We start from the raw sequence: 61,981 nt of genomic DNA, 5'->3' as shown, positions 1-61,981 counted from the left end.
AAAATAAATCAATTACTTTATGTAAATAAAATTAAGAATGTGGCAAGCATATCTAACTTATTGACTTATTCTATACCCATTGAGTTACTTTTGTAAGGATAACCATGTGATTAACACCTAGTTTAGGTTATATAATATTACTATGAATATTTTAATCACTTCATCCTTTTTCTTCTTAAACATTCCATCCCATGTGTCACTATATATTCTCTTTACTTTTTAGAACCACTCCAACCAGATGTTATTTACTTTCCATTTTCATTCTTAGGTCCATACATTGTTAGCCCAACACTTTTGTAGAGTCTATTTGATGACCAAGACAAATAAGACAGTATAGTATAGAATAACTCACCAAGATAATTTTGTTAGGCCAACATGATATAATAATCTTATAAGTTTATCTTAACCTACTCATTAAAGTAATTTTTATGTCATGGGTTTCGATTCTTATCTTTTCTAGTGTAACCACTCACTCATCCAATGCAACATTTCATCTGCCCAACACATCTTATGCTCTTGTTAGCCCTTTATTGCCCAACATTCAGCACCATAATTAAAGCAACATTGATCATATGATTGCAAAATTAAATTTTCCATTAAGCTTAAGAGTCATCTTCGTATAGCAAATAACATCAAAATATATGATGCAAAATTGTATGAAGGAACTGCTATGATGTTTTCTAGACAATCCAGAATGAACATGGTTATACTTATAGTATTGAAATTGACCATTTCTACATAATTTAAGACAAACATGAAACTATAGCCAGTGTCTTACCTTCCAGATAAACCAAAATAAGCTTTTAACTGGGAAATTTTCCAAATGGTCCTATTAAAGATATCAGGTTTCTACTAATGGTCCTAATAAAGATATTAGGTTTCTACTACAAAACTACAAATTAACTAGTGTTAAAATTGGTTGACACAGAAAGAAGATAGTCAAATTTTCCAAATCATTGATTTGTACAATAGTTAATACTGACCTCCATGCCGGACGACTTCAAATTATTTATTTCATTTCCAGAAAGGCCAATATACTTTGGTTTAAGATTTTGTATTTCAGAATATAGTATATAACCCTGTCAAAAACATGCAAATAGTTAGGCCGTACAATCGTATGCTTCAAGTGTCAAGATAAGGATGTTGTGGATGGTCATTTGAAATTGTTTGGTGAAAAATGTGATAGAGGTGCAGTGGAAACATCATTTTAAAATTGCTTTACATATATAAAATTAGAAAGACACATAAATTTTAACTGTGTAATTACCTGCATCCTGGCCAATCAGGTTGTGCTTAAGTTCTGATTGATCAATTTTCCTATGAATCTCAAAAGGCTTCATGTGATCCATTTTCCATAAAGCATATAATTTACCTGTGACATTTTTGAAATAAAAAGTGAGACAGAAAATAAAAAATCGAACATTTTTTTAAACCAAGTAGTCTCTTATCTTTTAAACCAAGGAGTCTCTTATCTTTCATCGCATGGCACATTTTTTCAAACCGAACATTTTTTAGTTCCAGGTCCATCTTTTGACTTTGATCAACTAAATATGGCACTAAAAGATAGGAGACACTTAGATAGGGATAAAATTGAGGTAGAGATTAAGCAAAAAAATGGATGCCTTGATATCTGAGATTGAAAGAACTACACCGAATTTGAAGGCATTAGACCAATATGAAGCTCTGCTAGAAAAAGAGAGTTGTAAATGTGTCTCTTGACCTTGTCTGTCAATTAAAAAACTTAATAATTTGACCCAAAGCATACCTTGTCAGATAATCTTTCATAAATTAAGAGTATTAGCAGTTGTAGCATGCTTGAACTTCATTGTCAATAAGCACAAGAGCATTTTTTTGTCTAATGATTAGCCTTCAACTTGAAATTATATATATATATATATATATATATATATATATATATATATATATATATATATATATATATATATATATATATATTTGTTTGTTTTTGATTCAGGTTTATTGTTGGAAAGGTCTTCGGCTTTCAGCACAATTTTAACCTTGCTTTTTTTAATTAAGCCAGCTAACCAGCCATCAAGCACACTCCCAGGTATGCACTTGCTTCCTTTGTGATGTTTGCTATCTCTGATATAATAATAAGATATATCTTAATAATAAAATCACTCCAAAAAATAATTAAGAAAAATGAAATTGAGAATTGACTAGAAAAGATGTAGTTAGTCATACCTATATGGAACATGACCTGAGTGCTCAACCATTAATCACTCGTCCAAGTGTAAGCAAACTTCCTTTGACCAAAGATTGAATTGCATGATGTATTGTGTGTGTGCGTGTGTAAGATTGAATTGCATGCTGTATTGTGTGTGTGTGTTAAAAATGAGTTGAATTAGATTAATTCAAAGTATGTGTTTATATACATGGAGTCAAATTCTTAAAGGTTGCTAGTGGGAAAATTTTAAAACTTAATTCACCCCCCTTAAGTTATTGAGGCCACTTGTCTAACAAGTGGTATCAGAGCAGGATTCTTGTCTAAAGTTTAAAAACTTTAAGAATAATTATGGTCTCATACAATAAGGGTTACACTATTGGAAAATCCGAATGCAGATCTTTATAGAAGCCATAGATTTAAATATATGGGAAGCCATTGAAATTGGTCCCTTCATTCCTACAATGGCAGTGGGAAATGTAACTATAGAAAAAGCTAAAGAATAATGGGATGAAGATAAAAGAAGAAGGGTTCAATATAATTTAAAGGCCAAAAATATAATTACTTATTAGGCATGGATGAATATTTTAGAGTTTCAAATTGTAAAAATGCAAAAGAAATGTGGGATACATTACAAGTAACCCATGAAGGCACAATTGATGTCAAAAGATCTAGAATAAATACTTTCACACATGAATATGAACTGCTTAGAATGAATCAAAATGAAACCATACAAGATATGCAAAAGAGATTTACACATATAGTTAATCATCTTGCATCATTAGGAAAAATATTTCCTAATGAAGATCTCATTAACAAAGTGTTGAGATGTTTAAGGCAATGACAACCAAAGGTAACTGCAATTGTAGAATCGAGAGATCTTGCTAACCTGACTCTTGCAACTCTTTTTAGGAAGCTTCAGGAACACGAAATGGAACTTATGAGACTAAACTAACATGAAGAAAATGACAGGAAATAAAAAGGAATTGCACTTAAAGCCCCATCTTCTATTCAAGGAGAAAGTGACAGAGAAGACTTGAATGAAATAGAAGAAGAAGATGATTTTAGTTTCTTCATAAAGAGATTTAACAAGTTTCTAAGGAACAAAGGAAATCAAAGAAGAACAAATTTCAATCCAAAGAAAAAAGGAGAAGACTTTCCTTCTGTTCCAAAGTGCTATGAATGTAATCAACCTAGACATCTAAGAGTTGATTGCCCCAGTTTCAAGAAAAGAATGGAGAAGTCTGATAGGAAAAATTTTAAAGACAAGAAAGCAAAGAAAGTTTACATCACTTGGGAAGATAATGAAATGGATTCATCAAGTGATTCATAAAATGAAATCATAAATGTGGGCCTCATGACCAAAGACTATGATTGCAAATAAGAGGTAACATCTTCTAACTATGACTTATCTATTTGTTTTGATGAACTTCAAGTTGCATTCAATGACTTGCATAAAGAATCTGTCAAACTTGCCAAATTAGTTTCATTTTCTAAGAAAACCATTTCAAGTTTAGAAAATGAAATTTTGAAATTAAATGCAGAGTTAGAAAATCTTAAATCTGAAGTTAAAACATCAAAATCAATAGATAAAAACCAATCTTTTACAAAATGCTTAATACAAGAAAACATTAAAGCATCTCATTCATGTGAATGTTGTGATAAATTTAAAGAAGAAATTGTAGATTCAAAAATTTCTCTTGCCAAATTTCATCTTGGTAAAAATAATTTAGATATTATATTAGGCAAACAAAGATGCGTTTTGATAAAGTTGGATTAGGATATAATCCTGAAAATCAACAAAAGATGTATAAAAATTTCTTTGCCTCCACTCAAAAGAACAGTTCTCCCTTCTTAACATGCTTTTATTGTGATAAGAAAGGTCATAGTGCATCAACATGTTATATTAGAAAGAATGGTAGTAGCATTAGAAAAATGGTATGGGTTCCAAAAGGATCCTTAGTCAAAACCAACATTCAAGGACCCAAGAAAATTTGGGTACCAAAGTCAAAATATGATTATATGAATGAAGGACTCCTTGAAGCAATGTTGGTACAATGATAACGGTTGCTCCAAACACATGATGGAAGGGGGAGAATATGAATCATGCAGGTTTTGACAATGCCAAAAAAAATTTACTTGATAATGGTTGTCATCATCAAAAAAGGGAGAGAATGTGAATGTATGAATACAGATTTTTGATTATGCCATAGTATAATCAAACAAGATTGCTTCAAGAAACATTCAAGGATGAAAAAACAGGGAATGCTTCAAGATTAAATCAAGACAAAGAAAACAAAGATCAAGAAGAAAGCTGAGTCTTAGTCTATCTTTGTTAAAAGAGACTCTTAGTGATTGCAAAGGTTTTGCCTCCTCACAACCTAGTTTTTAAATTGATTATAAAAGGTTTTAGAATATTTTAACATTTTCTGAAAAATGAATTTTTCCACTGGTAATCGATTACTAGGCATTGTAATCGATTACCAGAAGTAAAATTATTTTAAAAAGTTTTTTCAGAAAGTTTTAAATTTGAAATTTGAAATTTGAAATTTGAAATTTGAAATTTGAGATGGAAATTTGAATTTTGAAATTTGAAATTTTAAAAGTTACTCTTGAAAAGTCACATCCCTTCATAAGTTTTTGGGAAGCCACCAAGAGCCTATAAATATGTGACTTGTCTATGAAAATCTTCAGAGTTTTTCAAAACCTCATTGCCTTATTCTCTAATAAACAAATCTTTGGTCAAACACTTCCAAATCATTTGAGTATTCTTCTAAGAACTTCAAATTGTATCATCTTCTCTAAAAGAGAGAAAAACATCTATACTTTTTGAAAAAGAGTTGTTGTGATAAAAAGACTGTTTGTCTCTTGAATTGTTAGAATCCTGAACATAAGGGAAAGGGATCCCTAGGTGGTTCAGAAGTTGTAAAAGAATTTTATAAGGATAGTGGAAATCTAAGTGGGTTGCTTGAGGACTGGACGTAGGCACGGGAAGTGGCCGAACCAGTATAAATCAAGTTTGTAATTCTCTCTTCCCTTATCTCAGTTATTTTATTGCAGATTATTTTGTCTTGTGCAGTTAAAAGAATATTATTAAATTAATTGTTTCTTTTTCTTCTTCTGCATTCAGATCCTATCATTTAAAAGGGGATTAAAGTTTGCTAGTGAAAAAATTTTGAAACTTAATTCACCGTCTCTTAAGTTATTGAGGCCACTTGTCCAACAAACATTATATATCTTTTTAACATAAGCTACATTTTTTTACTATTTTAATTAACAGCTAAATATTTTTTGTGGACTCAGACTATCCACGATCAAAAGCCATAGATTAATCTCTTAAAATATTAAAATCTTCTTACGGAATCAATTTTTTTTTCAATAAATGTTCTTCTATATACATGTAGACCACATGCTTAAGGGGTATAATTATACTCCAAATAACTAAAGCAAAAGTTTCACCAATATATACCAATGAATTTAAAACTAGGATAACTCACATGATCTCAACAATTTGGTTAATTTGCTATCCCTGATATAATAATAAGATATATCTTGATAATAAAATCACTCCGGAAAATAATTAAGAAAAATGAAATTGAGAATTGAATAGAAATGTTGCAGTTACTCATACCTATATGGAATGCATCTGCAAAATTTTATAACAATATTATTTACATGTACGTGCCTTGATAGTGTTAGACACAATCTTTAATTTTTTTGTTGAGATAGTGGGTCATGCTTATATTTTTTTAGTATCCCTATTGTTTGTGGACTTCATCTTTCCATGTTGCATAATTCTTCCATTAGTAACTTCTGTTTAGGTTATTGTTCATGACTTAATGTTCAGGCTTCAGCTGAATTTTAAAAGAGGGTGTTTAATTTGCACTAAGTTGGATATATTGTTATTGTTTGAGTGAGCTTACCTGAGAAATGATCCATTTGCTTGTAGTTATGTCTCAGTTTCTTCATTTCTTTGGATAACAGTCTGTTTTGATTCATATTTTTCCCCATTCATTATGCAGTTGTAGAGTAATCATTTCAATACAAAGGATGGATACATCATGAATCTATAATCGGAGAGCGATTACACGGAACAGATCAAACTAATGGAAAAAATGTGGAAAAACTGAAAGGCTGTTTTGTTGTGGAAGTGGAAAAGTTGAGGGAAGTATTTTAAATCTACTGCAAAACTGAACATACTATTAGTAGTTAAAAAGTGTATGTGTCTAGCATACGTCATATTTATGCAAATTCAACCTTCTCAAATTCTTTACTATTGAACCTTAAAAAGTGTATGTGGTTATCATTGTTGAATGGAAAAATACGTTGATGAACTCCTGAAGGTTAACTTTAAGGTAAAATATGTTTGGGACCTTTGTAAAATTTGAAAAGTATTAATTTCGTTCTTATAAAATTTTTTGTATTAGATCGTAATTTAACATGATTAAAAAATTTACACATATAATTTGATTACAAATGAATTAAAAAAATTATGATGGTTAACCCCCTTCCCCCCAAATGGATTAAACAATTCTAGCGGTTAAACACTCCCAAAAGTTACAATTTTTGTCACTTTCTAAGTGATTTTGTTGAATTTTCTTATGAGACTATGGTGAAGACAAAGCAAGAGTGGATTCTGATGTGCTTTGAGTGTGCTTGAGAAGATAGAGAGAGAAAATAATGAAGTCTATTAGTCACATCAAGGAAGCATCTTATGGACTGAAGACCGACAAAAATATATTTTATTTTTACCGGGATCAAATACGAAAAAAAAATAGGATGAAATTAATATTTTTCAAATTTTACAAGAACCCCAAACATATTTTACCCTTAACTTTAATCATTTTGGCCATTGTTGAATTATGTTTACAAATTTTCATGGCTTGAATATTGTATTGATAAACCTGGATTGACTGTATTTTGATGTAAGTTTTCATGTCATATTCATACATTTTGATTATATTATTTGGCAAAAATTCACGGTTTAGTGTAAGTTTGTGAAAGACAGATGCTTAAGAGATTTCATGTGAAAAAGAGCTAAATATCATGAACTTTGGGAACAAATCAGAGTACCACGGTTATGGTAATTTTGTACAATCACGATAATTTTGTACGTATGCGGTAATTTTGGGCGACCGTAATTTTGTATGACCGCAATAATTTTGTACACGGGCAGTCATTTTTTGTACATCTATTGTCTACGTCTGTCACATGTCACTTAAAGATTGCAAGGATCACCTGCCACATTTAAATCTTAATTAATAATATTCTCTAATTAAGAAAAGATAGAAGGAGAACCTCCCCAGAATATTATTATATTATTGTAATAAGGAATGAGCTGAGGTCTCTCTCTTTTAAAAAGAAAATAAAGATGTTGAGTTTTTTTACGAATTTAAGAGAACCTTGAAGACTTTTGAGAACTAAAGTGCATGAACAACACTAGGACGAATCACGATCATCATTCCTATCTATTGGTATGTCTATGTTTATTTTTTTTATAGGATTGCTAGTTTTACTCTAATCATGAGTGGCTAGTCCCACTAGTCTGGGTTATGATATAATTGTCCAAATGTACTATCCTCCTTGTTCTTAATGGAATTTCTTATTATTTTATATTAATTAATTATCTTTCTTATTTTAATGTTAATTTGGAACCAACCATTCTAATATTAAATTGATTGAATGATAGGGGATCATCTGCATGTAATTGGTAGATTTATGTAGATAATGTTTTGCACCAAATTACATAATCAAACTATTTGGGTCATTTTTGATACATTAGTTAATTTTTAATTAATCATTCCTAAAATTGATTTTATCCTTTAACTTAAATTGATAGTTCCATAATCGTTGGGGTATTGATCTAAGGCAAAAAACATCTTTTTAAGTTGATCATTGACTTTAGTTGATTTTGAAAATAAGTACTAATGAGTCACAACCCCTAGTCTCTTTTATCATAACTCAAAAACTGTCTTTATATTCATTTAATTGATTTCTTATCAAAACCAAGACCACAAAAATATTTAAATCATCTTTTTAATCATCTCTATTTTTATTTAAATAAACTTAATTAATTGAGAATACAACTAGTGATTTAGGTTAGATATTCAGACTTTCGAGTCCCCTGTTACTATTACGTAGGATACATTTATCTTTATACAAGCCTAACATATTTTTGCATAATGTATTTTCCTGATTAAATATTTGTACTATATTTGTGGTTAGTTCTAAGCCTATTAATGAATTGTCTTTACAACTCCTATGAATATGTGTTGTGTTAAGCTTATATTTGAATGTGACACTATTATCTATGTGTATGTGTAGTGAGTCTCTTATGGCAATTTTGTTATTGTAATAGACTTACTGAGGGAACTAGTTCTATTTTTTTAATTGTTGTGTGTTGAATTTTAGGTACTTTAAGTTTGTTCAAGCGTTTACTAGGTTCAGAAATAACTGTTTTTTGGTATGTATAAATTTTTACTTGTATTTAGGTCACATGAATGTTTTCTTATTAATTATTTAGTAAGTATATATTGTATGATTTTGATTAAATGTTACAGCAGAGGTTTCAGAGTTTAGGAAGATAACTTTGTTCTATTTTTTTTTTTACAAGTGTTCACTTCTGAAATTCAACTGTTAATTCAAATTTAAAATTGATCAATTTGTGTTACATATTGTGGCTGCGCTGTTTTGTTAGTGAGGTTAAAAATTTGTTCTTCATAAGATAATGATGAATTTTCATGTTGTAAATATGCCCAAGATGGACCATTCTCTAAGTGTATGCAAACTAGCTTGTGAAATTGGAATCAAACAAAAGAATTGTTGTTATGTTAATTTGTTAACCTTTTAGATCCATTAAGATAAAAAAATTGTTCTAAAAAATCACTTTTTAGAATGATTATTTAAACAAATAAATTTAAAGTGATAATATTTTAGAACGGTCGTCAAAAGAACTGTTTCAAAAAGTTGTTTTTAATAACAGTTGAAAATCATTTTAAAATGTCATGACTTTCTATTATATGTGACTTTTTACAACATTCGTAGAACGGTTCTTAAAAATCCTTTTTAACTGTTCATAAAAATCTTTTTTCTTGTAGTAGTGTCTTTCTAGGAAAATGTAATTTTGGCATAGTGCGAAATAGAATTACACACAGTTTTCATCAGAAAATACAAAAATAAAAGAATAATTTCACAAAGAAAATCCATATAAACCCACACACAAAATTACAAAATCAATCAAATCAAAGCTAATCGGTTGTAAAAAAAAAATACAAAATCATAACGTAACCATTTTACATAGGAAATTGATTTCCAAAATTGAAAATCCAAGCTCACAAAATTACAAAATTAACCGAAGCAAACAGTATATACGACAAATACAAACGTTAGTTTTTATGACTATTGTGAATAGCCGAGAGAACATGTCAACTTCTTCTTGTGTTCTTTTCCAAATAAAACTTTGCTCCCCGATGCAAACAGGGAGGAATTTATTTTTGTCCCTATCCGTGAAATTATTTTAACTTGAATATGATCATCATCCGATAATTAAGAAGACTAAGTCAAATTTATTTGTTCACATTATATATTAATTTTAATATTATATAGTTAAATCATAAAATTAGAAAAATGTCAATTTCTCTCATAACTTTATAATTTGTAAATATTTTTTCAAACTATTAAAATATAAGTTTGAATGTGACCCCAAATCAATCAAAAAAATAAAATTAGAAAAATATAAAAGTACGTTATACCACATTACTGAATAATTTAATTTAAATGTAATTTTCATGATCGCTCCCATCATTTAGTAATAACTATTAACTATATTTTTATTATCAGTGTTAATTTAATTGAAAAATAAAAATATCATTAAATAATTTTTATTTTTATATCAATCTAACAGTAAATGTTTACATTATTTAAATTATTAGAGTATAATTATTAAACAATAATGTAATAATAGAAATTTTAAGATACGTCGATATAAATCAATTTCATCTTGGACTTATTCCTTCCCTTACACATCAATTGCAAACAGGGAGTTTATTTTTGTCCCTTTTCAACTTTTGGATACATCGACCTTAACATCTGATAATTTCGAAGACTAAGTCAAACTTAATTTGTTGACATTATATATATTAATATTAATATTATATAGTCAAATCATAAAATTAGAAAAAATGTCAATTTTTCTAATGATTTTATAATTTTTAAATACTTTTTTAAACCATTCAAATAAGAATTAGAATGTGACAATCAAAAAAATAAAATTGAAAAAATATAAATTACAATATATCATATTATTTAATAATTAAATGTAATTTTCATCATTCCCATCATTGATTAATAACTATTAATTATTTATATTATATGTATTAATTTAATAAAAAATGAATAACAATAAATCAATATCACATATATTATAATAATTTCACCCTTGGGACTTGTTTATTCCCTTACACATCAAACATGACCCCTACAGGCAGGCTTCAATCTGGAACAAAGAGACACAACTGTTATTGCAATTTTACCTCAAGGATAACATTATTGCTTCCTCGTAAACTGTTTTTGCAATTTTTGCAGGACATAGACCTTTATACTTGGTATTCGAGGCCCAAGAAACCTCCAGAAGCAAGAGAAGGAAGGAAATGAATGAGTGCTATTTTTCATGCCTTTAACGGATTATTACATGGTATTTATAGGTGGTTGGAAGCTTCTGGATACATCCTAACAAACACTAACAAAAGCTTAATGACTAACAGAAAGATTCCTCTTGCACCCTAACTTCCTAACACCCTGATACTAACCCTATCTTCGTCCCGGACGAGTCACGCACTCCACTCTGCATGGCTTCTTTTGTAATCCTTCAGATATGCTGGAGTGGACTTCTCCCTATGTGGCCTTACTCTCGTTTCTTCTTGCACCCCCCTTGCTATCGGCACCTCCTCCACATCCTTTTCCGTAACACTCCCGTGCCCTTCAAGCAACACCTTGTCCTCAAGGTGGTGGGTGCTCTTCAAAGTTGTCCATTCCTCCCATAAGGTCTCTTCTGGTGGTAATCCACGCCATTGAACCAGTACCATATGCTTGGGCCCTGTCTTCGATGGAATGACCTTAGACGCCACAATGGCCAGGGGTGTGACAACATGATGGTTGTTGGAGGCCATAGGTGATGGTAGCTTGCTTGTGGAGCTTCTATGGAGGATGGATCTTTGAGCTTCAATGAGGTCCTTCAATGGTAATTTTTCACCATGTAGATGCAGCGGAAGGCAAAGGAGAAGAAGAGAGGGGAGACACCATCCACTAGGGAATAAGCCAAGGAAGAAGGAGCTTCACCACCAAGAATTGCCTTGGATAAGAAGCTTGAAGATGATGCTTTAATGGAGGAAAAAAAAGAGAGAAGGGGGGAGCACGAAATTGAAGGAATAAAAGAGGGAGAGAAGTGGAACTTTGAAGTATGTCTCACAAGACTTTCATTCATCAAAGTTACAACAAGTGTTACACATGCTTCTATTTATAGACTAGGTAGCTTCCTTAAGAAGCTTTCTTAAGAAAACTTCCTTGAGAAGCTTCTTTGAGAAAACTTCCTTGAGAAGCTAGAGCTTAGCTACACACACCCATCTAAAAACTAAGCTCACCTCCTTGAGAAGCTTCCTTGAGAAGCTAGAGCTTAGCTACACACACTCATCTAAAAAGCTAAGCTCACCTCCATGACAAAATACATGAAAATACAAAAAAAAAGTCCATACTACAAAGACTACTCAAAATGCCCTGAAATACAAGGCTAAAACCCTATACTACTAGAATGGCCAAAATGCAAGGCCCAAAAGAAGGAAAAACCTATTCTAATATTTACAAAGAAGAGTGGATCCAACCTTGACCCATGGGCTCAAAAATCTACCCTAAGGCTCATGAGAACCATAGGGCCTTCCCTTGGATCTCTGGCCCAATCTACTTGGAGTCTTCTATCCAATGCCCTTGCGGGGTAGGATTGCATCATTCCCTCCACCTTGGAAAGGATTTGACCTCAAATCCCGAGGTTCTTCATACTCTGGGCTCCTTCCCTCAACACCTGTAAAAAGAACAAAAACATATGTATTAGTGGTGTTTGGTATGTTGAAGTAAGGTAAGGTCTGAAAACCCATTTCCTGGGCATCTTCCCATGAAGGAACATGGTTTCTCACCAACTTAATGAGTGGTGCTACAAGTATAGAAAAATATGGGACAAACCTTTTGTAAAAGTTTGTTAAGTCATAGAAGCCCCATATTTTTCTTATACTTGGTAGAGTGGGCCACTCAGGAATGACCTTTATTCTCTTAGGGTTCATGGGAACCCCTTTATTACTATTTGAAAAATTAAGAAAAGTAACGCAATAAAACATACCTTTTTCTGTATTTTCATATTGATTATTCCTACCAAAAAGTATGACAAACCTAAGGTGTCCCATATGAGTACCTAAGTTTGTATTGAAACTAAAAATAAGAGAAAACCTACCTAATGGGTCCCTATGTACACACACCATGAAGATGTTAAGTGTACGAGTGATTTTATAAAAGAGGGTTGCACCACTCAAAACATTCATCATACCACCTATTTTAGGGACTTGGTGCCTAATAATACCTATTTTAGGCACCAAAAAAGCACAAGGATTTAAGCTCTTGCGAACCAAACCCTCATCCAACAACTTCTTTACTTGAGGAATAAACTCAAGCCCAAGAGGTGTGGCAATGCTAGCAAGTGTCTTTTTACAAAAGAGAAAATCTGGAGGTTGTCTAAGAGGGAAAGTTTCTTTAATGTTTGTCTTTATTGTAAAATGAGTTTCCTTCTTAGCTAACCTCTTGGAGGAGACACTTACCTCCTTACACTTCTCTTTAACCACTAATGGTTGTCCTCCTTCTTGGGGGTAGATTTCTTCACTAGATTCTTCCGCTTTTGCTTCTTCACTTTCACTAGAGGAAGGTGAAGTAGTAGCCTTATCTTGGCTACTATAAATGTCTTGGCCCCTCATAATCATGGTTTTTGTGGTGGGGCATTGAGAAGTAATGTGTCCTCTTCCAAGACATTTAAAGTACTTTATAGAGCTAGTTTTCTCTTGCATACTAGCCTTAGGGGCTTGCTTTTCTATTGTCTTCCCCTTATCATCGTTGGGCTTAGAAGGTGTCACCCCTAAGATGCCTTGGCCTTGGTCTTTCTTTGGATAAGAGTGAGAGCCATAAGATTTTGACGTAGACTTCTTTTTAAGTTGTTGCTCTACCCTTATTTCTCAATCTAAGTTAGCCTCTACATTGTCCATCCTATGGAAGTATGGGAGGTTAATGTTAGCCTCTTGAGGCTTTCTTTCCTTTTCTCTCCTATGGGAGTGAGGTCTAAGATGTGACCTATGTCTTCCTTCGTAATAGTCACGAAGTTCTTCACTTAGGCTCTTGCAAGAGTTATGACTACTATAGGAGACATATTTTTCTCTTTTCATTTCTTTCATTATTTTTCTTCTTTCTTCCTCTCTTATTTTCTTTCTTTCATCTTGACTTATTTCATCCACCCTTTTTTTTTCCTTTTTCTTTTCTCTCTTGTTTTTCTTTCCATAACTTGAGGGAACTCAACTCATCTAAGATTCTAGATAAAGGGTCTTTATGACTAGTACCCTTGCCATTAACACTAGATGAATGATGACTCATATGGTTCCTAAGTTGTGGTTCTTTCTTGTTGGAGGTTTGAAAGCAAAAGGTAAAAGAAACTATGGTTGAAACTAGCCAAAATAAACACTAAAAGAGGTGTGAAAGATAAGATAAAAAACTAATTGGTAAAAGGAAAGCTATCTAGGCAGTTTGACAATGGAAGGTAAAGGAAATAAGCTATGAAAGTAAGCAAGAAATGTAAACTAGGCGAATCCTAAGAGTGTTTGGATGACCACATTCAAGGTTCCCAACAAAATACTCACTATCCTAAGGAAAAATTGCCTAAAATTATTACACACAAATGGAAGTTTGGTAACCTATTGGAGGCTCCCAACACACTTCCAATGAAAGACCTTTTTGTTACAAAACTTGAAAGCAATGAAGGTAAGTAAATTGTAAATTACAAAATTACAAAATGGTCCTCAATTTTGGTGGTTGTTCTCTCTTTGGTGATTCACTCAATTTGGAATTCTTCTTAGTCCAATAGCTCTTAAGGTGGCTGGCCCTTTTTTCTTGACTCAAATTCTTCAAGGGATGGCACCAATCCTCCTTCCAATTCCCTATATGGCAACCCACAAACAAGGAAACAAAGAGACAAGCAATAACCAAAGACAAAAAAAATGAAATGAAATCTAAACCAATGGATTTTTAACAAGACAATTTTTCAAGGATTATTCAACAATTAAAGCAATGAAAAGGACATAGAAGCAAGCTAGGACTCAAAGAGAAACTTAGAACGGCTCTAGAGTAGAGTAAAAAAACTGGAAAAAAAAGACTCAAAAAACCTCTAGCTTTGGCACTTGTCTTCACACTAATTTTCAATTGAAATTTTGGAACTAAAATTGGTATAACATAGGCACCAATTATAGAATAAATTTTGAGCCAAAACAACAAGCACACTTCCCTTTCATTTTTTTTCCTGGATACTGATTTTCCTGCCAACTTGTGTGATTTTTCGTATTTTTTCCTTTTATCCAAATCACTTTTTTCTTTTTTTCTAACTTTTTTCTAGATGTATATAAAATTCAGTAAAAATTTCAGCTCTTAATTCGAAGTAACCAATTCTCATTAATTTTTACAAGTTTGTATGTCCAAGCTGCCAGCACCAGCGATTTTGTTTTTTAAGCATGGTATATTGATTGCCTTGGGCTTACTTTCAACCTTCCTATGTATGTTGAACTCACTAGGATTGTTTACCACAGTTTTAGGAGTTCAATATTCACTTAGGATCAACATTTCTGCCAGCAATTCAATCACCAAAACTCAAATTCACAATAGACACAATCATAAGGAAACCTAGAAGTTCAAGAAAAGGTTCACAATCAAAGACTCTCTAAGAATTTTGCATGAACATGTTAAGGACTAATTAACATTAAAGATTTGACTCAAATCAAATAATGGGCTAAGAGAATTTCATACACTCATGAACAAATGAGTTAGACAAAGAAACAAGAAAAATAAAATTCAGCACAACATAAGAAATCTTATGTGACAAGTTTCATGACTAGACATGACTTCTATGACAAAACTATAATAGGTGAAAAAGTCACTCTAGATTTTTGAGGTTTTCTTCTACTTTAATATTTTTGTAAGAATTTTATGGTTTAGGTTTCAGCCACAAAAAATAACAAGACAAAACTCAAAGGAACCTAAACTCAACACAATTCATGGTTCAAGAACAAGAACAAGAAATTTGAAACATAGAAAATAAAATCTAGCTTCTATAGCAAGTTTAATCGGTGAAAACTCTAAAGAATCATGTTAACAACATTTAGAACAAGACATTTGAGGAGATACATGGAGAAAAAATGAAGAAAAAACAATGGAAGAGAAGGTAAAGCAAAAAATTAATGGAGGTTTAAGGAGCACCTACTTGAAGCTCTTGTGCTCTGATTACCACTTGATGGAAGCTTGCTTGTGGAGCTTCTATGGAGGATGGATCTTTGAGCTTCAATGAGGTCCTTCAATGGTGATTTTTCACCATGTAGATGCAGCGGAAGGCAAAGGAGAAGAGGAGAGGGGAGGCACCATCCACTAGGGAATAAGCCAAGGAAGAATGAGCTTCACCACCAAGAATTGCCTTGGATAAGAAGCTTGAAGAGGATGCTTTAATGGAGGAAAAGAAAGAGAGAAGGGGGGGGAGCACGAAATTGAAGGAATAAAAGAGGGAGAGAAGTGGAACTTTGAAGTGTATCTCATAAGACTTTCATTCATCAAAGTTACAACAAGTGTTACACATGCTTCTATTTATAGACTAGGTAGCTTCCTTAAGAAGCTTTCTTAAGAAAACTTCCTTGAGAAGCTTCTTTGAGAAAACTTCCTTGAGAAGCTAGAGCTTAGCTACACACACCCATCTAAAAACTAATCTCACCTCCTTGAGAAGCTAGAGCTTAGCTACACACACCCATCTAAAAAAGCTAAGCTCACCTCCTTGACAAAATACATGAAAATACAAAAAAAAAGTCCCTACTACAAAGACTACTCAAAATGCCCTGAAATACAAGGTTAAAACCCTATACTACTAGAATGACCAAAATGCAAGGCCCAAAAGAAGGAAAAACCTATTTTAATATTTACAAAGAAGAGTGGATCCAACCTTGACCCATGGGCTCAAAAATCTACCCTAAGGCTCATGAGAACCCTAGGGCCTTCCCTTGGATCTCTGGCCCAATCTACTTGGAGTCTTCTATCCAATGCCCTTGCGGGGTAGGATTGCATCAATAGGTGGAAGGTCCATGGCGGTGGCAGCGATGGATGTTGCGGTATACGGTTTGAGAAGAGAGACGTGGAAAATCGGATGGATGCACGAATTCTCTGGAAGTTGTAATCTGTAGGCTACCTTACCCATGCACTCAGTAACTTGAAAATGGCCATAATACCTCTTACTCAGTTTCGAATAAGTGGTGCCCGTTACTAATATTTGTCTCTGTGGTCTGAGTTCGACGAGAACCCAATCCCCTACCTTGAATTCCTGGTCACGACGGTGACGATCGGCGTTAGCCTTCATACGGGACTGAGCCTTAAGTAACTTGCGACGCAACATCTCAAAAATGGCTTCTCGCTGATTGAGTATCGAGTCTACAACTTCTATATTGGAGGTGCCGGAAATGTAATGAGGGCAGGTGGGTGGTTTTCGACCATAAGTAATTTCGAAAGGAGTCATACTCGGGGTGGAGTGGCATGATGTATTATAGGACCATTCAACCCAAGGTAAATAGCGCCCCCACGTTGATGGTTTCTCATGCACAAAAGCTCGTAAATATTGTTCTATTATGCGATTTGCTACCTCTGTTTGTCAATCAGACTGCAGATGATTCGAAGAACTTAAGCGCAGCTTCGTACCACTCATCGTGAAAAGTTCTCTCCAAAATTTGCTAATAAACAATGGGTCCCTATCCGAAACGATGCTCTTGGGCATGCCATAGAGGTGTCCCACCATGTCTAGAAATAGAAGGGCCATCGTGTGTGCAGTGTGCTGAGTGGGAAGCATGCCTAGATGTAGACCTTTCGAAAAGGGATCAACCACCACGAAGATGCATGTGTTGCCACGATAAGCCGGTAGACCCGTGATAAAATCCATGGATAGATCTTTCCATGGTCGTGTCAGAACTGGAAGAGAGCAAAGTAGCCCCGCCGGCTTGCGGTTATCGTATTTGGTATGTTGGCATGTCACGCACCCCGCGATAAATTTTCGAGTGTCTTCCTTGATTGAGGCCCATGTAAAATTGTTTTGCAAATGCTGTAGGAGAGTGATGGAACTCTTCAAGTAAAAGCTTGATGAAAGAAGAGTTGGAGGGAAGCCAAATTCGTCCCTTGTGCATGACGAGCCCCTCAGTCAACGTATAATCCGCGTATGACGTAGGATTCTCTTGGATTCGATCACGGAGGTCTCAGAATGTCCCGAGAAAAGCTAGTTCCTTGCGAAGGTCATCAAGGAAGACGAACTGTGACATCGATAGGAAGTAAAGAGAAGCAGCTTGACCCTCCATGGCTCGTGATAATGCGTCTGCCACCACATTGGATCTCCCTGCGCGATACTGAATGGTATAGTCGAATCCTAGTAAACGAGCCAGATATCGATGTTGTTCAAGTCTTTGAATGGTTTGGTTCATGAGTTTGCGTAAGCTTCGATGATCTGTTAATATTATGAAGTGGTGCCCCAACAAGTACTGGCGCCACTTCTTGACGGTTGCTGTGATTGCCGCCAACTCTCGAACGTAGGTAGAAGAATTCAGCAACTTAGGGAAAAATTGCTTGTTGTAGTAAGCCAGAGGGTGACCCCCCAGTGTCAATACCGCCCCCATACCTGACCCTGATGTGTCTGTTTCCACCATGAAGGGTGTACTGAAATCAGGTAACGCGAGGACGGGCACCACCGTGAGAGCATTCTTGAGGTTTTGAAATGCCGTATCAGCCTCCTGGCTCCAATCAAATTGGCCGTGACGCAAAAGCTTGGTGAGTGGTGCTGCTAAGGCTGCATACCCTCGGATGAATCGCCTATAAAATCCGGCGAGGCCTAGAAATCCTCTCAGAGCTTGTGAAGTGCAAGGCGTTGGCCATTGTTGTATTGCCTGCACCTTTTCTGGTACAGGTTTGACCCCGTTAGCCGATACCATGTGCCCGAGATACTCCAACTGCTGTTGCGCGAACGTACATTTGGAGAGCTTAAGAGGAAATTGCCCCGCCATCAAAACCTGGAAAGCTGTCTCCAAATGAAGAAGATGATCATGCATGGTTCTGCTATATATCAGAATGTCATCAAATAAGACAATGATGTACTTCCTTAAGTATGGTTGGAACAGCTGGTTCATTGTGGCCTGAAAAGAAAAAGGAGCATTGCACAATCCAAAGGGCATCACGCGAAACTCGTAGTGCCCTTGATGTGTCCTAAATGACGTCTTGCTAATATTAGTTGTGTTCATCAATATTTGGTGGTATCCTTGCATCAAATCCAGTTTAGAGAACCACCGTGCCCCTCCTAGTTCATCGAGCAACCCATCCACTGTGGGGACGGGGAAGCAATCACGTACCGTTATGGCATTGAGGGCCCTATAGTCTACACAAAATCGCCATGATCCATCTTTCTTCTTTACTAATAATACTGGTGAAGAAAGTGGACTCGAACTAGGTTGTATAAAACCTTTTGCAAGCATGGTAGCTACCTGTTCTTCTATTTCTTTCTTTTGAAAATAGGGATATCTATAAGGTCTAACATTCACCGGAGCTGAGTTGGGCAACAGGTTGATTGTATGATCTATGGGCCGTGATGGAGGCAGAGTCGTGGGGGGTTGGAAGAGGAAAATGTTTTTGGCAATTAATGTTTTGATTTCAGGTAAGGGATGGTTTGTTGAAGGAGTATGTTTGGTTGCTGATTCAACACGAATGTGAAAGAAGGTATTAGTAGGGTTTGTGTGTACGAATCGACGTAGTTGAGACGACGATACCTGCTCCATTCCCTTCTCGCGATCTCCATGTAGCTCAATGAGTTTACCCCTAATGATGAACTTCATCGTTAACGTGTCGTAGTCCGTTAAAATTGGCCTGAGGGTTTTCAACCATTGCACCCCCAATACTACGTCAGCCCCACACAAGGGTAGTACATGGAAATCAGTGGTGAAAGAATGTTGTTGAATGTAGACCTATACCGCCGTGCATAACTGATTACAGTGAATTTCCTCACCATTCCCCACATTGACTCGAAATGGTGTCATTTCAGTAGGTTTTAATCCTAAGTTTAATACCACACGATTATGGAGGAAATTGTGTGTACTACCCTCATCTATCAAGATGTTGATAGGATGATCATTGATAAAGCCTTTCAGACGTAGTGTCTCCGGTGCCAGGTGACCGGACAACGCATGCAAGTTCAGCTATGTCGGTGGTGATTCCGGTAGCAACTCTAGAGTTGATGAAAAATCTTGTAGTTGATTTGCTTCCACTGTGGATTCCTCATCCTCCATAACTAATAGAAACAAGGAAGATGCGCACTTGTGACCTCGAGAAAATTTCTCATCGCAGTGAAAGCATAGTCCCTTTTCCCAACGAATTGCCAATTCTTCTGGTGTTAGGCGTTTAAAGGGGATGGATGTTGAAGTCCATACCGGGGTTGGTAACAAAGATGGTGTGGAATTGCTTGATGAAGAACGTGTATTGGTGGATCCCATCGCTGATGTTGGTGAGCGATATGGCAGTGGTCGACGAGCATCAAGGAGTTTTTCTTCTTGTAATCGTGCGTATGATACTGCTTGAGCTAACGATATAGGTTGTAACACTTGCATTTCTCTGCGAATAGCTGGATTCAATCCTGAGATAAAACAACTCAATATTAATGGGGCTGGCAAGTCAACTATTCTATTCGCTAGGGATTCAAACTCCGAGAGATACGCTGTTACTGACGAACGTTGCTGCAATTTGCACAGTAACCCCGTAGGATCTTCATACATTGTCGTAGCAAATTGTGAATGAAGAGCATGAAGGAAGGCTGACCAAGACGATAGCTGTGCATTATGATGCATCCATTGGAACCATGCAAGTGCTGGTCCTTCCATATAGAAGGAAGCAATGGTTAACCTTTCTTGATCTAGTGTGGAATGATACTTGAAAAATTGTGTGATTTTGAAGATCTAGCCAGTTGGATCAGAGCCATCGAACCTCGGAATGTCGAGCTTCATACGATGCAGAGGATTGTGCGATGGCGGTGTCTACCCCGCCGACAAAGACGACAGTGTCTGCGGTTGTTGTTGATTCGCCTTGAGTTGCGACATTCGGTGGAGGAGATCATCAATCTTCGAATTCATGGCAAGTTGTGAAGCAGTGAGCTTCGCAATTGTGTCTTCAAGACGATTTGATGATACCTTGGAGCGTGTTGCATCCGCCATTGATGCTCAATGAAAGCACCACTGTTATACTTGGTATTTGAGGCCCAAGAAACCTCCAGAAGCAAGAGAAGGAAGGAAACGAATGAGTGTTATTTTTCATGCCTTTAACGGATTATTACATGGTATTTATAGGTGGTTGGAAACAAACACTAACAGAAGCTTAATGACTAACAGAAAGATTCGTCTTGCACCCTAACTTCCTAACACTCTGATACTAACCCTATCTTCGTCCCACATGAGTCACGCACTCCACTCTGCATGGCTTCTTTCGTAATCCTTCAGATACGCTTGAGTGGACTTCTCCCTATATGGCCTTACTCTCGTTTCTTCCTGCACCCCCTTTGCTCTCGGCACCTCCTCCACATCCTTTTCCGTAACATAGACACACAATTTTGTGCGTGAAAAAAAAATACATATATGCATTATACATATATATATATATATATATATATATATATATATATATATATATATCAAATTATAATATATAATTTTGAAAATATTATATTATTTTTTGTAACCTGATATATAAAATAATTAACATAGTAAAAATAACACGAACAAGAAGAATCTAACATAAAAGAAATAAGATATATATAAAAAAGATCAAATTAAAAAATATATATTTGATAACTATTATATTATTTTATAAATACTCATTGAATTTTATAAATACTCATATTGCCATCCCTAAGCAACATCCAACCCAAGAGGTTCCCAAGTTCCCCAATGGCTTCCAATGGAAAAACCCTTCATCAAACCCAAGTGGTTCTGATACCTTTCCCTGCACAAGGCCATCTAAATCAGCTTCTGCACCTCTCACGCCATATTTTATCACACAACATCCCAGTTCATTATGTTGGCACTGCCACACACATTCGTCAGGCCACAGTTCGAGACCACAACTCCATTTCTAACATTCATTTCCATCACTTTGAAGTTCCACCCTTTGTATCCCCTCCTCCCAACCCCAACAATCCAGAAACTGATTTCCCATGTCATCTACTTCCTTCCTTTGAGGCCTCTTCGCATCTTCGCGAGCCTGTGAGGAACCTTCTTCAGTCCCTGTCGTCACAAGCCAAAAGGGTCATTGTCATCCATGACTCATTAATGGCATCAGTGGCACAAGATGCCACAAACATGCCAAATGTTGAGAATTACACTTTTCACAGCACATGTGCCTTTACCACCTTCGTTTATTATTGGGAGGTAATGGGAAGGCCCTCGGTTGAAGGCTTCCAAGTCTCAGAAATCCCTTCTCTGGAAGGATGCTTCCCACCCCAGTTCATTGATTTCATTACTGCACAATACGAATTCCATCAATTCAACGATGGCAACATTTACAACACAAGCAGGGCCATTGAAGGTCCTTACATTGAGTTTCTGGAGCGCATTGGTGGAAGCAAGAAGATTTGTGCATTGGGGCCATTCAACCCTTTAGCCATTGAGAAGAAGGATTCAAAAACAAGGCACACATGCTTGGAGTGGCTTCATAAACAAGAGCCAAATTCAGTCATGTATGTGTCTTTTGGGACCACAACAAGTTTGACAGTGGAACAAATTGAAGAGATTGCAACTGGGTTGGAACAAAGCAAGCAAAAGTTCATCTGGGTGCTGAGAGATGCTGATAAAGGAGACATCTTTGATGGAAATGGAACAAAATGGTATGAGCTTCCAAATGGGTTTGAGGAAAGAGTTAAAGGCATAGGGCTAATTGTGAGAGATTGGGCACCCCAATTGGAGATTCTGAGCCACACTTCAACAGGGGGGTTTATGAGTCATTGTGGATGGAACTCTTGCTTAGAGAGCATAACCATGGGGGTGCCAATATTAGCATGGCCTGTGCACTCTGATCAGCCAAGAAACTCCGTTTTGATCACAGAGGTGCTCAAGGTTGGGTTGGTTGTGAAGGATTGGGCACAAAGGAATGTGTTGGTTAGTGCTTCAGTTGTTGAGAATGCCGTGAGAAGGTTGATGAAAACAAAGGAAGGTGATGATATGCGAGACAGAGCAGTGAGGCTTAAAAATGCAATTCACAGGTCCAAAGATGAAGGTGGAGTTTCTCGCATGGAAATGAGTTCTTTCATTGATCACATTATCAATTGATAATTATGTGGTTCCTAGCTTGCTAGTTTTAGACGGCAGAATTAACCGTTCATGAAGTTAATGCAAAATAAGTTTGGAAGGAAAATGCACACATATTTCATTTTCTCGAGACATTCTGGCAAAGTTTCTGGAATGTACGCAGAGCCTTTTCTCATAATTCTTATCTATACATTTCGGAACAATCCTTCTTTGATGTCAATAATTGTATGAACATGCAAATCAATATATATATATATATAGATGTATGTTAGGAATAACACCTTTTCTGTTGGAAAAAATATTTATTTTTTTAAAATACAAATCCCCTCTACCCCTTCTTTCTCTCCTTCGATTAAGCAATTTTAGACGGTTTAGTTGTACACGCAGAAGCAGATTTGAACAAGCCATTATCGTTGATCTGATGGTAATTGATCTACAAGAACAAACAGCTTGGCCATTGTCGAGGGAAAAACTTCTTCGGCTTGATTGTAGTTTCAAATCATGGAGTGGTTAAAATCGTTATGTTTTGTGCGTCTTCAGTAGGGGTTTTGAGACAGGTTCGGAGATGGAGTGTTATTTATAACAACTTTTGCTAAGTTATTCACAACCTCTTTAAGATCTTCAATAGTTGATTTCAATATTTGAGATTTCTTGGCATACCTACGTTGTTTGAGTCTCGTGCAAAACTTTTCCCTCTCCAACAGTTGAAGTAGCATGTGCAGAACTGTTAACATTGCAAAGTTGTATTACTTTATGATATGAAAGCTAGAAATTTATATAAATTAAAAGTAATTATATGATAACTGAGAATACATACTTTGAAGAGATTTTGAGGTGTTCAAGCATGGGGGATGATCTTTTAGGACCTGTCATAGCCTCAATTATTAGTCTAGAAGTTCAAGTATATGATCGTCACTAATGCACTAATATTGATTGTGAAACGTTCCTTATATAGTGGAAACACTATAGAGCAGGGGAATATTGATACTCATTTTGATGGTAGACAAAAACTGTTTTCACTTATTGTCAGTTAAAATGCATGACGTGAACGCATGAAGTTTTTTGAGAGGATGGGAGGCAAGCTTATCATAGAAGAATCTTTTCCCTCGACGATGGCCACTACCACCTCATTTCGTGCTTGATCATGGCTTAACTGGTGGATCGTGTGAGCAATCATTGGAAGGTGGTTATAGAAAGGAAAGAATAAAGAAACAGTTTGAGGAAGTGGGTAGTTTTTTTTCACGTAACAATTAGTTCTCTCTGAATTCTTATGTTTTTTCAATTTTTAAAATTATTTATCTCCAAATTCTTATGTTTGTGATATTCAAGTGAATCTATTTAAAAAAAAAACAAATGAAAAATATATTTGTTTCTTATCTTAAAAATCAGTTTTAACTTCAGTACCAATAAGAGTTAATTTGTTAACGAATGAAGAGATACAGATAAAAAAACAAAAAAAAAAAAGCTATAGGAGAGAGAGCTAGGAATTGGAAGTTATTGTAAAAAAAAAACAACTTGGGATGTGAAAGGATGATACCCAAGAAAATGAATAAAGTGATGTTATCATATTTTAAAACTGTTTTTATTTACAAATTTTGTGCAACACTGTAATCTGAGTGTTACTCTACTACTACGTTAAATTTTCACTAATATTTAAATAATTTATTTATCAATTCTATTTAACTTTTAGAAAATTATTTGAATATCTATTTAATTTATTTCAGTCAGAGATCAAACTCGAATAATATTTAAATAATTTCACCTTAATTTCACTTAATTGTAAACTTGTAATAAACAATTTAGTAGATTTTAAAAAATAAAAAATGGGAAGTTGTAATGATTAAATTGGTAGATTTGATAATTGTAAATAAATAATTAGATTTAATTAACAAAGCCATAGGTTTTAAAAGTTTAAAATAAAACAGTTCTAGATAACACGTTTGTAGAATTTTAAATCTAAAAAATGAGCATTTTTACTTAATAATGAAAAAACTGGTAATTTTTTTTTTAAAAATGAACAAATTTACTTGATAAATTGTTTATATTTTTTAGTATTTTTTAATAAATTAGAAAGTTTTAATTAAAGAATTGGTATATGTGTAAAATACAAAAAATGGACACCTTGACAAACTTACAAAATATAAATAAAGCTTTAACTCAAATCCTTCTTCTATACATACAATATGTACGTGCAAAAAAAACCTAATATGGAAACACATATACTTTATAGAAACTAGTATCAAATATTGTAACTGTATATGAAATAAATAAATAAAATCATATAATGAGCATGTATAATAACCAAGTCTACAAAGTTATTATCACATGGAAAAGGGGGAAATTTTTTAACTCAATTTAGGGAAATTATACAACACTGAACTACAGGAAATCAAAGATAATTTGCAATTCAATTTTGATCATTTTGAACTTCTACAAGCAAATTTGGCTAAACTTTGCATATATAGTTAGCACAAGGTATGATACAAGCTAAAAAAAAACAAACCTTCAAAAGTCCATTCACAATATGGAAACGAGTCAATGAAACTCTCCTTTAGAAGCAATGATACTTGAAGGTACAAACCATCATCTCACATCTTCCCTATATTTACCAAAATATGCTATATTCATCACAAGCCAATGTTTATAAATGATGGCAAACTTTAATGCATGCTTATAATTCTTTTTCATCCATCACTAGGTCCCATTTAGATAACTTGTAACTCAATCTTAAACGAACCCACATCAAGCATAATACATTAATCACCATAGTAAGACATATAGATTATCATAGCATTAAGAAATTATACTACATTATGGAACCCAATTATGGGTCACTATTATCATTCATGGTCATTGTTGGGAAGATTTGAGAAATTTTATGATTCAAATAAAGAAGCACAAATGATAGAAGGAGAAGAAAGATATCATGCAAAATTGTTAAGTTTATTGTGAATAATAGATTTTACAATGAATGGGTTCAAAACACCCTCAAAATCTCTAAACCCAAAATACAAAGCTCCTTATAAAGGAGACAACAACTAACTGTCTAACCAAAAATGGTTAAAACTAAAGAATAAAAACAATTAAAATTACAACACAACCTATGTTAATGAACCACCAGACTGGACTCTCCTTTCTACGTGACTAGACTCTCCACTAGATTATAGAAGATTGGACGACCAATACAAAAGACAAAAGTACTGGACTAGATGACCACTATCGTCCACCCTATCTTTATCATCCCACAATAAAAAATCCCCACCTTTGTTCAGTAACATCTCTAAATTACAAGGGACTTGGTTCATCCACAACAATCTATATTAAGTATATACAGACAGTGCATGAACTTTTTTCTTAAAATAGGATTTGTGAACATATCAGCTGGATTCTACCTGGTATCAACTTTTTGGACTTTGACCTTCTTCTTAGAACTTATGAAGCAGTATCTAATGCCAATGTGCTTAGTCCTCTCATGATGAAGTTGATCCCTGTCTAAACAAATTGCACTTAGACTGTCATAGAAAATTATAGTCTTTTTCTTATAGAAACCCAAGCTAAATGAATGGACGCTATTAGAGGAGTGCATACTAGTTTTGCGGATGCCATCCTAAAATGATTCAGCAATTTCTGAATGTATTCCTTCTAACACAAAAAAAAGCTTTTTTTGGACTCAATCCCTTTTGATGTCTATGCCCATAATCTTTTCAGCAGCTCTCATGTCCTTCATTTCAAATTCACTATTGCAAAGAGACTTTAGCTTCTAATTTGCCAACAATTTTTGAGATGCTATGAGCATGTCATCCACATAGAGTAATAGATAGATGTGGGAACCATCCTCCACCTTTCTATGATAAACACACGAGTCATAGTGACTTATGATGTACCCATGAGAGACAATGAACTCATTAAATCTCTTGTACCACTACCTTGGTGATTGCTTCAGCTCATAAAGAGACCTCTTTAATCTATAGATAAAATTTTCATTTCCTTTCACTTCACAACCTTCAGGTTGTTGCATCAAAATGTCTTCCTCTAGTCTTCCATGGAGAAAGGAAGTTTTGACATTGAGTTACTCTAACTCCATGTCCAGAGTTGCCACTAGGACCAACAAAACACGTATGGAGGTGTATCAAACTATTGGAAAGAATATCTCGTTGAATTCCACTCCTTCCTTTTGACTATAGCCCTTAGCTACCAGAAGTGCTATATAACATATAACTTCTTCAGTTGACGATCTAGATTTCTTCAAGAAGATTCACTTGCACCCCACTGCTTGTCTACCTTTGGGTAGCTCAATTAAATCCCAAGTTTGGTTCTTCTGAAGGGATTTCATCTCTTTATTCATAGCCATCATCCACTCTTCAGCTTCAGAACAAAAAATAGTTTCCTGACAAGTGGTTGGTTCAAATGAATTGATTTCTTCCACTACCTATAACACATAAGACACCATATCAAAGTCATATCTTTTAGGATCTTTGATTTACCTTTGTGAATTTTTGGGTGTTGTGGTTTTGCGCTACTTCAAATGGTTTTGACTCATCCAGTTAGTCCCCTCAACTGGTTTTGAATTCTAATGTTAAGGGTGCATTTGAAGATCTTGATCAATCGCATCAGGTGCTTCAAACTGCTTTTGATCACTAATGTTTCTAATTGGGGAGTTCTTAAACTCCACCTGCTTAGTGACATCCTTAGTCTTGCCTAAATCATCATTAGATTTAGAGTGTAACACAAAGAGTTCATCAAAGACAACATTTCTACTCAGAATGACCTTTCTTTTAGATAGAGACCAAACTCTAGATCATTTGACTCCATCTCCACAACCCATAAAGAATCTTTCCTTGGCTTTGGGCTCCAACTTACCTTCACTTATGTGATAATATATCGGACATCCAAACACTTTTAGCATTGACTATTCAACAAGTTTGTTAGACAATACCTCGACAGGGGTCTTGAAGTCTATGGTAGTGGACAATGATCGACTCTCGAGATAGCATGTTGTGTTGACTACCTCAACCCAGGAACTCCTATTCAATCCCAAATTAGATAGCTTGCATCTAGCCCTTTCTAACGAGGTCATGTTCATTCTTTCAGCTACTTTGTTTTGTTGTGGAGGATAGCATACAATGCATTGTGTTGCTATGCCTTCATCTCTATAGAATTCATTGAATTTAATAGAAAATAATTTCAAGTCATTGTTAGTCCTAAGACACTTTACTATCTTTCCTGCCTGATTCTTCATAAGAATTGTCGAATGCTTGAAAAATTTGAAAGCTTCAAATTTTTGCTTCATCATGAATATCCATGTCATCCTGGAGAAATTATCGATGATGGAGAGGAAATACCTTGCCCTTCCCAGTGATGGAACTCTCGAAGGCCGCTAGCAGTCAAAATGGATGTAGTCCAACTTGGCCTTTGTTGTGTACATAGACTTTGGAAACTACATCCGATGTTGCTTTTCATAGATGCAGTGCTTACAAAACTGAAGAGGTTCTAGCTTGTGATTTCAAAGTAAGCTTCACTTGCTCAAAATATCCAGACCTTTTTCACTCATGTGACCTAAACGCAAATGCCACAGAGAATTATCAGACAAGCCATTTGACGCATGACTTCCAAATTGTGAAATAGCAAAGACAAAGCCTATCACAGTGGACCCTTGAAAGATGTATAGATTTCCTTACTTGGTTCCCTACATTACCACAAACTTCCCTTTCCCTATGATCTGTATAACTACACCATTAATCCAGAAAAAAAACATTGTGAATCCATGCCACCCACAAATCCAAGATTTTTCTTAAGCTCCGAAACATGTTGAACTTCAATTAAGGTTCTAATAGCACCATTATGCATTATGATTTGTATAGAACCTATACTGACAGACTTATAGGGAGCATCGTCACCAACAAAATTCATATGTCATAAACTAATGCTTGTGTGAACACATATGATAGGAACAACCTAAGTCTAGCACCATTGTTCAGAATGTTGTTGTAGTTGTTCACCAACAGTCAGAATTAAATCACTTTTAGATGAGGAGTCTTTTTGAATGACCGAGTTTTTTTCAACTTTACTCTTCTTGCCACCTCTATCTTTCTTCTTCTTATTCTTCTTCTTCTTCTTCTTCCCTTTAGTAGAACCAATCACTAATAATTCAAACATGAGGCTTTATCACCATTCCTAGACACCTTTATTCGAAGCTCTCTAGAATAGAGATTGGACTTGACTTTTTCAAGTGTATTTAAGTCCTTGCATACACTAAGAAAACTCATAAAATTCTCATACGAGGGAGGAAGAGAGACTAACAAAATCATTGTCATATCTTCGTCTTCCATCTTGACATCAATATTGCATAGCTCCATTATAATAAAGTTTAGCTCATCAAGATGTTCCTTCAGTGACATACCCTTCCTCATTCAGAGACCAAACAAATGTCGTTTTAGAAGCAATTTGTTGCAGGTTGATTTTGTCATGAAGAGTTTCTCAAATTTGAGCCAAAGCCTAACAACAATCAGTTCTTCAGAAACATCATAAAGAGCCTCATTAGACAAAGATAAGAGAATTAGCGAATGCGTCTTTTCTTCTTGTAACACAAGCATTGATTTATCAATCTTCAACAATTGACCAAAAAGTGGAGCCCAAATGCCTTATTCTTTCAACAAGGTTCACATCTTGATATGTGAAAGGTTGAAGCTATAGTCTTCCCTATAAATTTCTCAGTCTTGATTGTGTCGACCATCTTCTTGATAAAATCTTGAAGACAACGTGAAAAAATAACAAACAAAATGGTTGATCACTGATGACTTGATCTACCATGAAACAAATGCGAAATTGATCTTGAATCGAAGCTCTAATACCAATTTGTTAGTGTCATACCCTAATTTCGTTCGGGGACTATCATTCATGGATATTTTAATTCTCGTTGGCCAAATTGAGCTATTTGACACCAGTTACCGTGTAAAACAAAAGATCATTCGATGTTTTGGTCAAGGATGCGGAGAATACCCAAGGGGAGGGGCAAAAAGGTCATTTTAGGCATTTTTTAGGCCTTGGATCACCCAAGCTAGCCTCTGGCTCGCCTGGGCCCCCAAATAGCTTAGGGGTGAAGTAACTAGCTTGCCTGGGCGAGCAAGGTTACTTCAGAGTGAAGCATCAGCTCACCTGGGCGAGCTGCAAGACCACCAAGTGCCGTCATTTCCTATAAATTGGCATGAGGGAGGTTGAGAAAGGGGTTAGACCTTCAGTGTTAAGAGAAATTAGAGAGAAATCAAAGAGAAGAAGAAGAAATAGGAGAAAAACGAGGTCGAGACGCTATTGAATTGAGACCGTAATCGACTTCTACATCGTTCTTCGTTCGGCATTCTTCGTTCATCATCCGGTTACTTTTTGTTTTAAGGATTTGGATACAATCTATGAACCCTTAGGGGCCCTCCTTGTTGTTTTTGTGCATATTCATTTCCACCATCTATCATCGACGATTTCTTCTTCTTGTAAAGTAAATTTCAACCGATCATTAGTGCCGTAAATCATCTTTTAAAGAGATTGAAAGTTAATGAATAAAACCAAGATGAAACCAACTCATAAATAACTTCTTTTTTTTAATCAAAATATCACTTGAGATCATTTTAAGGTCCAACGCCTTAACGATCCTCTCCGCTTTTCAAATTTTGAAGATCATTTCAAGGTCTAATGTCTTAACGATTCTCTCCACTTTTCAAATTTAAAACATCGTTTCTAGGTCCAACGCCTTAAACGAATTTTTTGTTCGCAACTAAAATCAATCTTTTAAAAACATAAAATCAATTTAACACACAAACTTTCAGACTTAAAGAAGTATGTAGGTCTGAATTCTTCATCGCACCTGAGGATACATAGGAGCAAGGGCAACACCCTTGTCGACCCCAAAAAAAAAATAATAAAGATACATAAAAATGGAAAATATATAATTTCAAAGTCATGTTTTGCACACTCGATTAAAGGTTGTTGTCCCTTGTGATGAGCGTGTGAGGTGCTAGTACCTTCCCTATGCGTAAACAACTCCCGAACCCTTCTTTTCAATATTCACAAACCTTCTTTTTGGTTTTCCTAACTTTTTCCTCGAATAAACATTGGTGGTGACTCCCACACATTTTCCTTTTTGTGAAGACACACCTTTTTATTTTTGCCTCGCCCTCTTGCTGAAGGGTAGGTTGCAACGGTTAGGAAGATTCGAGAAATTATATTTAGATAGGGAAAGCAATGTTGATAGAAAGAGAAGAGAGATATCATGCAAATGGTTAAGTTTATTGTGAATAATATAATTTACAATGAAAGGGTTCAAATAACTCTCAAGCTCTTTGAACCTGAAATACAGAGCTTCTTATAAAGGAGACAAAAACTAACTATCTAACCAAAAATGGTTACAACAGAAATAACAATAAATAGTTACACAGTTACAACACAACTTATGTTAATGAACCACCAGATTATAGAGGATTGTATGACCTATTCAGAAGACAAAGGTACTGGACCAAACAAACTTTTTAATAGGGGTTGTTTTTTGTATCTTTTTAATATTTAACCTAATTTACAAATTTGAGAGCATTCTGAGGGGTTTTGAGAGTTTTGAAGTGGGGCAACACCGTGAGGACAAATCATGATCATTGTTCCTACCTTGTTGGTATGTCTATGCTAATTTCATATAAGTGTTTTGGTTTTTCTTTGATCATGAGCGACTAGTCACCCTAGTTCGAGGGTTATGATGTAACTGTTTAGTTGTATCCCTTTCTTAGTTCTTAATGAAATCCTCAATGTTCTTAATTGGTATTGGGGAAAAATAGGTACTAGTGAGTCATAATCCCTAGTTGCTTTTACTATCACTTAAATCTCTCTCTTGCAATAATTTATTTATTTTTGTTTTAAAAACCAAAAACCACAAAAATACTTAAATGTTCTTTTGAGTCATCTAAGTTGTTTAGTTTAATAATTTTGACTATTTGGAAATACAATTGATCTTTAAGGTTCGATAATTGGACTTTTAGTCCACTGTTACTACTGCATAAGGTACACTTGTCCTTGTCTGAGCACTATTTTTACACATCAAGTTTCTAGCGCCATTGCCAAGGACTAGTTGCATAATTGCCGAGTGGTTTAATTTTGTTAAACCAAGCAGTTTTTATTCATAGAATTATTTTATTATTTATCAAATTTTCTTTTATTTTTTTATTTCTTGTTGCACTTGATCTTCTCCTATGCTTTTTAGTTCCTACAAACCAAGTATCAAAATCCACCATTGTAGTACGAACTTGAAATTAGTAGGTTAATATGAAGACTTTATTAAAAAAATTGTAAAGAGAGAGAAAAGGCAATGGTAGTTGATCCAACTCAAACCTTTATGAACTACCTCACTCCCACTTTGGGGAAACCAATACCATCCAACTTCCCGATCTACTTGAGGGAGTCACATTTGACTTCAAGCATGGGTTCCTACAGATGCAGGAGAACAACTTGTTAAGTGGTGTTGCCTATGAAGATCATATGCCACACCTGAGGAAGTTCATCAAGTTGACCAATACAGTGAGACAAAACCATGTACCCGCAGACTACGTTAGACTTTATGCTTTTCCCTTTTCTCTCAATGAGAAGGCATAAAACTGGTTGTGTTCACTACTTGAGAATGGCATGACTACATGGAATCAGTGCACAAATGCCTTTTTAAGGAGGTACTTCTCTGCCGTGAAGATGGATTAGAACATCAGAGACATTGGAAACTTTGTGCAAAAGGAGAAAAAGAGTCTACCTAAAGCTTAGGAAAGGTTGCAAGAAATGATCAGAAGTTGTCGGTACCATGGCATTACTCAACGAAGGCTAATTCACATTTTCTCTAATGGAGTGTCCTCACTTAATGCTACTTATGGGGGAAACCTCATGTTAAAGCCCTTTCCTGATGTCATCAAAATCATTGAATACATGTGTTACCCCTATAACAACTCAAGGGTTAAAAGGATTATGAAGAAAGGCGTCAACTAGGTAGAGATAGATGAATCCCAAACTGAATTGGGAAAGCAGATGCAAGCTTTAACACTGAAGATTGAGACACTCATAAGAGCTCAAGCTTAAGTCCCCATTACTACACATCCATTCCTAGACCTGTGATAGATGTGGGATTGTGCATGGGCTGGGAGAATGCACTGTTAATGATGAGATACCTACAGCCATGAATGAGATTAACTTTGTTTGGGGAAGCAACTATTCTTATAATCAGTACCCCAATAATTTCAATCAACGATAGGGCTTCAAGAAGAATCACAGAATGTTTAGGTCTTAACCTATGCAAAATTAGAGGCCTACAAAAGAGGAGACAACCCACTCTTCAAGAAATCATGCTTCAATATATGACCCAAAATGATCAAAGAATGAAGTAGGTTGAGTCCTAATTGACCAACATACAATCTCTCTTGTCACAAAGACAACTAAGAAACCTTCCTTAAAAGACTGAACCAAATCCTAAGAGGAAGAATGCCAAAGCTATGATGACTAGAAGTAAGAGGACTTTGAGGAGAAGGAAGCTTCTCCTCCAAAAGCTATAGATGAGAAAAATGAGGTTTCTACTGATGGGAATCCAGTGCCAAAGAAGGAAGGCGATAAAAAGAAAGAGATAATGACATCACCTTAGGTAAGTTTACCCTTCCCTCATAAAGTTAAGAATGACTAGTGGGATGTGCAATTTAAAAAATTTCTTGAACTTATGAGAAAAGTGCACATCAACATCACTTTCATTGAGGCTATTTCACACATGTCATCTGATGCCAAACATTTGAGAGAAATTTTATCAAACAAAGAAAAATTGGCAAATTTTGGTATTGTGGGTCAACTAAGATCCATCACGATGTACAGTTTGCACGTGATTTTCCACTTCTCTCTCTGGTGTCCTCCTATATGGGTACCTTAAAGATTGTTCTTCGAAATATCCTTTTCTTTGATGTCAATCAAGACTTCTTGACCTTTTTTGTTGCTCATCGCGAGGCAGCCAATCATATCAAGGTTTAAAGTTACCTCCCAGTTGATCGAGGCTGTACCCGAATCAAATGAAAATTAAAAATGCAGTATCTAGGAAGTGATCCTAGGTCGTCTCCCAACAAGCAATGGTCAACCAAACGTTCATAACAGATAGTAATAAAACAGTAAAGAATTAGGGGGGGGGGGTTGTTTGTTTTTCTAATTTAAACAACAAGCAAATTTTAATTAGAAAATAACAAAATTAAAACATGTTGTTTCCCCTTGATTCACAAGCAAGTCTCTTATCCTAGGTTACGAGAATTTATCCTTAATCATTTCAACCACTTAATCCAACCCTAAATTAAATTACTAAGCGAAAATTAATATAAGGCTGTCATTATGTGATTAAGAAACACATACACCAATTGATCATGAACGAAACTAATCATTAAGCATGAATGTAAATTAAGCACAAAGACAATTAATCAAGCACTAAGCATGCATGGATTAATAACAACAAATACAGAGCAATTGGTGAAGAGGAAAAACTGATAAGAATTCAATAGTAATAACAAAACCTCAAAGAGAGTTGTGCTTGATCCTCAAGAGAAAAAAATGCTGCAGACTTAGACTTCCATTAATCAGTAGAAAACAAAATTGTAGATTGTAGCAGAAACAAAATTGCAGAAAACGAATTTTATTCTACGTGAACAGTGTGCATGAACAGTAGAAACTGGAATTCTAAAATCCTAGAATTATTATTCTTTTCCAAAAACTCCTAAACTAAAACCCTGGTGCTGTTATATAGGTCCTCAGCCCCAAAGCTTACAAATCTATTTTAAGTCCAAGCCCATAAATAAAATAAAATTTGGACAAGATAAGATAAGATTAGATGAAATAAAATCTAGATGAAATAAAATCTGGATAAGATAAGATAAGATTGGATGAAATAAAATCTGAATAAGATAAGATTTGATACAATAAAATTGTTTGCTCTCTTCAAGTCCAAGCCCAATTCCAGATTCAAGCCCAATTGCTTATAATTCTCCTGAAATTAAATTAAAAACACAAAATTAGTCCAGTAGGCCCAAATGATAATATTGCATAATTAATTTGACAATTAAGGCTAATCAATAATTAAAATGATGACAAAAAGGGTTGAGAAATAGGAGAAAATAATGACACATCAAATCCCCCCACACTTAGCTTTTTGCACTCCTAGGCAAAATTAAAAAGCAAAGCAAGGAACAAATCTAGAGACATTAAAGAGAAACAAACAAACACAAAAACAATTACATATTTCTCAATGAATCTCAAGGAATGGACAACATCCAACATGTAGAGAGTCAAAGAATCAAGACAGTCATGAAAATCATCCAAGCATCTCAAACATGGCAAGATAGTCAATCAGCTCAAGAATGAAAAGTGATAAAGCCTCATAAGATATGCACTCTATCTCTCAAGTGTCTAGGCTACTGTTTACTCTCGGAGCACCCATGAAAACAAACACCACATAGACTTGACAAGACTCTAAAATCGACAACCAAAGTATGGGATAAGTAGCTAAAACCCAAAGGAATAGAGGAGCAATGGGGAATAAGTGGGAACTAAGAAAGCGTAGTAAACCCCAAATCCAAAATTAAAAATAAAAAGTAAATCCAAAACAAAATCAACCAAGTCTTCAAACCAAGACCTCATTTATTCAACTTCATTCTTTTTTTTTCTATTTTTGTTTTTTTTGTTTTTCTTTTTTTTTTTTTCATTTTTTTTGAACGTGAACAGTAACATTTGAAAGCATTTGAAAAATAAAACAACAATTAGGTAATATATGTATATACATCAAGCATGGCCAAAATACTACATCAAGCATGGCCAACAAAAACATATCATCCAATGAAACATACCCCCCCACACTTATTCCCAAAACAATTCCATAGCTCCAAAATTCCTTAAGGGTAGGGTGAGATAATGGTTATTCACTTAAGGCTTGTAATGAGCTTCAAAACAACGAAAGGGGAACATAGGCTCAAAGGGGCTATCAAAGGAATTAATTCAAGGTAGGCTCATTTGGCTAGAGGCTTATAAGAACAAAATGCCTAAATCATCTCCCAACATGCATGTGAAGCAAGAAGTATCAACAAGAGTCAAGCCAAGGCTATTGTGCAAGCAATCAATGGGGCAAAACACACCGAATAAAATAGATGATGATGGCTCAAATTCTCACCAAGGGTAAATCTATCACTTTCAATTCGAACTTTCAAAACTAACTTGACATGTAGAGAAAAACAAGGATTTCAATACACAAAATGCCAAGAAACTCCTATTTCAAAAACAATTACCCATTACCTGTACATAACCAAAAATTCAAAGAGAAACATGCAATGTTGTACACAAAACATAAAACCAAAATAACAAAATTAACCTATGTCATATCCTAATTTCGTCCGGGGACCATTGTTTGATGGCATACAACCTTTGCTTGACCGCTTAGAGGTACTTGGCACCCATTGTTGCACAATACGTGAAGTTTCGTAACATGTCGGAAATCAAAGGGAAGCATTGTTACACAATTTGTGAGGTTCCGTAACATGCCGGAAATCAAAAGGAAGCATTGTTATGCAATCCGTGGGGTTCCGTAACATTCCGAAAGCCAAAAAGGAGATGATTACGTAATCCGTAAGGCTCCGTAACATTACGGAAGGAAAACAAGTATCATTACAGAATTCGTAAATTTCCGTAACGTTACGGAAAAAGAATAAGCAAAAAAAGGCAGGGGGTGTATTTAGTAAACAGGGGGTGAAAATAGAAACCAGGCCCACTTGGGCCTTCTAGGATGTTCCTCCAGAAGGCGGTTGCTTCTGGAGGAAGCAACCTAGCTCGCTTGGAGTAAAAAAAGGGCCCTATAACCGGATTCATGGAAATCTAAGGAGTGTAGGTGAATCTATGGTCATGCTAGGTCTCCGACTTGCTTGATAATAGTGAAACCTCGTCTAGAGCTTTCTCTCTTTATAATGTGTTGTCACAGGTATTCCATACCGCCGCAATATTATTATCTTGAGTGATGATACCTCTAGAAAACGGCCATGTGAGATATGGACCATTGGGAGTAGTTATTAGAGACCCCTAGATATTATCCTATAGGTTCCCAAATAGGGGCATGGAGCAAGCACGCTCTGTACCATTTGTTCTCATGCATTCTTCTGTGAATAGCACATAAATTATAGTTTTTATGTATATCTAGTGATATCTTGTCTCTTTAAGAGTAACGCGTCACTTTTTAATGCATACGTTGGGGTGCTACAATGCCTAGAACGTAGTATTAAAAAGATGGATCTCTTTCGGTCTTGTATATGTAAATTACCACTTGTTTTTCTTTTCGTTTCATGCATGTGCATTGCATCATTCATATCAGAGCGTTGATTCACCCCTTTTTAGGTAAATGATGGGGACAAATCAAATCGGAAAAAGATTCTATCAAGTCAAGATTAAGGGCCTAGATGTCACCAGCCTTAAGGAGTTGGGACGGTTGATGGGACCTGTCGCAACCTACCCTTCGGCGGGAGGGCGACGCGTGACTCGCGGGATGCGTGTTCCACGAAAGGAATACGCGCGGAGTCGCCACCAACGTTTATTTGAGGAAAACGTCGGAAAAACCGGAAAAGACGCGATCTACGAACTTTTAAGTGAAAGGTTCGGGAGTTGTATTTACGCATGGGGAAGGTGTTAGCACCCCACACGTCCGTCACAAGGGACGACAGCCTTTAATCGAATGTGCAAACATGACTTTGATTTTTACGTTCCCTTTACGTTCTTATATCTTTTATGCCCTTTTTTATATTTTTCTCTTTTTGTGGTCGACAAGGGTGTTTTCCCTTTGCTCCTACGTATTCCTCAATTTGTGATGAGGAAATCAGACCTACGTAGTTCTTTTTTATGCATGAATCAAGTGATTCTTTTTTACTTTTAAAGGTGATCATTTTAAGGCATTGGACCTTAAAAATGATCCATTTTACTTAGTAAGAAATTGAAATGATAAACTTCAAAAAACCTATTTTGTGGACGAGCTTGACTAGGCGAGTTGATTTTAGCCTTAGTTTCACTTTAGTTATTAGTCAATTCAATTAAGAACGAGAAATCCCAAAGAGAAAACGTCCGATTGATTTTCCGCTTTATTTTACTAAAAGGGTATTTTTTATTATTATATTATTATTTTACTTCTTTTTTTTTATTTCCAACGTGGTTACGGCACGACCGAACGGTCGGAACTCATTTTAACCGAAGTTCACGGATAATACAATTCAAACGATCGGTGGAAATTTATTTTATTTTTAGGTTAAGCGAGAAATGACTTAAATAAAATGGCTTAAGCACGTCAAAAGGGGTACGGAAAGTAAATGAAAACGAGAAGGAAAATACACGAAACACAATGTGGACCACCACGGGTACATAGAATGAATCGAAAAGCTTGGTTCGAGGTACTTACCCATTGAAGACCGAAGAACGATGAAGAACGAATGAAGAACGGTCGAAAACCTTCGCGAAATCACTCACGGAAACGTTATGGAAGCGCCTCGGCTTGGATTTTCTTCACGGAAACAATTTTTCTAAGCAAATTCGAAAGAGAGAGAAGTGCCTAAGGGGCTGAACCCTTTTCACTTCACTTCTCCCCCTATTTATAGAAAATTGGGGGAGAAGCTTGCCACCCAGCTCGCCCAGGCGAGCAGGGTTGCTTCCTCCAGAAGCAACAACCTTCTGGAGGAATCTTCTGGAAGGCCCAAGTGGGCCTGGTTGCTATTTGCACCTCATTTTTACTAAGCACACCCCCCTGCCTTTTTTTTTTGGTGATTCTTTTTTCGTAAAGTTACGGAAACTTATGAATTTCGTAACGATACTTGTTTTCTTTCCGTAATGTTACGGAACCTTGCGGATTACATAATCATCCCCTTTTTGACTTACGGAATGTTACGGAACCTCACTAATTGTGCAACGATGCTTCCATTTGATTTCCGGTGTGTCACGGAACCTTACAGATTGTGCATCAATATTTTCTTTTGTTTTCCGGCATGTCCCAGAATTTCACAAATTGCCTAATGATGGGTGCCAAGCACCTCACAAGGACCAAACAAAAGTTGCATGTCATCAAGCAAAGGTCCCCGGACGAAATTAGGGTATGACAGTTGCCCCTCTTTACTTGTCTTTTATTGGAGATAAAAGGAAAGTAAAGATAAGACACTAATTTCGTTCCTCTCGGTTGACGAGAGTCGCGGGTGACCATAAAATCTTCGCATGCAAATGACTTGTTGTTCCCGGGGGAACAAAAGATGCAGAAGACGATGTCAGTCTCTACATGCTATCAAGCGTTCTGTCTTACAGATAGCAAAAGAATGTTTATACGGATAACCACTCGGGTATTTCCGCCCATCAGCGTGACTCAAAAGTCAGTATGACAGATCTTGTGAGCGCGGAAGATGATGTAAATCTCCGCGTGTCAACGGGCTTGTCGGCTGCGATTGACGAAAGGCGCATAATGACCATAATTTGTCTCTGCGTGCCATCGGACACAACTGTGTCTAAATGGCAAAAAGGTGTGCGGAATGACAATAATTTGTCTCCGCATGTCATCGGGCCCGCCGCCTCTGGATGACAAAAGGGCGCAGAATGACCATAATTTGTCTCTGCGTGCCATCGGACACAACTGTGTCTGAATGGAAAAAGGGTGTGTGGAATGACCATAATTTGTCTCCGCATGTCATCGGGCCTGCCGCCTCTGGATGACAAAAGGGTGCAGAATGACCATAATTTGTCTCTGCGTGCCATCGGACACGACTGTGTCTGAATGGAAAAAGGTGTGCGGAATGACCATAATTTGTCTCCGCATGTCATCGGGCCCGCCGCCTCTGGATGACAAAAGGGTGCAGAATGACCATAATTTGTCTCTGCGTGCCATCGGACACGACTGTGTCTGAATGGCAAAAGGCATGCGGAATGACTATAATTTGTCTCCGCATGTCATCGGGCCCGCCGCCTCTGGATGACAAAAGGGTGCAGAATGACCATAATTTGTCTATGCGTGCCATCGGACACGACTGTGTCTGAATGAAAAAAGGTGTGCAGAATGACCATAATTTGTCTCCGCATGTCATCGGGCCCGCCGCCTCTGGATGATAAAAGGGTGCAGAATGACCATAATTTGTCTCTGCGTGCCATCGGACACGACTGTGTCTGAATGGCAAAAGGCATGCGGAATGACTATAATTTGTCTCCGCATGTCATCGGGCCCGCCGCCTCTGGATGACAAAAGGGTGTAGAATGACCATAATTTGTCTATGCGTGCCATCGGACACGACTGTGTCTGAATGGCAAAAGGCATGCGGAATGACTATAATTTGTCTCCGCATGTCATCGGGCCCGCCGCCTCTGGATGACAAAAGGGTGCAGAATGACCATAATTTGTCTATGCGTGCCATCGGACACGACTGTGTCTGAATGACAAAAGGTGTGCAGAATGACCATAATTTGTCTCCGCATGTCATCGGGCCCGCCGCCTCTGGATGATAAAAGGGTGCAGAATGACCATAATTTGTCTCTGCGTGCCATCGGACACGACTGTGTCTGAATGGCAAAAGGTGTGCGGAATGACCATAATTTGTCTCCGCATGTCATCGGGCCCGCCGCCTCTGGATGACAAAAGGGTGCAGAATGACCATAATTTGTCTCTGCGTGCCATCAGACACGACTGTGTCTGAATGGCAAAAGGTGTGCGGAATGACCATAATTTGTCTCCGCAAGTCACATGACCTCAGGGTCAGTATGACAGAGATTGTGGGGCGGCCGACAAAAGCAAGGCTCTTGCTCCTACGTATCCTCCAATGAGGAATTCAGACCTACGTAGTTCTAGATAACTTGTGAGACTTGAAAAGGTCTCCACCGGAAGATGCTGACATCTCCGGAAAGGGTGCAAATGACCACATTGGCCTCTGCTCATCAATCACACTTGGGGTCACTGAATGACGAGGTGCAGATAACCGTAAGGCGTCTCTGCGGGCTACTAGCTCTTGGGTCATGGTAACAAAAAGCGGTGTGGTCGACAAAAGCGAGGCTCTTGCTCCTACGTATCCTCCAATGAGGAATTCAGACCTACGTAGTTCTGGATAACTTGTGAGACTTGAAAAAGTCTCGGTGTTTTCTCCATTAAAATGCAAACATGCTTTAGTAAAGAGACAAATATTCCAACTGATTAGAGCAGCATATGCTTTTTGGAGTGAAAAACAATGCGTCTACCGGGGAAGGAGAGTCTGTTGATGAAACCCCCCCATAACCATAAATGAGATTTTGGATGTTACCATTTTGTTTCTAAATGACCATTTAGAGGAAACACTGGGTTCAACAAAAATAGAAGAAAATCACTCAGAGTGTATCAACCTCGCACAGGTAAGTGTTTCATCCTAATTCCGAACCATAGATATGTCACGACTTGACTTTGCGAATTATTTCCTATCAAATCAAAAATTACATGCATGATCATGGATCAATAGGACTTCCCTTGGGAATGGGTTCTTTTGGTGGGTTTTTTTTTCCCGGCTTTTGTGTGTTTTTGGCCTTTTCCTTTTCTGTTTCTGTTTTGCGCGAGGCGAACAAGTCACCGACGCACAGGATTTTGGTTGGTAATCAAAGGGAGAAGACCACTTTCAGGTCGTGGTTTCCTTTCCCTTTTTTGTGTTCATTTGGTGACAATTCTGTATTGTACAGATATTGTCCGGTCCAAAGACCCTTCTGCACATTTCTTCTGATTTCTTTCGATCCTTGATCAGGAGCTTTCTTTCCTTCCTTTTACTTTCTCCCACTCTTTAGTTGGGAATTTTCTTTCTTTTCTTTTCGCTTTCTCCCACTCTTTGATTGGGAATTTCCTTTCCTCTCTTTTTTCCTTTGATTGGAAATTTTCCGTCTCTCTTTTTTTTGCTTCCGAGGGTAAGGATTGACATTCTCACCCTGGGTCAAGGTTTATGGTGAGTTAGGATTTTGGCTCAAAGCTTGTAGAATGGCCAGACATGATACATGTCAGGGTTTGGTTTGGTTCAAGGGTAAAAGGGATGCCCCACATTATTTCCATGACACAAATGCAAAAATGATGATTTGGAAACTTTATGCAAAACTGGTCATGCATGCACCTATGTGGACACTCAAGTGTCAAATTTTTATGGTCATGTGATGCTAGGGCTCAGGATTCACTCTATTTTAGTCAACCCAATGTTCCCAAAATATGTTCTTTTATCCATTTGTGCATTCATCCGAGTCCATTTTGGGCATCCGGGGAAATTTCACAGCGTTCACCCTTCGGGTGTACACACATTTTTTCCAAAAACCAGCTATGATCGGCGAATTTCCCAAAGAAGAGTTGGAAGTCATCTCTTTTCAAAAGCATGTCGGTTTTTCAGCTAAACAACTTATTTTTTCTTTTCTTTTTCCTCTCTTTTTTCTTACTTGCTCTCTTTTTCCCTTACTTGCTCTCTTCTTTTCTTATTTGCTCTCTTTTTCATTCATTTTTTTTATTTTTATTTTTATTTTTATTTTTATCATGATTTTTGTTTGTTTTATTATTATTATTTTTGGACGATGTTCCTAAACGAAGAACTCTACACGGTTCCAGAATTTCAAACATCATTGATAGTAATGATATAAACACTAACGCAACAATCCAAACAAAAATGTATGCGCTGTACAAATGACAATCGAAACAACAAAAACAAACATTAGTCTCTCAAGTCAAAACATAACATAAAAATGATAAAAGAAATATGAAAGAAAACATGAATCTGGGGATCTCCCAGTCATGTAGCTCCACTCCCTCCCAAGAAGTCAAGCAAATCGGCCATCTCCTCGTCCTCGTGGGCCTCCTCTCCATCGCTGGGAGCTTCTGGGGGCGCCTCTCCTGCTTGGGCCTCGGACCAATCCCCGGGCCATGTGACCTCTGCCCTGAACTGGTCTGGAGTAGGGCATGAAAAAGAAGCAAAGCCCTGGCTCTGCATGCTGAGGCTCAGCTGGTACAGACAATCATGGGTCTGTACATGTGCCCGGTGGTTGGCCGCCTGCTGGCGAACCAAATGCCGTAAATACTGCTCCATGTCAAATGACCCAGCCGAGCCAGCCTGATGAGGTGGTGGTGGCGCGCCCGCGGCCTATGGAGCATCCCCCTGAGCCTGTCTCTGGGTGCAGTACTTCTCAATAAAAGCCTGGGTGATGCGCGGCCGAATCACCTTGGTAGGTGTAACGGGGACTCCAAATGACTGGTAGAGTCCTGTGATCAGCGCGGGAAATCCCAGGGCCCTGTTGGACTTATCTGGATCCAAAGGGTGCCTGGTAGGCGCCATACCTACAAAAATATAGATGGCATCGGCGATTAACTGAGCCACATGGATACTCATCCGCGTCAGGATGGCGTACACCAGCTGACACTTCGGCAGGGGGAGGTCGGAATTATGGTCGGTGGGCAGAATGTTGTTGAGCAGCAAAGTCATCCATATCTGAGTCAGGGTGGTCATGTTGGTGCGCATAATTCGCACTCGCCTCCCTGCAGCAGTCCGGGCAAAATCCTGCCCCGGTATACATAGCAACTGGGCGATGGCCTCCTCATCGAACCCATCAGACCGGTTCCTCCTCTGGCCGTACTCGCACTCCTGGCCCTCTTCTAGCACCAACGGATATCCCAGGAGCTGGCCGATAGCATCTGCATCAAACGGGATCCACTGACCCCTAACCCAGGACCTCATGTCACGCACGCCCTCCTCTGTTGGCCAAGCATTGGCATAAAATTCGAGGACTATGTCTGGATCAAATTTGGCCATGGGGGTAACTAGTGATGCCCACCGCCGGTGACCTATCTCCTCCTGGAAATCAGTATACTCGTCGTCCCTGAGCTTGACGCGTCGCTCCCGGAGAAATGACCATCCCTTGATGGCTTCGAAGCGCTGCTGATGTACAGCGCTCCTAAAGCGGTGACTGTCATATTCGGGAGCGGAACTAGTTCCTTCAGCCGCCTTATCCTTCCTGGACCTCTTTGAGGCAAGCTTCCTCGGGGCCATTTCCTGTGAAGGCAAACATTTGGAAAGTTAGTTTTACCAAGAAATGCTACTCTTAAAACAAAAATGGCATACAACCTCCTCCAATAAACACAAACATTAATGTAAATTTAGAGCAAACTCATGCACATACTTCCTTATGAACATTCACTCGTGCAAGATATTCTTCTACCTAAGAAAAATGCACCCATGCACAATCAAGGCACCTTCGTTACCTAGATTATTTATATGTACTTCCAAGGTGTATTTGCTACCTACATCACATGCACTTCCTTGGCTAAACTTACATACATGCATACTCAAAGCATTTTGGCTACCAAAAATTGCACACGTGCACATTCTGGTATTTCTAATACCTATGCATATACAAACTTTGTGATGAATCTTGGCTATCTACACAATAAGGTGCTACATTTCATGCTTTATTCAAGTGTTTTTGCTACCTAAAGCCGCATGCAAATTCAAGTATATTTCCTTTTGCTGACTAAAATTGCATTCAAATTAAAAGGTATTTTTGTAAGGTATTTTCTTTACATAACATGCAACATATATATATTTTTTTGTGAGACATTTTGACTACCAAAAATTACATGTACATACATCCAAGTATTTTGCTACCACACCCAAAGTGTAAATTGCCAAAGGTATTTTGCTACCTATTCTAAACCTACACATTTATGATGAGCAAAATTCGTAAACATCTATGCGTAGGGAAATTATTGTAGTGTGGCTCATAGCTGATTGCTGGCCAAAAAGGGTAACTTTACCCAATATGCACCCCCTCTTGTGTTCTTTTGCATAAAAACTTTGGTTCCTAGGCCTAGGATATATGTGGGGCAATTACTTTAGCCCTTTCGAAACTGAATGCATGTCCCAAAAAATAGAAAATATGTGCAAACCAAATTGCCCCATGGGTTGTTTTCCCCTACAAAAATCATGCGCTAATGCCATTGAGGCATTTCACCGAACACTTGGTGGGCGCGCGTTTAGGCATCAATAGCAAGAGAACGGGGACAATGTGGCATGTCCCATTGCTTCAAAATGCATTATAGGCCTAGGGCCATCTCATACAAACCCCCAATTCAACCTAATCAAGCAAGAAAACAATCCAAAATTGCCCCACATATTTGAGCACATTCCCACAATTTAGAGCACCAAAAGGAGATCAAAATACACCAATGAAAAGCTAGAAAGCTTAAGGATGGAATACTTACTTGTTGGTGATGAATAAAAGCGCAAAACGGAATCGAAGAATGCGAAAAGTAGATATCCTAGGGCTGCAAACTCGTAAATTCCGTGGGTATGACTTTTGAAAGGGGGGAAAAGAAGTTTTTGAATGCAAAAACGTCCCCCCTTTCGTCACTTTTATATTTTGGTGCAGGGGTTGCTCGCCCAGGCGAGCTCAGCTCGCCCAGGCGAGCTAACCTGCACTTTTTTTTTTGAGAGGAACATTAACCATGTCCCCTCCTTCCTTATGGGTTAGCGTTTTGCCTATTTGAGCCTACTTAAGTTAGAATTAGGCGTTAATTACTAAAAAACAAACAATGGTAGTAAAATACTGCGAATTCAAAGGATACTGGGCTGCCTTGCACGACGTTCTCTGCTTATTTAGCGCAGAGAAGGGGCAACGATCGGTCGGTCGTGACCCCATCCCCACTTGCATCCGTTCCTAAGTACCTACAAGTAATAAACAACCAGGTATGGCCAATCTTGACCACGTCGTTGTCTTACCTTGATTCGTTTCTGCTGTTCATGTTTTGTTCCTACCCCAGAAGGTAGCTCAAGATGATCTTGCCCCTGTTTTACCACAACAATATGCATGCGCATGCGTATGCATGAATGTTTTCAAACGCAGCAAATTTTAGTGAAAGTTGGTTTAGGTTCAATTTTAATTAAGCGCTTGGGGCATCCCATGAACTGAGCGGAAGGGCTCAGGTGATCACAAATTAACGCAAGGTTTGAAACCAACGTGAGGACTAAAGCCTCGAATCCACGTTCATTTCTTTAAAAGATTGTAACGAGAGATACTGTAGACGGGGAATCCCTGGGGGAAATCCAGAAAACACATAAAGATAAAGAACACGCAACAACATCCTTAATTGCCCCAGATTCTAAGCATAATATCGCTTGACGACATCAGACTTCACGGGTGAAGGTAGCTCTTTGCCATCCATGTTGGTAAGCACCAGGGCTCCTCCGAAAAAAGCCCTCTTCACAACAAAAGGCCCTTCGTAGTTTGGGGCCCATTTTCCTCGATTGTCCTTGACAGCATAGGACATTTTCTTTAGCACAAGGTCTCCCTCATGGAACTTGCGCAAGCGTACCTTCTTGTCGAATGCACTCTTCATTCTTTGCTGGTACAAGCGCCCATGACTCACGGCCGTTAAGCGCTTACCCTCAATGAGGTTGAGCTGGTCATAGCGCGTTTGATCCCACTCTAATTCCTTTAATCCGGATTCTGCCAAGATCCTTAATGATGGGACTTCTACCTCAAACGGTAACACAACCTCCATCCCATATACCAATGAGAACGGCGTCGCCCCAGTTGACGTTCGCACTGAAGTTCAGTAACCGTGTAACGCGAATGAGAGCATTTCGTGCCAATCTCTGTATGACACGGTCATCTTTTGGATAATCTTTTTGATATTCTTATTGGCCGCTTCCACGGCTCCATTCATCTTTGGCCGGTAGGGTGTGGAATTATGATGCTGGATTTTAAACTCCTCGCACATTTCCCCCATCATCTTGTTATTCAGGTTGGTGCCGTTGTCCGTGATAATCTTCCTTGGCAAACCATATCGGCAGATGATCTCTTTCTTAATGAACCTGACCACTACACCCCTCGTGACATTGGTGTAGGAAGCCGCCTCGACCCACTTGGTGAAATAATCTATCGCTACGAGGATGAAGCGATGACCATTCGAGGCCTTGGGCTCAATGGCCCCGATGACATCTATTCCCCACATGGAGAAAGGCCAAGGGGCGGACATGACATTCAGAGGATGCGGTGGAGCATTGACATTATCTGCGAACGCTTGACATTTGTGGCATTTCCTTACATGGACACAACAATCACTTTCCATGGTAAGCCAGTAATAACCTGCTCTTAGGATCTTCCTGGCCATAGCATGCCCGTTGGCGTGTGTTCCAAACGAGCCCTCATGGACTTCCTCGATCATGTGATTCGCCTCCCTAGCATCCACACACCGCAGGAGTGTCATGTCGTGGTTTCTCTTATACAGTATGCTTCCGCTCATGAAGAAACCGGCCGCCAACCTTCTCAAAGTCCTCTTATCATTGTCGGCAATCTCTGGCGGGTATTCTTTGCTTATGACATATCTCTTGATGTCGAAATACCATGGCTTACCGTCCCGTTCCTCTTCTACTTGGTAGCAATGCGCGGGTTTGCCACGACACCAAAATTCAATGTAGGGTGGATCCCCGTGCGGCGTTAGCTGGAACATAGACGCCAAAGTAGCAAGCGCATCCGCCATTTGATTTTCCTCGCGGGGAACATGATGGAAAGAGATCTCATCAAAGGTTTTAGCCAATTCCTTGATATAGGCTTTGTAGGGTATCAGCTTGGGATCTCTAGTTTCCCATTCCCCTCTCAGCTGATGGATTACCAACGCTGAGTCGCCGTACACCTTGAGTAGTTTGACATTGGAGTCAATCGCTGCCTGGACGGCCAGGGCACATGCTTCATATTCGGCCATGTTGTTGGTGCAGTCGAATCCTAGCCTGGCTGTGAAAGGTACACACTGATTGTCCGGAGAGACCAATACTGCCCCAACGCCATGGCCTAGAATGTTTGACGCTTCGTCAAACCATATGGTCCATTTGTCCCGATCTTCGTCCAATTTTTCCTCAAACAAGGCCATGATGTCCTCATCCGGGAATTCAGGATGCATGGGCTGATAGTCATTAAGAGGTTGTTGAGCCAAATAATCTGCTAAGGCGCTTCCTTTTATCGCCTTTTGGGTGACGTAAACTATATCAAACTCGGATAGCAGGACTTGCCACCGGGCGATTCGTCCCGTGAGAGCTAGCTTTTCAAAGATGTACTTAACCGGGTCCATCTTGGATATCAACCAGGTAGTATGGCTCAGCATGTACTGCCTTAGGCGATGGGATGCCCATACTAAAGCACAACACGTTCTTTCGAGCAAGGAGTAATTCATTTCACAGGTCGTGAACTTCTTACTTAGGTAGTAAACAACGCGCTCTTTCTTTCCGGATTCGTCATGTTGCCCCAGCATACACCCCATTGACTCGTCTAAGATTGTCATGTACAAGATGAGAGGCCTTCTAGGTACTGGTGGCATAAGCACGGGAGGATTCATAAGGCACTTCTTGATCCTTCCAAAAGCCTCTTGGCAATCCTCATTCCAGCGATCAGTTTGGTTTTTGCGTAAGAGCTTGAACAACGACTCACAAATGGCGGTGAGCTGCGATATGAATCTGGCAATATAATTCAAGCGTCCCAGGAAGCCTCGGACTTGCCTCTCAGTACGGGGTTCTGGCATCTCAAGGATGGCCTTCACCTTTTCGGGGTCTACCTCTATCCCTTTCTGGCTCACGATGAAACCAAGCAATTTCCCTGATTTGACCCCAAAGGTACACTTGGCGGGGTTCAACCTTAATTGATATTTCTTAAGCCTTTCGAACAACTTCCGTAGGTTGACAAGGTGTTCTTCCTCGGATTTAGATTTAGCAATTATGTCATCCACGTAGACCTCGATCTCTTGATGCATCATATCATGGAACAAAGCTACCATGGCCCGTTGTTAAGTTGCCCCGGCATTCTTGAGTCCAAAGGACATCACCTTGTAACAGAACGTCCCCCACAGGGTGACGAAGGTAGTCTTTTCCATATCCTCTGGTGCCATCTTTATCTGATTGTAACCGGAAAAACCGTCCATGAAGGAAAATAAAGCGAAATTGGCCGTGTTATCTACGAGGATATCGATGTGTGGCAAAGGAAAATTGTCCTTGGGACTGGCCCGATTCAGGTCCCGATAATCCACACACATTCGTACTTTCCCATCTTTCTTAGGGACCGGTACAATGTTGGCAACCCATTCTGGATACCGAGCAACGGCCAGAAAACCAGCGTCAAATTGCTTCTTCACTTCTTCTTTTATCTTCAAGGACGTTTCGGGCTTCATCCTTCTCAGTTTCTGCTTTACCAGGGAACACTCGGGATTTAGAGGTAATCGGTGATGTACAATGTCAGAACTCAAACCGGGCATATCTTGGTATGACCAAGCAAAGATGTCTTGGTAGTCTCTTAGCAGGATTATTAATTCTTCACGGATAGGTGTGGCAATACCTGTGCCTATCTTTACTTCCCTTTTTCCACTACCAATTCCCAAGTCTACTAGTTCTGTTTCTTCTTGATGAGGCCCCATTTCTTGGTCCTCATGGGCGACCATCCTTTCTAATTCTGGGGGAAGTCCCACATCCTCGTTCCCTTCATCTTCCGTTTGATTCGTTTCTTGCTCGAAGTTGATAGGCGGGTCCCAGGTATTAGTACCTTCGGGGGACTCGTCATCGGATCTGCCGTTTCAGAAATAAAGAAGTAAACATGCAAATGGATGAGAATGGGTAGAGACGTAGGAACAGATGAAGAAAGATCCTTGTATTATAAATTAAAAAAAAAACAAAATACACAAAGCCTTAACCAAAAGAAAAACTCTAAAGCCTAGGCCCAACTATAGAGCTTTTAAAACCGTAAAGGTTTACATTATGCTCGCTGCGTAAATGTCGGGGCGTTCCTCCATTTGCCAATTTCCCAGCTGGAAATCAGGAGGGCATGGTCGTACCAAATCCAATGTACTCGGAACATCATCTTCGTATATCGCGACCACTTGACCTTCGTCTCCCAGACCCGCGCTTATAAAGCTTCTACTTATGTGGCAGGGCGGGCTTCCTTCACTTTCTTGTCTCAACCGCGAGCTTTGACCACCGCTCTTCCTTCCCGCGATGTTTCTCTTTATATCTGCCTGAGTGGGCTTATAGCCTAAACCATACTTCCCACGATTTCCTTTGGCATTTATCAGGCTAGTTATGCCGCCGTTGTCTTTGCCTAAACCCATTCCGGGTTCGTAACCGTTCCCCAACATAACTCGGGCCATCATTACTGCTGCATCGGACAGGCAAGGCTGCCCAGAGAAGGAGTCCACGGAGGAAATTCTTACCACCTCAAAAGACTGGAAAGCGGTTTCTAATGACTCCTCTGCGGCTTCCACATAAGGCATAGAGGATGGGAAGCTCACCAAGATGTCTTCCTCGCCTGATACGATGACCAGATGCCCTTCCACTACGAATTTCAACTTTTGGTGGAGTGTAGAGGGAACAACTCCCACTGAGTGGATCCACGGACACCCCAACAGACAGCTGTAGGGGGGTTAATATCCATTATTTGGAAAGTAACTTGACAGTTGTGAGGGCCTATCTGTACTGGGACATCGATCTCTCCCCTAACCTCTCGGCGGGTGCCGTCGAAGGCACGAACCACCATTGAACTCGGCTTTAAGTGGGAGGCATTGAATGGTAATTTCTCCAAAGTGCTCTTAGGCATCACGTTTAAACTGGAACCATTATCGATGAGCACTTTGGCTACGATATGGTCCATACACTTGACTGATACGTGCAAAGCTTTATTATGCCCTCTCCCCTCGGCGGGGATTTCTTCTTCGGCGAAGGTGAGATAGTTGTTGGCAGTGATATTATTGACCAGCCCTCCGAAACCTTCTACCGAGATGTCTTGGGCCACGTGGGCCTCGTTCAGAACTTTTACTAGCAGAGCCCGATGAGGCTCGGAGCTCATGAGTAACTCCAACAGCGAGACCCTGGCCGGGGTTTTGTTGAGCTGTTCGATAACCTTGAATTCGCTCTACTGAATTATACGGAGGAACTCACTGGCTTCCTCTAGCGACACCTCCTTTTTACCATCCTTTTTCTCCGGAAGACCTTTCGCCGAAATATCTTTATTTGAAGCGTGGGGTGCTTCACCATCTTGTTCCTCCACCACTTTTCCTTTCCCCTTGACGTTCGCGGGTTGGACTGGTAGGTCCGGAGGCGCAAACACATGACCGCTACGGGTCACACCACTCAGTCCCGTGATATTTGTTACCTTAGCTGACAACGAGCTGACGTCGGTGGCTTCTTCTTCCTTCCCCCTCGGAGGTGTATATCTCCATGGGACTGCATGGCTATTTTGGTATGGGAAAGGAACAGGTTTAGCTGCTAAGGGGTGTCTGGGTTTTTGCGAAGCTGTGCCCTTGGTGAAGTATATCACCAAGGGTTTGGGCTTCGCAACACTGCTCCCATCCATGGACTGCATGCATATATGCTGCTCCTCTCTTCCTTCACTGCTAACTTCCAGTCGACCTTGATCTATCATTTGCTATAACAATTCCTCTACTCCCAAACACGTTTCCATGTCATGCAGCTCGCCGGAATGCAGTAAATAGGAATCCTCCTTACGCCCACTATGAGGAATCACACCTCCCTTTTGTAGGGCCTCAAAGATAAACCTCCTAGGGGTTGCCACATCCTTTAAAGGTTTAGACCTGCGCGGCTTATCGGACTCAACGGCGTTAACCGCTCCCCCTCCATGATTGGCGAGCGGGTTGGTTCTCACATTGGGCCGATCCTCTTGGAAAGTCAGCCATCCAACATCTATCAAATGTTGGACCTTGTATTTAAGGGCCAAGCATTTTTCAATGGAATGCCCCGGGACACCCCCATGGTACTTGCAAGTTGCGTTAGGGTCATACCACTTTGGGAAAGGGGGTTGGAGGACCTTTCCGGGAGTTACCACGGCCAAATGGTTGGCGATGAGGGACGACAAGAGGTCTTCGTACGTCATTGGGAGTGGGGTGAATTCTTGAAATGGCCTCGGAGGGAAGTTCCTTGTTGCGTTGGAATTACCGGCCGGGCGAGTTGTGTTCGGAGTTGGAACTTGGGGAGCTTCCCTCTGGGTGGGTGCCTTAGGCTGCACAGGTGCTGAACTAGAGGCGTTCCTGGTATGAGCCGAGAAGCTTGGGTGATGTTGCGCGTACTGATAGGTACCATGAGGTGTCTGTGGGGGTTTAACCCACGCGGGCGTTGAAGAGACGGCATGGGCATCTCCTTCCTTCCTTTTTTCCCCCGTTGTCCCGATTCTTTTGGCATTCACACTCGTGGAGGAAACGTAATCGAACTTTCCTCTTTTCAACCCTACCTCGATTCTTTCCCCGGCGAACACTAGGTCCGCGAAGCTGGACGACATGTAACCTACTAGCTTCTCATAGTAGAACACTGGCAGAGTGTCTACCATCATGGTGATCATCTCTCTCTCAACCATGGGAGGAGCCACTTGTGCCGCCAGGTCTCTCCACCGCTGTGCGTATTCTTTAAAGGTTTCGCCCTCTTTCTTGAACATATTCTGCAACTGAGTGCGATCGGGAGCCATATCGGAATTATACTGATATTGCCTTAGGAAGGCAGTAATCAGATCCTTCCAAGTACGGATATGGGAAGCTTCCAAATTAGTGTACCAAACTACCGCGGCTCCGGCCAAGCTATCTTGAAAAAAGTGTATTAATAGCTTCTCATCCTTAGAGTGTGCGCCCATCTTGCGACAGTACATCTTGAGATGGTTTTTGGGACAAGTCGTCCCTTTATACTTGTCGAAGTCCGGTACTTTGAACTTCGGGGGGATAACAACATCGGGTACTAAGCAAAGATCCGTCATGTCTGCGAACGGATAGTCCCCAAATCCTTCCACGGCTCTCAATCTCTCCTCGAGGAGGTCGAGCTTCCTCCTTTCTTCAGTTGCCGGGGGCGGTCCTTCCGTGGCCAAAACTATTGGTTGTGTCGTGATGTTGGGCTGAGGCAACATGCTGGGTGCCGGCCCTTCGGGGATCGGGGGATAGAACTCGACATCCCTTCGAGCATAGTCTTGAGGGTCTTTGTGGACCTCGTCGGGCTGTTGAGGAGGCTTTCTTTCAAGGACGGGAGAAGCAATATGGCCCGCATCGTCTTGCAGGACGGGTGGTGAGTAGTTGGGCGGCAATCCATAAGGGTAAGCCGCTCGGTTGTATCCCAGATGAGGGTTGCCATCGTGCCCCAGTGTGTCCCTTCCCCGTCCTACTATGTTTGAGGGAGGATGGTGCGCAGTTGCCAAGAGAGTCGGGTCTGCTTCGGCAGCCGAACTGACAGCAGCAGCGGTGGCCACATTTTTTTCCATGAGCTGCCTCATTCCTAACATGGCCTCCATCATGGAAGCCATATGTTCTTTCAGAGCCGACATGTCGGCTTTCATCTGTTCCTGTGTCTCCTCTTGATCACCCATCGTTCTAGATTTGGATCTGGTGCGATAGGGATGCCTTGTGGCGCGTTTAGTTATGGTATTTTTCCCTAAAAAACCAAACGTGAGGAGTGGGTAAAGAAAGAAAGAATGCATGCTAGAGATAAAATGCAGGAGTGATTTGATACGCACAAGCTTTTTTGGAGTAGAAACACGGGACCAACTCATTTTATTTCAGAAAGTCGTATCTAGTCAAGGTCTGAGAGACCATACAAGTTTCCTAGCGATTTCTAATTATGTGGGCCATTAAGTCTATCATATGCTGACAATAGCCGAGAAGCCCATGAATTTCTTCGGGGGCGGAGTAGGTGTCCGCCATCGCCTTCGCCTTGGCTAACAATCGGGGAAGTTCTTGACTCCCGTTCAAGGTAAGAGCAAACCGATCCATCCACATGGTTGCCTCTTGGTGTAAAGAGTCGATCACCCTTCCTCTAGCCTCTTTTTTCGCGTATACTTGGGCATACTCGTCCGCGACCCTATGCTTGTGGGCCGTGGCTAGACCTAACTCTTCTTGGTACTTGGCGATGATAGCTAGCATGTTGGTCTCCGTCTCGCATAAACATTGAGACAAGCTCCTTTTGGACCTTGAACAGGCAACTAACTCCTCTTTCAAAACCATGCTATGTGCTCGCGACTGGTCCCTCTCTTCCCTTCACATCTTGAGTTCATTGTTGCTACCCCACAGAGCTCCGCGAAATTTGTTACGGCCATACTCTTCCTTGCGAGCCCTCTTGGCCTCTTGTTCAAGGGCTCTTGCGGTAGTTGCATTCTCTTCCCGTAATCCGGCACACTCCTTCCGGATGTGTGTAGCGGCCAACTTGAACTTTTCCTTGGCAAGTTTCGCCTTTCCTAACTCGCTTTTGAGAGCTTGGACTTCTTCGTCCTCTTCCGGTGCTTCAAAACTCTCTTTGCTGACGACTTTTCACTTGGCGAGCCAATCTAAACCTCGTATATGAACTTTCAGCCATTCTTGGTAACCACCAATGATGGCATTACGAATGCCCCTAAGTTCTTGATCTTTCCTTAACGGGGTTTCCCATGCCTTATGGATTCTTCGTATAGCCTTGAAATTTCGCGCGCCGAAATCCCTCACAAGGAAAGGAGACATGCTTTCTTCCATCGGTGCTCCCCTCATGGGGTACCCTAGTTGTCTTATAGCGAGCGCGAGATTGTAGTTAATACAACCCCTCGTTCCTATCAGCGGAATGTTTGGGTACCCTCCACATGAGTAAAGGACTCCCTCCTTTCCTTCCTTCCATCGGGGGAACCAATTGATTGTTCTACCTCCTATCCCAGCCAAAAGCTAGTCCCAATCTATTCTTCTCTTTTCAGTACATGAGCGATGGCTCTGGAGCGGACATGGATGCCTCGTGTCTTGCTGGAACAGGTGTGAAACCAACCAAACACAGAGGGCGGGCAAGCAACAGATGATCCGTGCGCTACTCTTTTCGCACCTTCGGTTAAATGTGTCAAATAAATCTGCCAAGACAGCTACCACCGGACTTTCCTTGCTATGGTGGTATGCAAGGAAAGCATCGATTGCTGCTAGGTCCACCAAACCATCTACGTTTGGAAAGAGGACGACCCCAAAAATTAGCAAAGCTAACACATCCATAAACGGGACCCAATCTCCTTGATTGGCCATACCCCTCGCCTTGTCTTCTAGGTACTTCCGTGGTAGGCCCGCTATGCCGTTTCGAGTCTGTTTTATGTGGTCCAAACCTCTTGCTGAATCCTTGACCACAGTTGCAATTCTGCTCAAAGAGGGGAGACACCCGGAGGAAAGGTATGGTTTTCTTTCCCTGAGAGGACATCCTAGAATTTCCTCAAATTCTTCAATGGTTGGTACCAATTGGAAGTCTCCGAACGTGAAGCATCTCAAAGGCTGGTCGTAGTATTGGGTGAGTGATGCAATGGCTTCTATGGATACCTCTGCTATGGTCAACTCTAAGATCTTTCCGTAAGTCTTACGGAAGGCTTGCATTTGGAGAGGTTCCATCAACCGCCCTAATTCCTTGATGTTGGTGGTATCTAGGCCTTTAACCTTGACTTGGTAAAACCTCTTGCCGGTTTGATTTGTCCCCATGCTTACTAAAGTGAGACAAAAAGCTGGTGCAAATCAAAACTCCGATATCTCATGGGTGGAATGGATGAATGCATGAAGGAATGCATATGACACAGATGTAATTTTAAGAATGTGGGGGCCCGGGACATTGTCTCCTTCTTAGACACAACGTCTAGGGGTAGCAAAGTGCCCCAACGTATGTATTTAAAACGGTGACCCGGACCCCCCGTTGATTTGTCTATAGAGGGGATCAAGACAGAACCCATATGCGATGCATATGCAAAAGGCGCAATGCGGGAATGTACATAGTATGACAATATTCACTGAACATAAGCAAAAGGGTATATGATACTTATGCATGGCAGTGTGAAAAATGGCACGCAGCGTGTTTGCTCCGTGCCCCTATTTAAGGGACCTATAAGGGAGAGAGCTAACTAGGAATTTAGTGATAACCCCCAAGGTAGTCATATCTCTCTTGATGGTTTCTATAGGTATTATCCCCTTTGAAGAACATACAGCAGCAGTAGGGACTACTAGCAACAATATGTTTTCAAAGAGGAAAACTCTAGATGAGGGTTCACTGTAATCAAGCAAGTCGGAGACCTAGCATGATCACAGATTCACCTCCACTCCTTATGTTCCTATGAACCCGGGTATAGGGCCCTTTTTCAACTCACAGTGTGTGCAAATAGTGTTGGTGTTTGTGTGCATCAAATGAATAAATATTTACCTCATGCATACATTTTAAAACGCACTAAAAGCAACAAAGAGTTTATATACACAAGAACATAATGAAGGGAAACCAACAAAGGAGTAAGTCATGATAAAGCATTGCACAAGATTAAATGGCCTAACTCTCTAAAAACAGTCCCCAGTGGAGTCGCCAACTGTCGCAACCTACCCTTCGGCGGGAGGGCGACGCGTGACTCGCAGGATGCGTGTTCCACGAAAGGAATACGTGCGGAGTCGCCACCAACATTTATTTAAGGAAAACGTCGGAAAAACCGGAAAAGATGCGATCTACGAACTTTTAAGTGAAAGGTTCGGGAGTTGTATTTACGCACGGGGAAGGTGTTAGCACCCCACACGTCCGTCACAAGGGACGGCAGCCTTTAATCGAATGTGCAAACATGACTTTGATTTTTACGTTCCCTTTACGTTCTTATATCTTTTATGCCCTTTTTTATATTTTTCTCTTTTTATGGTCGACAAGGGTGTTTTCCCTTTGCTCCTACGTATTCCTCAATTTGTGATGAGGAAATCAGACCTACGTAGTTCTTTTTTATGCATGAATCAAGTGATTCTTTTTTACTTTAAAAGGAGATCATTTTAAGGCATTGGACCCTAAAAATGATCCATTTTACTTAGTAAGAAATTGAAATGATAAACTTCAAAAAACCTATTTTGTGGACGAGCTTGACTAGGCGAGTTGATTTTAGCCTTAGTTTCACTTTAGTTATTAGTCAATTCAATTAAGAATGAGAAATCCCAAAGAGAAAACGTCCGATTGATTTTCCGCTTTATTTTACTAAAAAGGTATTTTTTATTATTATATTATTATTTTACTTCTTTTTTTTTATTTCCAATGTGGTTATGGCACGACCGAACGGTCGGAACTCATTTTAACCGAAGTTCACGGATAATACAATTCAAACGATCGGTGGAAATTTATTTTATTTTTAGGTTAAGCGAGAAATGACTTAAATAAAATGGCTTAAGCACGTCAAAAGGGGTACGGAAAGTAAATGAAAACGAGAAGGAAAATACACGAAATACAATGTGGACCACCACGGGTACATAGAATGAATCGAAAAGCTTGGTTCGAGGTACTTACCCGTTGAAGACCGAAGAACGATGAAGAACGAATGAAGAACGTCGAAGAACGGTCGAAAACCTTCGCGAAATCACTCACGGAAACGTTACGGAAGCGCCTCGGCTTGGATTTTCTTCACGGAAACAATTTTTCTAAGCAAATTCGAAAGAAAGAGAAGTGCCTAAGGGGCTGAACCCTTTTTCACTTCACTTCTCCCCCTATTTATAGAAAATTGGGGAAGAAGCTTGCCACCCAGCTCGCCCAGGCGGGCTCAGCTCGCCCAGGCGAGCAGGGTTGCTTCCTCCAGAAGCAACAACCTTCTAGAGGAATCTTCTGGAAGGCCCAAGTGGGCCTGGTTACTATTTGCACCCCCATTTTTACTAAGTACACCCCCTGTCTTTTTTTTTTTGGTGATTCTTTTTTCGTAAAGTTATGGAAACTTACGAATTTCGTAACGATACTTGTTTTCTTTCCGTAATGTTACGGAACCTTCCGGATTACATAATCATCCCCTTTTTGACTTACGGAATGTTACAGAACCTCACTAATTGTGCAACGATGCTTCCATTTGATTTCCGGTGTGTCACGGAACCTTACGGATTGTGCATCAATATTTTCTTTTGTTTTCCGGCATGTCCCGGAATTTCACAAATTGCCTAATGATGGGTGCCAAGCACCTCACAAGGACCAAACAAAAGTTGCATGTCATCAAGCAAAGGTCCCCAGACGAAATTAGGGTATGACAGGACCCCTCCAGAGGCAAGCCTTCCGCAAGGCGTACGGAAAGATTTTAGACTTGACCATGGCGGAGGTATTCACGGAAGCCGCTGTATCCCTCACCCAATACTATGACCAGCCATTGAGATGCTTCACATTTGGGGACTTCCAAATAGTACCGACTGTTGAAGAATTTGAGGAGATTCTAGGATGTCCTCTTTAGGGAAGAAAACCATATCTTTTTTCAGGGTTTCTTCCCTCTTTGAGCTAGATTGCAGTTGTGGTCGGGGATTCGGTGAGAGAGTTGGATCGTATAAAGCAAACTCGAAACGGCGTAGTGGGCCTACCGCAGAAATACTTGGAAGGCAAGGCAAGGGATATGGCGAATCAAGAGGAGTGGGTCCTGATTGCGGATATACTTGCTTTGCTAATCTTTGGGGTTGTCCTCTTTCCAAACGTGGACAGTTTTGGTGGACCTAGCTGCGATTGATGCTTTCCTTGCATATCACCATAGCAAGGAGAGCCCGGTGGTGGCTATCTTGGTGGACTTATTTGATACATTTGACCGAAGGTGCGAGAAGAACAATGCACGGATTGTCTGCTGCTTACCCGCTCTTTGTGTGTGGTTGGTTTGCACCTATTCCGACAAGACATAAGGCACCCGTGTCCGCTCCAAAGTTATCGCTCGTGTGTCGAAAAGAGAAGAGTAGATTGGGACCAATACTTGGCTGGGATAGGAGGCAAAACAATCAACTGGTTTCCTCGATGGAAGGAAGGAAAGGAGGGAATTCTCTTCTCATGTGGGGACTACCCAAACATTCCGTTGATAGGGACGAGGGGTTGTATTAACTACAATCCCGCACTTGCTATAAGACAGTTAGGGTACCCCATGAGGGGATCACCGACGGAGGAGAGCCTCTCGCCTTTCCTTGTGAGAGATTTCGGCGCGGAAAGTTTCAAGATTGTACAAAGAGTCCACAAGGCGTGGGAAAGCCCGTTAAGGAAAGATAAAGAACTTAGGGGCATCCGTAATGGCACCATCGGTGGTTATCATGAATGGCTGAAAGTTCATACACGAGAGTTAGATTGGCTCTCCAAGTTGAAAATTATCAACGAGGAGAACTTTGAAGCTCCGGAAGAGGATGAAGAAGTCCGAGCTCTAAAAACAGAGCTAGGAAAGGCAAGACTCACCAAAGAAAAATTCAAGTTAGTCGCTACAGACGTCCAGAAAGAGTGTGTCGAGTTACGAGAAGAAAATGCAGCTACAGCAAGAGCCCTTGAACAAGAAACCAAGAGGGCTCGCAAGGAAGAGCATGGCCGAGATAAAATTCGAGGAGCTTTGTGGGGCAGCAACAATGAGCTCAAGCTCCAGAGAGAGGAAAGAGACCAGTCATGAGTACATGACATGGTCTTAAAGGAGGAATTAACTGCCTACTTAAGATCCAAGAGGAGTTTGGCCCAACACTTAGAAGCCACGGAGCAAAGCATGCTAGCTATAATATGGCAGTACAAAGAAGAGTTAAACCAGTCTTTGACCCATGAACAAAAGCTAGTAGAGGACTTTGCACAAGCATACACTGAGAAGGAAGCAAGAGGGAGGGTGATTGATGCATTATATCATGAAGCGATCATGTGGATGGATAGGTTCCCCTTGACCTTAAATGGAAGTCAAGACCTCCCGCGACTACTAGCCAAAGCAAGGGCCATGGCCGAAGTATGTTCATCCCCAGAGGAAATTCACGGGCTAATCAATTACTGTCAACACATGATAGATTTGATGGCCCATATAATTAGAAACCGTTAGGTTCTGTTGTAACACTTTTGTAAAATCTTGGCTAGATAAAAGCTTTTGTTCCTTTTTATAAAAAGAGAAGTTCTGAAACTCATCACGTTTTCTAAAAAGGCCTTGAGGTGGATCCAAGTGCTCTGATCATTCATTAGCATATTCATGATTTGGTGGCATGCTCACCATTGTTTCTTTCTTTAGGGAACTCACCATAACTAAAAAAGCGCAAAGGCACCCCTATAACACCCGATCCAAAAGTAAGATGGATAACGAAGAGGGAGTGCAAGAACAGATGAAGGCCGACATGTCGGCTTTAAAAGATCAGATGGCTTCCATCACGGAAGCCATGCTAAAAATTCAAAAATCAATAGAAGACAATGCTACGACAGTTGCTTCCAATACAACTAGGGAAGCGGAACTGGTGCTACAACCCGCAATGAACTTGGGCCGGGACAAAAGCGCGACGGGTTTCAATCGGAGGTATAGTCCTCAAGCCTGCCCTTATGGTTTGCCTCCAGACTTCACTCCCCGTACCGCTCCAGACGATTTGAGCCAATCCCCTACCTTCAAGGGGCAACTCCTTCCTCATGCCGACTATCCTCTGCAGGAAGATGATGAAAGAGATGCCCATCTAGGCCCTCTACTTCCCCTCAAGGAACCGACCCCCCATGAGTTGCCCCATCCATGCCCATCCATGCCCCGTCTCAATCCGCACCCATTAAGGAACTCGTTCCCATTTCAAAGGACAAGGGAAAGATCGATCTGCTTGGAGAAAGGTTGAGAGCGGTGGAAGGCCTCGACAACTATCCTTTCTCGGATTTAGCCGATCTATGTTTGGTACCTGACATCATCATTCCTCCCAAGTTTAAGCTACCGGATTTTGATAAATACAAAGGGACGACGTGTCCAAAGAGTCATCTTCAGATGTATGGCCGAAGGATGGGGGCATATTCCATGGACGAAAAGCTGTTAATGCACTTCTTTCAAGACAACTTAATCAGAGCAATAGTGGCGTGGTACACAAATCTGGAAGCCTCTCAGGTTCGGTCATGGAAAGACTTGGCAACTGCTTTCATTAGGCAGTGCCAATACAACACGGATATGGCTCCCGATCGGAACCAACTTCAAAGCATGAGCAAACGAGAACATGAGTCCATTAAGGAATATGCTCAAAGGTGGAGGGACCTAGCAGTCCAAGTCATCCCGCCCATGAATGAGAGGGAAATGATCACGATCATGGTAGATACACTGCCTACGTTCTATTACGAGAAGTTGATAGGATATATGCCGGCCAACTTTGCAGACCTCGTCTTCGCCGGAGAAAGAATCGAGTCCAAACTGAGGAAAGGAAAGTTTGAATATGCCTCCAATGCTGGCCCCAACAACAATAGAAGAGCCTCTGTGGCGGGCACACGGAAAAAGGAAGGGGATACCCACGCGGTCACCACCGCCCCCAACGTGGATGAAAACGCCCCAAAATGCTCAAAACTCATACCAACACAACCACCCGAACTTTTCGATCCGAGTCGGAAGTTCCCTCCCAACTCAAGTAGAAGGGCCTGCCACAACAGAAAAAAGGCCTGCATAACAGACGGCTCCAGCCACACCCCGGCCAGCCAATAATACGACTCCTGGCGCGAGCTATAACAATACACGACGCCCCCCGAGAGACGAGTTCTCTCCTATTCCCATGGCGTATTCCGAGTTATGGCCCTCATTATTGGAAAACCATTTGGTGGTGGCCATACCCGGGAAAGTCTTCCAGTCACCATACCCCAAGTGGTACAACTCAAATGCCACGTGCGCATACCATAGTGGAGCCCCCGGACACAACATTGATTCTTGCCTGCCATTCAAGTATAAGGTGCAACACCTAATAAATGTCGGCTGGCTATCATTTCAAGAAGAGGGCCCCAACGTTATGACCAATCCACTAGACAGTCATGGAGGAGCTAGCGTAAACGCCATAAAAAAGGATAGGCTGTCAGGGTCAAAGAGATTAGAAGATGTGGCTACATCCAGAAGATTCATCTACCAATCGCTGCAGGCAGCATGCATGGTCTCTCGTGGCAGAGACAAAAGTGACGAATGTCTGTTTCATCTCGGGAAATCACACGACATGGAAACCTGCCCCGCGGTGGAAGAGCTGCTTCAACGGCTCATGGACTGGGGGTAGCTCGAAGTGTCCGAGGGAGATAGGGAAGAACCATAGATTTGCACGCAGTCAATAGAAAGGAAGGCTCCCCCAACCCCCAAAGCCCTAGTAATATGTTTCACTAGGAATGTGACCGGCTCCAGGTCCGAGTACCCCCCGACAGTGCCCAAGCTGACGCCGTTTTCCTATCAAAGCAATAAGGCCGTCCCATGGAAA

General features: G+C 39.5%; 1 protein-coding gene across 1 annotated transcript; it reads left to right on the top strand.

Annotated features, from left to right (window-relative positions):
* The first annotated feature begins 21,441 nt into the window (after positions 1-21,441).
* LOC100791410 (zeatin O-glucosyltransferase) lies at positions 21,442-22,954 on the top strand. Its single transcript, XM_003519031.5, has one exon. The coding sequence runs from the start codon at positions 21,469-21,471 to the stop codon at positions 22,843-22,845; it is 1,377 nt and encodes a 458-aa protein (XP_003519079.1). The 5' UTR covers positions 21,442-21,468; the 3' UTR covers positions 22,846-22,954.
* The last annotated feature ends 39,027 nt before the right edge of the window (positions 22,955-61,981 follow it).

The sequence above is a fragment of the Glycine max genome, chromosome 2 (genome assembly GCF_000004515.6).
Source record: "Glycine max cultivar Williams 82 chromosome 2, Glycine_max_v4.0, whole genome shotgun sequence".
NCBI classification, from domain to species: Eukaryota; Viridiplantae; Streptophyta; class Magnoliopsida; order Fabales; family Fabaceae; genus Glycine; species Glycine max.
The sequence above is the reverse complement of the archived record's forward strand: the minus strand, read 5'-3'. Positions and strand labels throughout refer to the sequence as shown.

Bases quoted from the DNA above. Each gene is read 5' to 3' on its own strand.
- LOC100791410 (XM_003519031.5), top strand. From the start codon at position 21,469: ATGGCTTCCAATGGAAAAACCCTTCATCAAACCCAAGTGGTTCTGATA.